Source organism: Oncorhynchus gorbuscha, linkage group LG13 (assembly GCF_021184085.1).
Source record: "Oncorhynchus gorbuscha isolate QuinsamMale2020 ecotype Even-year linkage group LG13, OgorEven_v1.0, whole genome shotgun sequence".
Classification (NCBI taxonomy): domain Eukaryota; kingdom Metazoa; phylum Chordata; class Actinopteri; order Salmoniformes; family Salmonidae; genus Oncorhynchus; species Oncorhynchus gorbuscha.
In genome coordinates, this window is record NC_060185.1 from 101,955,310 (window position 1) to 102,027,398 (window position 72,089).

Sequence of the window (72,089 nt, forward strand, 5' to 3'; positions counted from 1 at the left end):
TAACGGAGTGTTAAACGCCGTTTTCCACTCGTCCCCCTCTCTGATGCGCACGAGATGGTAAGCGTTACGAAGGTCCAACTTAGTAAAGCACCTGGCTCCCTGCAGAATCTCGAAGGCTGATGACATAAGGGGAAGCGGATAACGATTCTTAACCGTTATGTCATTCAGCCCTCGATAATCCACGCAGGGGCGCAGAGTACCGTCCTTCCTCTTAACAAAAAAGAACCCCGCCCCGGCCGGAGAAGAAGAAGGCACTATGGTACCGGCGTCAAGAGACACAGACAAATAATCCTCGAGAGCCTTACGTTCGGGAGCCGACAGAGAGTATAGTCTACCTCGAGGGGGAGTGGTCCCCGGAAGGAGATCAATACTACAATCATACGACCGGTGAGGAGGAAGGGAGTTGGCTCGGGACCGACTGAAGACCGTGCGCAGATCATGATATTCCTCCGGCACTCCTGTCAAATCGCCAGGTTCCTCCTGAGAAGTAGGGACAGAAGAAACAGGAGGGATGGCAGACATTAAACACTTCACATGACAAGAAACGTTCCAGGATAGGATAGAATTACTAGACCAATTAATAGAAGGATTATGACATACTAGCCAGGGATGACCCAAAACAACAGGAGTAAACGGTGAACGGAAAATCAAAAAAGAAATAGTCTCACTGTGGTTACCAGATACTGTGAGAGTTAAAGGTAGTGTCTCAAATTTGATACTGGGAAGATGACTACCATCTAAGGCAAACATGGGCGTAGGCTTGTCTAACGGTCTGAAAGGAATGTTATGTTTCCGAACCCATGCTTCGTCCATGAAACAACCCTCAGCCCCAGAGTCAATCAAGGCACTGCATGTAGCACCCGAACCGGTCCAGCGTAGATGGACCGACATAGTAGTACAAGATCTAGATGAAGAGACCAGAGTAGTAGCGCTCACCAGTAGCCCTCCGCTTACTGATGGGCTCTGGCCTCTTACTGGACATGAATTAACAAAATGTCCAGCAACTCCGCAATAGAGGCACAGGCGGTTGGTGATCCTCCGTTCCCTCTCCTTAGTCGAGATGCGAATCCCTCCCAGCTGCATGGGCTCAGTCTCAAAGCCAGAGGAGGGAGATGGTTGCGATGCGGAGCAGGGAAACACCGTTGATGCGAGCTCTCTTCCACGAGCCCGGTGACGAAGATCTACCCGTCGTTCTATGCGGATGGCGAGAGCAATCAAAGAGTCCACATCTGAAGGAACCTCCCGGGAGAGAATCTCATCCTTAACCACTGCGTGGAGTCCCTCCAGAAAACGAGCGAGCAGCGCCGGCTCGTTCCACTCACTAGAGGCAGCAAGAGTGCGAAACTCAATAGAATAATCCGTTATGGACCGTTCACCTTGGCATAAGGAAGCCAGGGCCCTAGAAGCCTCCCTACCAAAAACTGAACGGTCAAAAACCCGAATCATCTCCTCTTTAAAGTTCTGGAACTTGTTAGAGCAATCAGCCCTTGCCTCCCAGATAGCTGTGCCCCATTCTCGAGCCCGGCCAGTAAGGAGTGAAATGACGTAAGCAACCCGAGCTCTCTCTCTAGAGTATGTGTTGGGTTGGAGAGAGAACACAATCTCACACTGCGTGAGAAAGGAGCGGCACTCAGTGGGCTGCCCGGAGTAGCAAGGTGGGTTATTAACCCTAGGTTCTGGAGGCTCGGCAGGCCAGGAAGTAACAGGTGGCACGAGACGTAGACTCTGGAACTGTCCAGAGAGGTCGGAAACCTGAGCGGCCAGGTTCTCCACGGCATGGCGAGCAGCAGACAATTCCTGCTCGTGTCTGCCGAGCATGGCTCCTTGGATCTCGACGGCAGTGTAACGAGCGTCTGAAGTCGCTGGGTCCATTCCTTGGTCGGTTCCTTCTGTCATGCAGGTGAAAGAGGACCCAAAAGCGACTTAACAGAAACAGAGTTTATTTAAATCCAAAACAGGGAATAACAAAAATCCTCTAGTCTGTAGAGGGGAATAACTAGAGAAGCGGCCACAGACTGCAGGTCGCTTCGGGTAGGCGCAGGCCGTAGTTGATAGAGCCACCTGCTCACACGCAGCATCTGATGAAGGCAAAAAACACGACAGGACAGGGCGAAACGCAATCACAGCATGGTGAATACAAAACAAGGAACCGACGGGACAGGAACGGAACACAAAGGAATAAATAGGGACTCTAATCAGGGGAAAGGATCGGGAACAGGTGTGGGAAGACTAAATGATGATTAGGGGAATAGGAACAGCTGGGAGCAGGAACGGAACGATAGAGAGAAGAGAGAGCGAGAGAGTGAGAGAGGGAGGGGGAGAGAGAAGGATAGAAAGAGGGAAAGAACCTAATAAGACCAGCAGAGGGAAACGAATAGAATGGGGAGCACAGGGACAAGACAAGATAATAAATGACAAACATGACAGTACCCCCCCAAGCAGGGGGAAACGAACAGAAGGAAAAGCAAAATGACAAGATGATATAAGACAAAACATGACATGGTCCTCTCTTCTATAACAGACTAAAGTTCTGGTCCTCTCATCTATAATAGACTACTGTTCTGGTCCTCTCATCTATAACAGACTGTTCTGGTCCTCTCTACTATAACATTAGACTATTGTTCTGGTCCTCTCTTCTATAACAGACTACAGTTCTGGTCTTCTATACTAGAACGTTAGACTACTGTCCTGGTATTCTCTTCTATAACATTAGACTATTGTTCTGGGCCTCTCTTCTATAACAGACTACAGTTCTGGTCCTCTCTACTAGAACGTTAGACTACTGTTCTGGTATACTCTTCTATAACAGACTACTGTTCTGGTCCTCTCTTCTATAACAGACTAAAGTTCTGGTCCTCTCATCTATAATAGACTACTGTTCTGGTCCTCTCTTCTATAACATTAGACTACTGTTCTGGTCCTCTCTTCTATAACAGACTACTGTTCTGGTCCTCTCTTCTATAACAGACTAAAGTTCTGGTCCTCTCATCTATAATAGACTACTGTTCTGGTCCTCTCATCTATAACAGACTGTTCTGGTCCTCTCTACTATAACATTAGACTATTGTTCTGGTCCTCTCTTCTATAACAGACTACAGTTCTGGTCCTCTATACTAGAACGTTAGACTACTGTCCTGGTATTCTCTTCTATAACATTAGACTACTGTTCTGGTCCTCTCAACTAGAACGCTAGCCTACTGTTCTGGTCCTCTATTCTATAACAGACTACTGTTCTGGTCCTCTCTTCTATAACAGACTACTGTTCTGGTCCTCTCTACTAGAACGTTAGACTACTGTTCTGGTCCTCTCTTCTATACCAGACTACTGTTCTGGTCCTCTATTCTATAACAGACTACTGTTCTGGTCCTCTCTTCCATAACAGACTACTGTTCTGGTCTTCTCTTCTATAACAGACTGCTGTTCTGGTCCTCTATTCTATAACAGACTACTGTTCTGGTCCTCTATTCTATAACAGACTACTGTTCTGGGCCTCTCTTCTATAACAGACTACAGTTCTGGTCCTCTCTACTAGAACGTTAGACTACTGTTCTGGTATACTCTTCTATAACAGACTACTGTTCTGGTCCTCTCTTCTATAACAGACTACTTTTCTGGTCCTCTTTACTAGAACGTTAGACTACTGTTCTGGTCCTCTCTTCTATACCAGACTACTGTTCTGGTCCTCTATTCTATAACAGACTACTGTTCTGGTCCTCTCTTCCATAACAGACTACTGTTCTGGTCCTCTCTTCTATAACAGACTACTGTTCTGGTATTCTCTTCTATAACAGACTACTGTTCTGGTCCTCTCTACTAGAACGTTAGACTATTGTTCTGGTCCTCTCTTCTATAACATTAGACTACTGTTCTGGTCCTCTATTCTATAACAGACTACTGTTCTGGTCCTCTCTACTATAACATTAGACTACTGTTCTGGTCCTCTCTACTATAACATTAGACTACTGTTCCGGTCCTCTCATCTATAACAGACTGTTTTGGGCCTCTCTTCTATAACATTAGACTATTGTTCTTGTCCTCTCTTCTATAACATTAGACTATTGTTCTGGGCCTCTCTTCTATAACAGACTACAGTTCTGGTCCTCTCTACTAGAACGTTAGACTACTGTTCTGGTATACTCTTCTATAACAGACTACTGTTCTGGTCCTCTCTTCTATAACAGACTAAAGTTCTGGTCCTCTCATCTATAATAGACTACTGTTCTGGTCCTCTCTTCTATAACATTAGACTACTGTTCTGGTCCTCTCTTCTATAACAGACTACTGTTCTGGTCCTCTCTTCTATAACAGACTAAAGTTCTGGTCCTCTCATCTATAATAGACTACTGTTCTGGTCCTCTCATCTATAACAGACTGTTCTGGTCCTCTCTACTATAACATTAGACTATTGTTCTGGTCCTCTCTTCTATAACAGACTACAGTTCTGGTCCTCTATACTAGAACGTTAGACTACTGTCCTGGTATTCTCTTCTATAACATTAGACTACTGTTCTGGTCCTCTCAACTAGAACGCTAGCCTACTGTTCTGGTCCTCTATTCTATAACAGACTACTGTTCTGGTCCTCTCTTCTATAACAGACTACTGTTCTGGTCCTCTCTACTAGAACGTTAGACTACTGTTCTGGTCCTCTCTTCTATACCAGACTACTGTTCTGGTCCTCTATTCTATAACAGACTACTGTTCTGGTCCTCTCTTCCATAACAGACTACTGTTCTGGTCTTCTCTTCTATAACAGACTGCTGTTCTGGTCCTCTATTCTATAACAGACTACTGTTCTGGTCCTCTATTCTATAACAGACTACTGTTCTGGGCCTCTCTTCTATAACAGACTACAGTTCTGGTCCTCTCTACTAGAACGTTAGACTACTGTTCTGGTATACTCTTCTATAACAGACTACTGTTCTGGTCCTCTCTTCTATAACAGACTACTTTTCTGGTCCTCTTTACTAGAACGTTAGACTACTGTTCTGGTCCTCTCTTCTATACCAGACTACTGTTCTGGTCCTCTATTCTATAACAGACTACTGTTCTGGTCCTCTCTTCCATAACAGACTACTGTTCTGGTCCTCTCTTCTATAACAGACTACTGTTCTGGTATTCTCTTCTATAACAGACTACTGTTCTGGTCCTCTCTACTAGAACGTTAGACTATTGTTCTGGTCCTCTCTTCTATAACATTAGACTACTGTTCTGGTCCTCTATTCTATAACAGACTACTGTTCTGGTCCTCTCTACTATAACATTAGACTACTGTTCTGGTCCTCTCTACTATAACATTAGACTACTGTTCCGGTCCTCTCATCTATAACAGACTGTTTTGGGCCTCTCTTCTATAACATTAGACTATTGTTCTTGTCCTCTCTTCTATAACATTAGACTATTGTTCTGGGCCTCTCTCTATAACAGACTACAGTTCTGGTCCTCTCTACTAGAACGTTAGACTACTGTTCTGGTATACTCTTCTATAACAGACTACTGTTCTGGTCCTCTCTTCTATAACAGACTAAAGTTCTGGTCCTCTCATCTATAATAGACTACTGTTCTGGTCCTCTCTTCTATAACATTAGACTACTGTTCTGGTCCTCTCTTCTATAACAGACTACTGTTCTGATCCTCTCTTCTATAACAGACTAAAGTTCTGGTCCTCTCATCTATAATAGACTACTGTTCTGGTCCTCTCATCTATAACAGACTGTTCTGGTCCTCTCTACTATAACATTAGACTATTGTTCTGGTCCTCTCTTCTATAACAGACTACAGTTCTGGTCCTCTATACTAGAACGTTAGACTACTGTCCTGGTATTCTCTTCTATAACATTAGACTACTGTTCTGGTCCTCTCGACTAGAACGCTAGACTACTGTTCTGGGCCTCTATTCTATAACAGACTACTGTTCTGGTCCTCTCTTCTATAACAGACTACTGTTCTGGTCCTCTCTACTAGAACGTTAGACTACTGTTCTGGTCCTCTCTTCTATACCAGACTACTGTTCTGGTCCTCTATTCTATAACAGACTACTGTTCTGGTCCTCTATTCTATAACAGACTACTGTTCTGGTCCTCTATTCTATAACAGACTACTGTTCTGGGCCTCTCTTCTATAACAGACTACAGTTCTGGTCCTCTCTACTAGAACGTTAGACTACTGTTCTGGTATACTCTTCTATAACAGACTACTGTTCTGGTCCTCTCTTCTATAACAGACTACTTTTCTGGTCCTCTCTACTAGAACGTTAGACTACTGTTCTGGTCCTCTCTTCTATACCAGACTACTGTTCTGGTCCTCTCTTCTATAACAGACTAAAGTTCTGGTCCTCTCATCTATAATAGACTACTGTTTTGGTCCTCTCTTCTATAACAGACTACTGTTATGGTCCTCTCTTCTATAACAGACTACTGTTCTGGTCCTCTCTACATTAACATTTGACTACTGTTATGGTCCTCTCTTCTATATGAGACCATTGTTCTGGTCCTCTATTCTATAACACACTACTGTTCTGGTCCTCTCATCTATTATAGACTACTGTTCTGGTCCTCTCTACTATATGAGACCATTGTTCTGGTCCTCTATTCTATAACACACTACTGTTCTGGTCCTCTCATCTATAACAGACTGTTCTGGTCCTCTCTTCTATAACATTAGACTACTGTTCTGGTCCTCTCATCTATAACAGACTACTGTTCTGGTCCTCTCTACTATAACATTAGACTACTGTTCTGGTCCTCTCTACTATAACATTAGACTACTGTTCCGGTCCTCTCATCTATAACAGACTGTTCTTGTCCTCTCTTCTATAACATTAGACTATTGTTCTGGGCCTCTCTTCTATAACAGACTACAGTTCTGGTCCTCTCTACTAGAACGTTAGACTACTGTTCTGGTATACTCTTCTATAACAGACTACTGTTCTGGTCCTCTCTTCTATAACAGACTACTGTTCCGGTCCTCTCTGCTAGAACGTTAGACTACTGTTCTGGTCCTCTCTTCTATAACAGACTAAAGTTCTGGTCCTCTCATCTATAATAGACTACTGTTCTGGTCCTCTCTTCTAGAACACTAATCTACTGTTTTGGTCCTCTCTTCTATAACAGACTACTGTTATGGTCCTCTCTTCTATATGAGACCATTGTTCTGGTCCTCTATTCTATAACACACTACTGTTCTGGTCCTCTCATCTATTATAGACTACTGTTCTGGTCCTCTCTACTATATGAGACCATTGTTCTGGTCCTCTATTCTATAACACACTACTGTTCTGGTCCTCTCATCTATAACAGACTGTTCTGGTCCTCTCTTCTATAACATTAGACTACTGTTCTGGTCCTCTCATCTATAACAGACTACTGTTCTGGTCCTCTCTACTATAACATTAGACTACTGTTCTTGTCCTCTCTTCTATAACATTAGACTATTGTTCTGGGCCTCTCTTCTATAACAGACTACAGTTCTGGTCCTCTCTACTAGAACGTTAGACTACTGTTCTGGTATACTCTTCTATAACAGACTACTGTTCTGGTCCTCTCTTCTATAACAGACTACTGTTCCGGTCCTCTCTGCTAGAACGTTAGACTACTGTTCTGGTCCTCTCTTCTATAACAGACTAAAGTTCTGGTCCTCTCATCTATAATAGACTACTGTTCTGGTCCTCTCTTCTAGAACACTAATCTACTGTTTTGGTCCTCTCTTCTATAACAGACTACTGTTATGGTCCTCTCTTCTATAACAGACTACTGTTCTGGTCCTCTCTACATTAACATTTGACTACTGTTATGGTCCTCTCTTCTATATGAGACCATTGTTCTGGTCCTCTATTCTATAACACACTACTGTTCTGGTCCTCTCATCTATTATAGACTACTGTTCTGGTCCTCTCTACTATATGAGACCATTGTTCTGGTCCTCTATTCTATAACACACTACTGTTCTGGTCCTCTCATCTATAACAGACTGTTCTGGTCCTCTCTTCTATAACATTAGACTACTGTTCTGGTCCTCTCATCTATAACAGACTACTGTTCTGGTCCTCTCTACTATAACATTAGACTACTGTTCTGGTCCTCTCTACTATAACATTAGACTACTGTTCCGGTCCTCTCATCTATAACAGACTGTTCTTGTCCTCTCTTCTATAACATTAGACTATTGTTCTGGGCCTCTCTTCTATAACAGACTACAGTTCTGGTCCTCTCTACTAGAACGTTAGACTACTGTTCTGGTATACTCTTCTATAACAGACTACTGTTCTGGTCCTCTCATCTATAATAGACTACTGTTCCGGTCCTCTCATCTATAACAGACTGTTCTTGTCCTCTCTTCTATAACATTAGACTATTGTTCTGGGCCTCTCTTCTATAACAGACTACAGCTCTGGTCCTCTCTACTAGAACGTTAGACTACTGTTCTGGTATACTCTTCTATAACAGACTACTGTTCTGGTCCTCTCATCTATAATAGACTACTGTTCCGGTCCTCTCATCTATAACAGACTAAAGTTCTGGTCCTCTCATCTATAATAGACTACTGTTCTGGTCCTCTCTTCTAGAACACTAATCTACTGTTTTGGTCCTCTCTTCTATAACAGACAACTGTTCTGGTCCTCTCTACTATAACATTAGACTACTGTTCTGGTCCTCTCTACTATAACATTAGACTACTGTTCCGGTCCTCTCATCTATAACAGACTGTTCCGGTCCTCTCATCTATAACAGACTGTTTTGGGCCTCTCTTCTATAACATTAGACTACTGTTCTTGTCCTCTCATCTATAACAGACTACTGTTCTGGTCCTCTCTACTATAACATTAGACTACTGTTCTTGTCCTCTCTTCTATAACATTAGACTATTGTTCTGGGCCTCTCTTCTATAACAGACTACAGTTCTGGTCCTCTCTACTAGAACGTTAGACTACTGTTCTGGTATACTCTTCTATAACAGACTGTTCTGGTCCTCTCTTCTATAACAGACTAAAGTTCTGGTCCTCTCATCTATAATAGACTACTGTTCTGGTCCTCTCTTCTAGAACACTAATCTACTGTTTTGGTCCTCTCTTCTATAACAGACAACTGTTCTGGTCCTCTCTACTATAACATTAGACTACTGTTCTGGTCCTCTCTACTATAACATTAGACTACTGTTCCGGTCCTCTCATCTATAACAGACTGTTCCGGTCCTCTCATCTATAACAGACTGTTTTGGGCCTCTCTTCTATAACATTAGACTACTGTTCCGGTCCTCTCATCTATAACAGACTGTTTTGGGCCTCTCTTCTATAACATTAGACTATTGTTCTTGTCCTCTCTTCTATAACATTAGACTATTGTTCTCTATTCTATAACAGACTACTGTTCTGGGCCTCTCTTCTATAACAGACTACAGTTCTGGTCCTCTCTACTAGAACGTTAGACTACTGTTCTGGTATACTCTTCTATAACAGACTACTGTTCTGGTCCTCTCTTCTATAACAGACTACTTTTCTGGTCTTCTCTACTAGAATGTTAGACTACTGTTCTGGTCCTCTCTTCTATACCAGACTACTGTTCTGGTCCTCTCTTCTATAACAGACTAAAGTTCTGGTCCTCTCATCTATAATAGACTACTGTTCTGGTCCTCTCTTCTAGAACACTAATCTACTGTTATGGTCCTCTCTTCTATATGAGACCATTGTTCTGGTCCTCTATTCTATAACACACTACTGTTCCTGTCCTCTCTTCTATAACAGACTAAAGTTCTGGTCCTCTCATCTATAATAGACTACTGTTCTGGTCCTCTCTTCTAGAACACTAATCTACTGTTATGGTCCTCTCTTCTATAACAGACTACTGTTCTGGTCCTCTCATCTATAATAGACTACTGTTCCGGTCCTCTCATCTATAACAGACTGTTCTTGTCCTCTCTTCTATAACATTAGACTATTGTTCTGGGCCTCTCTTCTATAACAGACTACAGTTCTGGTCCTCTCTACTAGAACGTTAGACTACTGTTCTGGTATACTCTTCTATAACAGACTACTGTTCTGGTCCTCTCTTCTATAACAGACTAAAGTTCTGGTCCTCTCATCTATAATAGACTACTGTTCTGGTCCTCTCTTCTAGAACACTAATCTACTGTTTTGGTCCTCTCTTCTATAACAGACAACTGTTCTGGTCCTCTCTACTATAACATTAGACTACTGTTCTGGTCCTCTCTACTATAACATTAGACTACTGTTCCGGTCCTCTCATCTATAACAGACTGTTTTGGTCCTCTCTTCTATAACATTAGACTATTGTTCTGGGCCTCTCCTATAACAGACTACAGTTCTGGTCCTCTCTACTAGAACGTTAGACTACTGTTCTGGTATACTCTTCTATAACAGACTACTGTTCTGGTCCTCTCTTCTATAACAGACTAAAGTTCTGGTCCTCTCATCTATAATAGACTACTGTTCTGGTCCTCTCTTCTATAACATTAGACTACTGTTCTGGTCCTCTCTTCTATAACAGACTACTGTTCTGATCCTCTCTTCTATAACAGACTAAAGTTCTGGTCCTCTCATCTATAATAGACTACTGTTCTGGTCCTCTCATCTATAACAGACTGTTCTGGTCCTCTCTACTATAACATTAGACTATTGTTCTGGTCCTCTCTTCTATAACAGACTACAGTTCTGGTCCTCTATACTAGAACGTTAGACTACTGTCCTGGTATTCTCTTCTATAACATTAGACTACTGTTCTGGTCCTCTCGACTAGAACGCTAGACTACTGTTCTGGGCCTCTATTCTATAACAGACTACTGTTCTGGTCCTCTCTTCTATAACAGACTACTGTTCTGGTCCTCTCTACTAGAACGTTAGACTACTGTTCTGGTCCTCTCTTCTATACCAGACTACTGTTCTGGTCCTCTATTCTATAACAGACTACTGTTCTGGTCCTCTATTCTATAACAGACTACTGTTCTGGTCCTCTATTCTTCTGTTCTGGGCCTCTCTTCTATAACAGACTACTGTTCTGGTTAGACTACTGTTCTGGTATACTCTTCTATAACAGACTACTGTTCTGGTCCTCTCTTAACAGACTACTTTTCTGGTCCTCTCTAAACGTTAGACTACTGTTCTGGTCCTCTCTTCTAACAGAACTGGTCCTAATAATAGACTACTGTTTTGGAACACTCTACTGTTTTCTCTTCTATAACAGACTACTGTTATGGTCCTCTCTTCTATAACAGACTACTGTTATGGTCCTCTCTTCTATATGAGACCATTGTTCTGGTCCTCTATTCTATAACACACTACTGTTCTGGTCCTCTCATCTATTATAGACTACTGTTCTGGTCCTCTCTACTATATGAGACCATTGTTCTGGTCCTCTATTCTATAACACACTACTGTTCTGGTCCTCTCATCTATAACAGACTGTTCTGGTCCTCTCTTCTATAACATTAGACTACTGTTCTGGTCCTCTCATCTATAACAGACTACTGTTCTGGTCCTCTCTACTATAACATTAGACTACTGTTCTTGTCCTCTCTTCTATAACATTAGACTATTGTTCTGGGCCTCTCTTCTATAACAGACTACAGTTCTGGTCCTCTCTACTAGAACGTTAGACTACTGTTCTGGTATACTCTTCTATAACAGACTACTGTTCTGGTCCTCTCTTCTATAACAGACTACTGTTCCGGTCCTCTCTGCTAGAACGTTAGACTACTGTTCTGGTCCTCTCTTCTATAACAGACTAAAGTTCTGGTCCTCTCATCTATAATAGACTACTGTTCTGGTCCTCTCTTCTAGAACACTAATCTACTGTTTTGGTCCTCTCTTCTATAACAGACTACTGTTATGGTCCTCTCTTCTATAACAGACTACTGTTCTGGTCCTCTCTACATTAACATTTGACTACTGTTATGGTCCTCTCTTCTATATGAGACCATTGTTCTGGTCCTCTATTCTATAACACACTACTGTTCTGGTCCTCTCATCTATTATAGACTACTGTTCTGGTCCTCTCTACTATATGAGACCATTGTTCTGGTCCTCTATTCTATAACACACTACTGTTCTGGTCCTCTCATCTATAACAGACTGTTCTGGTCCTCTCTTCTATAACATTAGACTACTGTTCTGGTCCTCTCATCTATAACAGACTACTGTTCTGGTCCTCTCTACTATAACATTAGACTACTGTTCTGGTCCTCTCTACTATAACATTAGACTACTGTTCCGGTCCTCTCATCTATAACAGACTGTTCTTGTCCTCTCTTCTATAACATTAGACTATTGTTCTGGGCCTCTCATCTATAATAGACTACTGTTCCAGTCCTCTCATCTATAACAGACTGTTCTTGTCCTCTCTTCTATAACATTAGACTATTGTTCTGGGCCTCTCTTCTATAACAGACTACAGTTCTGGTCCTCTCTACTAGAACGTTAGACTACTGTTCTGGTATACTCTTCTATAACAGACTACTGTTCTGGTCCTCTCTTCTATAACAGACTACTGTTCCGGTCCTCTCTGCTAGAACGTTAGACTACTGTTCTGGTCCTCTCTTCTATAACAGACTAAAGTTCTGGTCCTCTCATCTATAATAGACTACTGTTCTGGTCCTCTCTTCTAGAACACTAATCTACTGTTTTGGTCCTCTCTTCTATAACAGACTACTGTTATGGTCCTCTCTTCTATAACAGACTACTGTTCTGGTCCTCTCTACATTAACATTTGACTACTGTTATGGTCCTCTCTTCTATATGAGACCATTGTTCTGGTCCTCTATTCTATAACACACTACTGTTCTGGTCCTCTCATCTATTATAGACTACTGTTCTGGTCCTCTCTACTATATGAGACCATTGTTCTGGTCCTCTATTCTATAACACACTACTGTTCTGGTCCTCTCATCTATAACAGACTGTTCTGGTCCTCTCTTCTATAACATTAGACTACTGTTCTGGTCCTCTCATCTATAACAGACTACTGTTCTGGTCCTCTCTACTATAACATTAGACTACTGTTCTTGTCCTCTCTTCTATAACATTAGACTATTGTTCTGGGCCTCTCTTCTATAACAGACTACAGTTCTGGTCCTCTCTACTAGAACGTTAGACTACTGTTCTGGTATACTCTTCTATAACAGACTACTGTTCTGGTCCTCTCTTCTATAACAGACTACTGTTCCGGTCCTCTCTGCTAGAACGTTAGACTACTGTTCTGGTCCTCTCTTCTATAACAGACTAAAGTTCTGGTCCTCTCATCTATAATAGACTACTGTTCTGGTCCTCTCTTCTAGAACACTAATCTACTGTTTTGGTCCTCTCTTCTATAACAGACTACTGTTATGGTCCTCTCTTCTATAACAGACTACTGTTCTGGTCCTCTCTACATTAACATTTGACTACTGTTATGGTCCTCTCTTCTATATGAGACCATTGTTCTGGTCCTCTATTCTATAACACACTACTGTTCTGGTCCTCTCATCTATTATAGACTACTGTTCTGGTCCTCTCTACTATATGAGACCATTGTTCTGGTCCTCTATTCTATAACACACTACTGTTCTGGTCCTCTCATCTATAACAGACTGTTCTGGTCCTCTCTTCTATAACATTAGACTACTGTTCTGGTCCTCTCATCTATAACAGACTACTGTTCTGGTCCTCTCTACTATAACATTAGACTACTGTTCTGGTCCTCTCTACTATAACATTAGACTACTGTTCCGGTCCTCTCATCTATAACAGACTGTTCTTGTCCTCTCTTCTATAACATTAGACTATTGTTCTGGGCCTCTCTTCTATAACAGACTACAGTTCTGGTCCTCTCTACTAGAACGTTAGACTACTGTTCTGGTATACTCTTCTATAACAGACTACTGTTCTGGTCCTCTCATCTATAATAGACTACTGTTCCGGTCCTCTCATCTATAACAGACTGTTCTTGTCCTCTCTTCTATAACATTAGACTATTGTTCTGGGCCTCTCTTCTATAACAGACTACAGTTCTGGTCCTCTCTACTAGAACGTTAGACTACTGTTCTGGTATACTCTTCTATAACAGACTACTGTTCTGGTCCTCTCATCTATAATAGACTACTGTTCCGGTCCTCTCATCTATAACAGACTAAAGTTCTGGTCCTCTCATCTATAATAGACTACTGTTCTGGTCCTCTCTTCTAGAACACTAATCTACTGTTTTGGTCCTCTCTTCTATAACAGACAACTGTTCTGGTCCTCTCTACTATAACATTAGACTACTGTTCTGGTCCTCTCTACTATAACATTAGACTACTGTTCCGGTCCTCTCATCTATAACAGACTGTTCCGGTCCTCTCATCTATAACAGACTGTTTTGGGCCTCTCTTCTATAACATTAGACTACTGTTCTTGTCCTCTCATCTATAACAGACTACTGTTCTGGTCCTCTCTACTATAACATTAGACTACTGTTCTTGTCCTCTCTTCTATAACATTAGACTATTGTTCTGGGCCTCTCTTCTATAACAGACTACAGTTCTGGTCCTCTCTACTAGAACGTTAGACTACTGTTCTGGTATACTCTTCTATAACAGACTGTTCTGGTCCTCTCTTCTATAACAGACTAAAGTTCTGGTCCTCTCATCTATAATAGACTACTGTTCTGGTCCTCTCTTCTAGAACACTAATCTACTGTTTTGGTCCTCTCTTCTATAACAGACAACTGTTCTGGTCCTCTCTACTATAACATTAGACTACTGTTCTGGTCCTCTCTACTATAACATTAGACTACTGTTCCGGTCCTCTCATCTATAACAGACTGTTCCGGTCCTCTCATCTATAACAGACTGTTTTGGGCCTCTCTTCTATAACATTAGACTACTGTTCTTGTCCTCTCATCTATAACAGACTACTGTTCTGGTCCTCTCTACTATAACATTAGACTACTGTTCTTGTCCTCTCTTCTATAACATTAGACTATTGTTCTGGGCCTCTCTTCTATAACAGACTACAGTTCTGGTCCTCTCTACTAGAACGTTAGACTACTGTTCTGGTATACTCTTCTATAACAGACTACTGTTCTGGTCCTCTCTTCTATAACAGACTACTGTTCCGGTCCTCTCTGCTAGAACGTTAGACTACTGTTCTGGTCCTCTCTTCTATAACAGACTAAAGTTCTGGTCCTCTCATCTATAATAGACTACTGTTCTGGTCCTCTCTTCTAGAACACTAATCTACTGTTTTGGTCCTCTCTTCTATAACAGACTACTGTTATGGTCCTCTCTTCTATAACAGACTACTGTTCTGGTCCTCTCTACATTAACATTTGACTACTGTTATGGTCCTCTCTTCTATATGAGACCATTGTTCTGGTCCTCTATTCTATAACACACTACTGTTCTGGTCCTCTCATCTATTATAGACTACTGTTCTGGTCCTCTCTACTATATGAGACCATTGTTCTGGTCCTCTATTCTATAACACACTACTGTTCTGGTCCTCTCATCTATAACAGACTGTTCTGGTCCTCTCTTCTATAACATTAGACTACTGTTCTGGTCCTCTCATCTATAACAGACTACTGTTCTGGTCCTCTCTACTATAACATTAGACTACTGTTCTGGTCCTCTCTACTATAACATTAGACAACTGTTCCGGTCCTCTCATCTATAACAGACTGTTCTTGTCCTCTCTTCTATAACATTAGACTATTGTTCTGGGCCTCTCTTCTATAACAGACTACAGTTCTGGTCCTCTCATCTATAATAGACTACTGTTCCGGTCCTCTCTGCTAGAACGTTAGACTACTGTTCTGGTCCTCTCTTCTATAACAGACTAAAGTTCTGGTCCTCTCATCTATAATAGACTACTGTTCTGGTCCTCTCTTCTAGAACACTAATCTACTGTTTTGGTCCTCTCTTCTATAACAGACAACTGTTCTGGTCCTCTCTACTATAACATTAGACTACTGTTCTGGTCCTCTCTTCTATAACAGACTACAGTTCTGGTCCTCTCTACTAGAACGTTAGACTACTGTTCTGGTATACTCTTCTATAACAGACTACTGTTCTGGTCCTCTCTTCTATAACAGACTAAAGTTCTGGTCCTCTCATCTATAATAGACTACTGTTCTGGTCCTCTCTTCTATAACATTAGACTACTGTTCTGGTCCTCTCTTCTATAACAGACTACTGTTCTGGTCCTCTCTTCTATAACAGACTAAAGTTCTGGTCCTCTCATCTATAATAGACTACTGTTCTGGTCCTCTCATCTATAACAGACTGTTCTGGTCCTCTCTACTATAACATTAGACTATTGTTCTGGTCCTCTCTTCTATAACAGACTACAGTTCTGGTCCTCTATACTAGAACGTTGTCCTGGTATTCTCTTCTATAACATTAGACTACTGTCCTGGTATTCTCTTCTATAACAGACTACTGTTCTGGTCCTCTCGACTAGAACGTTAGACTACTGTTCTGGTCCTCTATTCTATAACAGACTACTGTTCTGGTCCTCTCTTCTATAACAGACTACTGTTCTGGTCCTCTCTTCTATAACAGACTACTGTTCTGGTCCTCTCTTCTATAACAGACTACTGTTCTGGTCCTCTCTTCTATAACAGACTACTGTTCTTGTCCTCTATTCTATAACAGACTACTGTTCTGGTCTTCTCTTCTATAACAGACTACTGTTCTGGTCCTCTATTCTATAACAGACTACTGTTCTTGTCCTCTATTCTATAACAGACTACTGTTCTGGTCCTCTCTTCTATAACAGACTACTGTTCTGGTCCTCTCTACTATAACATTAGACTACTGTTCTGGTCCTCTCTACTATAACATTAGACTACTGTTCCGGTCCTCTCATCTATAACAGACTGTTCTTGTCCTCTCTTCTATAACATTAGACTATTGTTCTGGGCCTCTCTTCTATAACAGACTACAGTTCTGGTCCTCTCTACTAGGATGTTAGACTACTGTTCTGGTATACTCTTCTATAACAGACTACTGTTCTGGTCCTCTCATCTATAATAGACTACTGTTCCGGTCCTCTCTGCTAGAACGTTAGACTACTGTTCTGGTCCTCTCTTCTATAACAGACTAAAGTTCTGGTCCTCTCATCTATAATAGACTACTGTTCTGGTCCTCTCTTCTAGAACACTAATCTACTGTTTTGGTCCTCTCTTCTATAACAGACAACTGTTCTGGTCCTCTCTACTATAACATTAGACTACTGTTCTGGTCCTCTCTACTATAACATTAGACTACTGTTCCGGTCCTCTCATCTATAACAGACTGTTTTGGGCCTCTCTTCTATAACATTAGACTATTGTTCTTGTCCTCTCTTCTATAACATTAGACTATTGTTCTGGGCCTCTCTTCTATAACAGACTACAGTTCTGGTCCTCTCTACTAGAACGTTAGACTACTGTTCTGGTATACTCTTCTATAACAGACTACTGTTCTGGTCCTCTCTTCTATAACAGACTAAAGTTCTGGTCCTCTCATCTATAATAGACTACTGTTCTGGTCCTCTCTTCTATAACATTAGACTACTGTTCTGGTCCTCTCTTCTATAACAGACTACTGTTCTGGTCCTCTCTTCTATAACAGACTAAAGTTCTGGTCCTCTCATCTATAATAGACTACTGTTCTGGTCCTCTCATCTATAACAGACTGTTCTGGTCCTCTCTACTATAACATTAGACTATTGTTCTGGTCCTCTCTTCTATAACAGACTACAGTTCTGGTCCTCTATACTAGAACGTTAGACTACTGTCCTGGTATTCTCTTCTATAACATTAGACTAGTGTTCTGGTCCTCTCGCCTAGAACGCTAGACTACTGTTCTGGTCCTCTATTCTATAACAGACTACTGTTCTGGTCCTCTCTTCTATAACAGACTACTGTTCTGGTCCTCTCTACTAGAACGTTAGACTACTGTTCTGGTCCTCTCTTCTATACCAGACTACTGTTCTGGTCCTCTATTCTATAACAGACTACTGTTCTGGTCCTCTATTCTATAACAGACTACTGTTCTGGTCCTCTCTTCCATAACAGACTACTGTTCTGGTCTTCTCTTCTATAACAGACTACTGTTCTGGTCCTCTATTCTATAACAGACTACTGTTCTTGTCCTCTATTCTATAACAGACTACTGTTCTGGGCCTCTCTTCTATAACAGACTACTTTTCTGGTCCTCTCTACTAGAACGTTAGACTACTGTTCTGGTCCTCTCTTCTATACCAGACTACTGTTCTGGTCCTCTATTCTATAACAGACTACTGTTCTGGTCCTCTCTTCCATAACAGACTACTGTTCTGGTACTCTCTTCTATAACAGACTACTGTTCTGGTCCTCTCTACTAGAACGTTAGACTATTGTTCTGGTCCTCTCTTCTATAACATTAGACTACTGTTCTGGTCCTCTATTCTATAACAGACTACTGTTCTGGTCCTCTCTACTATAACATTAGACTACTGTTCTGGTCCTCTTTTCTATAACAGACTACAGTTCTGGTCCTCTATTCTATAACACACTACTGTTCTGGTCCTCTCATCTATAACAGACTGTTCTGGTCCTCTCTTCTATAACATTAGACTACTGTTCTGGTCCTCTCATCTATAACAGACTACTGTTCTGGTCCTCTCTACTATAACATTAGACTACTGTTCTGGTCCTCTCTACTATAACATTAGACTACTGTTCTGGTATACTCTTCTATAACAGACTACTGTTCTGGTCCTCTCTTCTATAACAGACTAAAGTTCTGGTCCTCTCATCTATAATAGACTACTGTTCTGGTCCTCTCTTCTATAACATTAGACTACTGTTCTGGTCCTCTCTTCTATAACAGACTACTGTTCTGGTCCTCTCTTCTATAACAGACTAAAGTTCTGGTCCTCTCATCTATAATAGACTACTGTTCTGGTCCTCTCATCTATAACAGACTGTTCTGGTCCTCTCTACTATAACATTAGACTATTGTTCTGGTCCTCTCTTCTATAACAGACTACAGTTCTGGTTCTCTATACTAGAACGTTAGACTACTGTCCTGGTATTCTCTTCTATAACATTAGACTAGTGTTCTGGTCCTCTCGACTAGAACGCTAGACTACTGTTCTGGTCCTCTATTCTATAACAGACTACTGTTCTGGTCCTCTCTTCTATAACAGACTACTGTTCTGGTCCTCTCTACTAGAACGTTAGACTACTGTTCTGGTCCTCTCTTCTATACCAGACTACTGTTCTGGTCCTCTATTCTATAACAGACTACTGTTCTGGTCCTCTATTCTATAACAGACTACTGTTCTGGTCCTCTCTTCCATAACAGACTACTGTTCTGGTCTTCTCTTCTATAACAGACTACTGTTCTGGTCCTCTATTCTATAACAGACTACTGTTCTTGTCCTCTATTCTATAACAGACTACTGTTCTGGTCCTCTCTTCTATAACAGACTACTGTTCTGGTCCTCTCTTCTATAACAGACTACTGTTCTGGTCCTCTCTGCTATAACAGACTACTGTTCTGGTCCTCTCTTCTATAACAGACTACTGTTCTGGTCCTCTCTTCTATAACATTAGACTATTGTTCTGGGCTATAACAGACTACAGTTCTGGTCCTCTCTACTAGGATGTTAGACTACTGTTCTGGTATACTCTTCTATAACAGACTACTGTTCTGGTCCTCTCATCTATAACAGACTACTACTGTTCTGGTCCTCTCTTCTATAACAGACTACTGTTCTGGTCCTCTCTGCTATAACAGACTACTGTTCTGGTCCTCTCTTCTATAACAGACTAATCTCTCATCTATAATTTGTTCTGGTCCTCTCTTCTATAACAGACTACTGTTCTGGTCCTCTCTTCTATAACATTAGACTACTGTTCTGGTCCTCTCTACTATAACAGACTACTTCTGGTCCTCTCTTCTATTTAGACTACTGTTCTGGTCCTCTCTTCTATAACAGACTGTTTTGGGCCTCTCTTCTATAACATTAGACTGTTCTGGTCCTCTCTTCTATAACATTAGACTATTGTTCTGGGCCTCTCTTCTATAACAGACTACAGTTCTGGTCCTCTCTACTAGAACGTTAGACTACTGTTCTGGTATACTCTTCTATAACAGACTACTGTTCTGGTCCTCTCTTCTATAACAGGCTACACTTCTGGTCCTCTCATCTATAATAGACTACTGTTCCGGTCCTCTCTGCTAGAACGTTAGACTACTGTTCTGGTCCTCTCTTCTATAACAGACTAAAGTTCTGGTCCTCTCATCTATAATAGACTACTGTTCTGGTCCTCTCTTCTAGAACACTAATCTACTGTTTTGGTCCTCTCTTCTATAACAGACAACTGTTCTGGTCCTCTCTTCTATAACAGACTACTGTTCTGGTCCTCTCTTCTACATTAACATTTGACTACTGTTCTGGTCCTCTCTTCTAAACATGAGACTATTGTTCTCTTCTATAACAGACCATTGTTCTGGTCCTCTCTTCTATAACAGACTACTGTTCTGGTCTCTCTCTATAACAGACTACTGTTCTGGTCCTCTCTTCTATAACAGACTACTGTTCTGGTCCTCTCTTCTATAACAGACTACTGTTCTGGTCCTCTCTTCTATAACATTAGACTACTGTTCTGGTCCTCTCTTCTATAACAGACTACTGTTCTGGTCCTCTCTTCTATACATAACAGACTACTGTTCTGGTCCTCTCTTCTATAACATTAGACTGTTCTGGTCCTCTCTTCTATAACATTAGACTACTGTTCTGGTCCTCTCTCTATAACAGACTACTGTTCTGGTCCTCTCTTCTATAACAGACTACTGTTCTGGTCCTCTCTTCTATAACATTAGACTACTGTTCTGTCCTCTCTACTAGAACGTTAGACTATTGTTCTGGTCCTCTCTTCTATAACAGACTACTGTTCTGGTCCTCTCTACTAGAACATTAACTAGACTACTGTTCTGGTCCTCTCTTCTATAACAGACTACTGTTCTGGTCTGGTCCTCTACTATAACTATTATAACAGACTACTGTTCTGGTCCTCTCTTCTATAACTACTGTTCTGGTCCTCTCATCTATAACAGACTACTGTTCTGGTCCTCTCTTCTATAACAGACTAAAGTTCTGGTCCTCTCATCTATAATAGACTACTGTTCTGGTCCTCTCTTCTATAACATTAGACTACAGTTCTGGTCCTCTCATCTATAATAGACTACTGTTCTGGTCCTCTCTACTAGAACGTTAGACTACTGTTCTGGTATTCTCTTCTATAACATTAGACTACTGTTCTGGTCCTCACTTCTAGAACAGACTACTGTTCTGGTCCTCTCTTCTATAACAGACTACTGTTCTGGTCCTCTCTTCTATAACAGACTAAAGTTCTGGTCCTCTCATCTATAATAGACTACTGCTCTGGTCCTCTCTTCTATAACAGACTACTGTTCTGGTCCTCTCTTCTATAACAGACTACTGTTCTGGTCCTCTCTTCTATAACAGACTACTCTTTTGGTCCTCTCTTCTATATCAGACCATTGTTCTGGTCCTCTATTCTATAACACACTACTGTTCTGGTCCTCTCATCTATAACAGACTGTTCTGGTCCTCTCTTCTATAACATTAGACTATTGTTCTGGTCCTCTCTTCTATAACAGACTACAGTTCTGGTCCTCTATACTAGAACGTTAGACTACTGTCCTGGTATTCTCTTCTATAACATTAGACTACTGTTCTGGTCCTCTCATCTATAACAGACTACAGTTCTGGTCCTCTATACTAGAACGTTAGACTACTGTCCTGGTATTCTCTTCTATAACATTAGACTATTGTTCTGGTCCTCTCTACTAGAACGCTAGACTACTGTTCTGGTCCTCTCTTCTATAACAGACTACTGTTCTGGTCCGCTCTTCTATAACAGACTAAAGTTCTGGTCCTCTCATCTATAATAGACTACTGTTCTGGTCCTCTCTTCTATAACAGACTACTGTTCTGGTCCTCTATTCTATAACACACTACTGTTCTGGTCCTCTCATCTATAACAGACTGTTCTGGTCCTCTCTTCTATAACATTAGACTATTGTTCTGGTCCTCTCTTCTATAACAGACTACAGTTCTGGTCCTCTATACTAGAATGTTAGACTACTGTCCTGGTATTCTCTTCTATAACATTAGACTATTGTTCTGGTCCTCTCGACTAGAACGCTAGTCTACTGTTCTGGTCCTCTATTCTATAACAGACTACTGTTCTGGTCCTCTCTTCTATAACAGACTACTGTTCTGGTCCTCTCTTCTATAACAGACTACTGTTCTGGTCCTCTCTACTAGAACGTTAGACTATTGTTCTGGTCCTCTCTTCTATAACATTAGACTACTGTTCTGGTCCTCTATTCTATAACAGACTACTGTTCTGGTCCTCTCTACTATAACATTAGACTACTGTTCTGGTCCTCTCTTCTATAACAGACTACTGTTCTGGTCCTCTCTTCTATAACAAACTAAAGTTCTGGTCCTCTCATCTATAATAGACTACTGTTCTGGTCCTCTCTTCTATAACAGACTACTGTTCTGGTCCTCTCTTCTATAACAGACTAAAGTTCTGGTCCTCTCATCTATAACAGACTACTGTTCTGGTCCTCTCTACTTTAACATTAGACTACTCTTTTGGTCCTCTCTTCTATATCAGACCATTGTTCTGGTCCTCTATTCTATAACACACTACTGTTCTGGTCCTCTCATCTATAACAGACTGTTCTGGTCCTCTCTTCTATAACATTAGACTATTGTTCTGGTCCTCTCTTCTATAACAGACTACAGTTCTGGTCCTCTATACTAGAACGTTAGACTACTGTCCTGGTATTCTCTTCTATAACATTAGACTATTGTTCTGGTCCTCTCGACTAGAACGCTAGACTACTGTTCTGGTCCTCTATTCTATAACAGACTACTGTTCTGGTCCTCACTTCTAGAACAGACTACTGTTCTGGTCCTCTCTTCTATAACAGACTACTGTTCTGGTCCTCTCTTCTATAATAGACTAAAGTTCTGGTCCTCTCATCTATAATAGACTACTGTTCTGGTCCTCTCTTCTATAACAGACTACTGTTCTGGTCCTCTCTTCTATAACAGACTAAAGTTCTGGTCCTCTCATCTATAACAGACTACTGTTCTGGTCCTCTCTACTTTAACATTAGACTACTCTTTTGGTCCTCTCTTCTATATCAGACCATTGTTCTGGTCCTCTATTCTATAACACACTACTGTTCTGGTCCTCTCATCTATAACAGACTGTTCTGGTCCTCTCTTCTATAACATTAGACTATTGTTCTGGTCCTCTCTTCTATAACAGACTACAGTTCTGGTCCTCTATACTAGAACGTTAGACTACTGTCCTGGTATTCTCTTCTATAACATTAGACTATTGTTCTGGTCCTCTCGACTAGAACGCTAGACTACTGTTCTGGTCCTCTCTTCTATAACAGACTACTGTTCTGGTCCTCTCTTCTATAACAGACTAAAGTTCTGGTCCTCTCATCTATAATAGACTACTGTTCTGGTCCTCTCTTCTATAACAGACTACTGTTCTGGTCCTCTCTTCTATAACAGGCTAAAGTTCTGGTCCTCTCTTCTATAACAGACTACTGTTCTGGTCCTCTCTTCTATAACAGACTACTGTTCTGGTCCTCTCTACTAGAACGTTAGACTATTGTTCTGGTCCTCTCTTCTATAACATTAGACTACTGTTCTGGTCCTCTATTCTATAACAGACTACTGTTCTGGTCCTCTCTACTATAACATTAGACTACTGTTCTGGTCCTCTCTTCTATAACAGACTACTGTTCTGGTCCTCTATTCTATAACAGACTACTGTTCTGGTCCTCTCTTCTATAACAGACTACTGTTCTGGTCCTCTCTTCTATAACAGACTACTGTTCTGGTCCTCTCTACTAGAACGTTAGACTATTGTTCTGGTCCTCTCTTCTATAACATTAGACTACTGTTCTGGTCCTCTATTCTATAACAGACTACTGTTCTGGTCCTCTCTACTATAACATTAGACTACTGTTCTGGTCCTCTCTTCTATAACAGACTACTGTTCTGGTCCTCTCTTCTATAACAGACTAAAGTTCTGGTCCGCTCATCTATAATAGACTACTGTTCTGGTCCTCTCTTCTATAACAGACTACTGTTCTGGTCCTCTCTTCTATAACAGACTAAAGTTCTGGTCCTCTCTTCTATAACAGACTACTGTTCTGGTCCTCTCTACTAGAACGTTAGACTATTGTTCTGGTCCTCTCTTCTATAACATTAGACTACTGTTCTGGTCCTCTATTCTATAACAGACTACTGTTCTGGTCCTCTCTACTATAACATTAGACTACTGTTCTGGTCCTCTCTTCTATAACAGACTACTGTTCTGGTCCTCTCTTCTATAACAGACTAAAGTTCTGGTCCGCTCATCTATAATAGACTACTGTTCTGGTCCTCTCTTCTATAACAGACTACTGTTCTGGTCCTCTCTTCTATAACAGACTAAAGTTCTGGTCCTCTCATCTATAACAGACTACTGTTCTGGTCCTCTCTACTTTAACATTAGACTACTCTTTTGGTCCTCTCTTCTATATCAGACCATTGTTCTGGTCCTCTATTCTATAACACACTACTGTTCTGGTCCTCTCATCTATAACAGACTGTTCTGGTCCTCTCTTCTATAACATTAGACTATTGTTCTGGTCCTCTCTTCTATAACAGACTACAGTTCTGGTCCTCTATACTAGAACGTTAGACTACTGTCCTGGTATTCTCTTCTATAACATTAGACTATTGTTCTGGTCCTCTCGACTAGAACGCTAGACTACTGTTCTGGTCCTCTATTCTATAACAGACTACTGTTCTGGTCCTCTCTTCTATAACAGACTACTGTTCTGGTCCTCTCTTCTATAACAGACTACTGTTCTGGTCCTCTCTACTAGAACGTTAGACTATTTGTCATGCAGGTGAAAGAGGACCCAAAAGCGACTTAACAGAAACAGAGTTTATTCAAGTCCAAACAGGGAATAACAGAAATCCTCTAGTCTGTAGAGGGGAATAACAAGAGAAGCGGCCACAGACTGCAGGTCGCTTCGGGTAGGCGCAGGCCGTAGTAGACAGAGACACCTGCTCACACGCAGCATCTGATGAAGGCAAAAAACACGACAGGACAGGGCGAAACACAATCACAGCATGGTGAATACAAAACAAGGAACCGACGGGACAGGAACGGAACACAAAGGAATAAATAGGGACTCTAATCAGGGGAAAGGATCGGGAACAGGTGTGGGAAGACTAAATGATGATTAGGGGAATAGGAACAGCTGGGAGCAGGAACGGAACGATAGAGAGAGGAGAGAGAGGGAGGGGGAGAGAGAGGGATAGAAAAAGGGAACGAACCTAATAAGACCAGCAGGGGGAAACGAACAGAAGGAAAAGCAAAATGACAAGATGATATAAGACAAAACATGACACTATTGTTCTGGTCCTCTCTTCTATAACATTAGACTACTGTTCTGGTCCTCTATTCTATAACAGACTACTGTTCTGGTCCTCTCTACTATAACATTAGACTACTGTTCTGGTCCTCTCATCTATAACAGACTGCTGTTCTCGTCCTCTCTACTAGAACGTTAGACTACTGTTCTGGTCCTCTATTCTATAACAGACTACTATTCTGGTCCTCTATTCTATAACATGTGTTGAACTCTGCTAGTTCCTGATGTGTGGGTGTTGGCTGTACAGTATGTACTAGGAGTCCCTGTGGTGTCTGTCTCTGTGTGACAGACTCTGCTAGTTCCTGATGTGTGGGTGTTGGCTGTACAGTATGTACCAGGAGTCCCTGTGGTGTCTGTCTTGGTGTGGAGGACTCTGCTAGTTCCTGATGTGTGGGTGTTGGCTGTACAGTATGTACCAGGAGTCTGTGTGGTGTCTGTCTTTTAGTGTGGAGGACTCTGCTAGTTCCTGATGTGTGGGTGTTGGCTGTACAGTATGTACCAGTAGTCCATGTGGTGTCTGTCTTGGTGTGGAGGACTCTGTTCTGATGTTCTGTACTGACCAGTAGTCCCTGTGGTGTCTGTCTTGGTGTGGAGGACTGTAGTTCCTGATGTATGTACCCAGTAGTCCCTGTGGTGTCTGTCTTGGTGTGGAGGACTCTGCTAGTTCCTGATGTGTGGGTGTTGGCTGTACAGTATGTACACTGTGCTGCTGTTACTTCCTCTGTCACATGTCCTCTGGGGTGCTTCCATGCACCTGCTGTTTGAAGGCCTGAAATGGTTGAGTGCACTACTGTTAGCCAGAGCCCTATTCCCTATACAGAACACTACTGTTAGTTAGAGCCCTATTCCCTATATAGAGCACTACTGTTAGCCAGAGCCTATTCTCTATACAGAGCACTACTGTTAGCCAGAGCCCTATTCCCTATATAGGGGACTACTGTTAGCCAGAGCCTATTCCCTATATAGAGCTCTACTGTTAGCCAGAGCCTATTCCCTATATAGAGCTCTACTGTTAGCCAGAGCCTATTCCCTATATAGAGCTCTACTGTTAGCCAGAGCCTATTCCCTATATAGAGCTCTACTGTTAGCCAGAGCCTATTCCCTATATAGAGCTCTACTGTTAGCCAGAGCCCTATTTCCTGAGTATACAAAGAAAACATGCTCTTTCCATGTCATAGACTGACCAGGTGAATCCAGGTGAAAGCTATGATCCCTTATTGATGTCACTTGTTAAATCCACTTCAATCAGTGTAGATGAAGGGGAGGAGACAGGTTAAAGATTGATTTTTAAGTCTTGAGACATTCAGACATAGACTTTGTATGTGTATCATTCAGAGGGTGAATGAGCAAGACAAAGGAGTCATCAAGACAAACGAGTCATGTAGAGCCCAATGTAGAGCCCTAGGAAGAGCCCTAGGTAGAGCCCAATGTAGAGCCCTAGGTAGAGCCCTAGGTAGAACCCAAGGTAGAGCCCAATGTAGAGCTCTAGGTAGAGCCCAATGTAGAGGCCTATGTAGAGCTCTAGGTAGAGCCCAATGTAGAGGCCTATGTAGAGGCCATGTAGAGCCCTAGGTAGAGCCCTAGGTTAGAGGCCTTATGTAGAGGCCTATGTAGAGCCCTATGTTGAGCCCTATGTAGAGCCCTATGTAGAGCCCTGTGTGGAGCCCTGTGTGGAGCCCTATGTTGAGCCCTATGTTGAGCCCTATGTTGAGCCATATGTAGAGCCCTGTGTGGAGCCCTATGTAGAGCCCTGTGTGGAGCCCTGTGTGGAGCCCTGTGTAGAGCCCTATGTAGAGCCCTATGTAGAGCCCTGTGTGGAGCCCTGTGTGTAGCCCTATGTAGAGCCCTGTGTGGAGCCCTGTGTGGAGCCCTGTGTGGAGCCCTATGTAGAGCCCTGTGTGGAGCCCTGTGTGGAGCCCTGTGTGGAGCCCTATGTAGAGCCCTATGTAGAGCCCTATGTAGAGCCCTGTGTTTAGCCCTGTGTGGAGCCCTATGTAGAGCCCTATGTAGAGCCCTGTGTGGAGCCCTATGTAGAGCCCTATGTTGAGCCCTGTGTAGAGCCCTGTGTAGAGCCCTATGTAGAGCCCTGTGTAGAGCTCTGTGTAGAGCCCTGTGTAGAGCCCTGTGTAGAGCCCTGTGTGGAGCCCTATGTAGAGCCCTGTGTAGAGCCCTGTGTAGAGCCCTGTGTAGAGCCCTATGTAGAGCCCTGTGTAGATCCCTATGTAGAGCCCTATGTTGAGCCCTATGTAGAGCCCTGTGTGGAGCCCTGTGTGGAGCCCTATGTAGAGCCCTATGTTGAGCCCTATGTAGAGCCCTGTGTGGAGCCCTGTGTGGAGCCCTGTGTGGAGCCCTGTGTGGAGCCCTATGTAGAGCCCTATGTAGAGCCCTGTGTGGAGCCCTGTGTGGAGCCCTGTGTGGAGCCCTATGTAGAGCCCTAGGTAGAGCCCTATGTAGATCCCTATGTTGAGCCCTATGTAGAGCCCTGTGTGGAGCCCTATGTAGAGCCCTATGTAGAGCCCTGTGTAGAGCCCTGTGTAGAGCCCTGTGTGGAGCCCTATGTAGAGCCCTGTGTAGAGCCCTGTGTGGAGCCCTATGTAGAGCCCTGTGTAGAGCCCTGTGTGGAGCCATATGTAGAGCCCTGTGTAGAGCCCTGTGTGGAGCCCTATGTAGAGCCCTGTGTAGAGCCCTATGTTGAGCCCTATGTAGAGCCCTGTGTGGAGCCCTGTGTGGAGCCCTATGTAGAGCCCTATGTAGAGCCCTGTGTGGAGCCCTGTGTGGAGCCCTGTGTGGAGCCCTATGTAGAGCCCTATGTAGAACCCTGTGTGGAGCCCTGTGTGGAGCCCTGTGTAGAGCCCTGTGTGGAGCCCTGTGTGGAGCCCTATGTTGAGCCCTATGTAGAGCCCTATGTAGAGCCCTATGTAGAACCATATTGACCATGATGTGTTTCAGACCGTGAGATTGGAGTGCAACTGCAGGAGCCACAGGAGAATGACCATGTGGTAACAGTTGGTAACAGTTCAACTGTTAAACTGCCAACCTACCCCAGCACCTGGCAACCATACTCACACAGTACGAGGCTCCAGCTGCACTGCGTGTGTGTGTGTGTGTGTGTGTGTGTGTGTGTGTGTGTGTGTGTGTGTGTGTGTGTGTGTGTGTGTGTGTGTGTGTGTGTGTGTGTGTGTGTGTGTGTGTGTGTGTGTGTGTGTGTGTGTGTGTGTGTGTGTGTGTGTGTGTGTGTCAGTTCCATATCTTTGCTTCAGCTCCTGTGTGGTTTAGCATCACACTCCAACTCTTACCCCATCAGCGCCCCACTTCCTCAGCAGCTCAGACTCTACAGTAGCCTCTCTCTAAAGCATTGAAGACTATCTTTGTGAAGCACAGACATCCTTTACTTCATGCGAACAAGCAGTATAAAACCCAGTAGTCAGTCTGATATAGCAACAAGCTGCTTTTTATTTACATAATTTACAACATGATCTAACAGCAGCTGATGCATACAATGACCCAGGCTTTCTCTGCATCATACCGTTTTAGCACATTTAGCTTATAAGAGTCCACTTCAAACATCATCAGTTTATCTGACAGTAACATAGCTGGTTACATATCACATGTTCAGGGTCAAAGTTCAGTGTCTCTCTGTCCCTCCAGAGTGGGGGGGGGGTGTTCTGTTGTGTAACAGTCTTTATCTGTCTACGGAGGAGATGAGGAGGAAATGGAAGAGGAAGAGGAAAGGAGGATGAGGAGGAGAAAGTATGAGAGGAGAGGCGAGAAAGGAGAGGAGGAGAGAGCAGAGGAGATGAGGAGAGGATAAGAGAGGAGAGGCGGAGTAGAATGAGGAGGAGAGCAGAGGAGGAGATAATAGAGGAGAGGAAGAGAGGAAAGGAGTAGAAGGATGAGGAGGAGGAGAAGAGAGGAGAGAGGAGAGGACGAAAGGAGAGGAGGAGGAGAGAGGATAGGAGGAGGAAGAGGAGAGAGGAGAGAGAGAGGGAGAGGAGAGAGGAGGAGTGGAGAAGAGAGAGGAGGGGAGGAGGAGAAAGAGGATGATAGAGGTGGAGAGAGAGGAGGAGTAAAAGGAGGAGGAAGAGAGAGAGGAGAGAGAGAGAGGAGGAGGAGAGAGAGACGAGAGGAGGAGAGAGAGGCTTCCCGGAAAAGAGAGGCTTCCCGGAAAAAGCACTACATAAACTTCAGTTAGTGCTAAATACGGCTGCTAGAATCTTTTACTGCTAACATACAAAGCATTCCATGGACTTGCTCCTACTTATCTCTCTGATTTGGTCCTGCCCTACATACCTACACATACGCTACGGACACAAGTTGCAGGCCTCCTAACTGTCCCTAGAATTTCTAAGCAAATAGCCAGAGGCAGGGCTTTCTCCTATAGAGCTCCAATTTTATGGAATGGTCTGCCTGTCCATGTGAGAGACACAGACTCGGTCTCGACCTTTAAGTCTTTATTGAAGACTCATCTCTTCAGTAGGTCCTATGATTGAGTGTAGTCTGGCCCAGGAGTGTGAAGGTGAACAGAAAGGCTCTGGAGCAACGAACCTCCCTTGTTGTCTTTGCCTGGCCGGTTCCCCTCTCTCCACTGGGATTCTCTACCTGTAACCCTATTACAGGGGCTTACTGGTGCTCTTCCATGCCGTCCCTAGAATACTCAGCCTTGTCTCAGGGTAATAAGTTGGTGGCCTGTTGATATTTTATATTTTACCTTTATTTAACTAGGCAAGTCAGTTAAGAATAAATTCTTATTTTCAATGACAGCCTAGGAACAGTGGGTTAACTGCCTGTTCAGGGGCAGAACGACATATTTGTACCTTGTCAGCTCGGGGATGTGAACGTGCAACCTTTCGGTTACTAGTCCAACGCTCTAACCACTAAGCTACCATGCCGCCCGTGGTGTGGGGGCTGTGCTTTGGCAAAGTGGGTGGGGTAATATCCTGCCTGTTTGGCCCTGTCCGGAGATATCGTCAGACAGGGCCACAGTGTCTCCCGACCCCTCCTGTCTCAGCCTCCAGTATTTATGCTGCAGTAGTTTATGTGTCGGGGGCTAGGGTCAGTTTGTTATATCTCGAGTATTTCTCTTTTCTTATCCGGTGCCCTGTGTGAATTTAAGTATGCTCCCTCTAATTCTCTCCCTATCCCTCCTCTCAGAGGACCTGAGCCCTAGGACCATGCCTCAGGACTACCTTGCCTGATGACTCCTTGCTGTCCACCTGGTTGTGCTGCTGCTCCAGTTTCAACTGTTCTGCCTGCGGCTATGGAACCCTGGCCTGTTCACCGGACGTGCTACCTGTCCCAGACCTGCTGTTCTCGACTTTCTCTCTCTCTACCTGTCTCTAATTCTGAATGATCGGCTATGAAAAGCCAACTGACATTTACTCCTGAGGGACTGACCTGTTGCACCCTCGACAATTACTGTGATTATTATTATTTGACCATGCTAGCCACTGTGCTTCTACACCTGCATTGCTTGCTGTTTGGGGTTTTAGGCTGGGTTTCTGTACAGCACTTTGAGATATCAGCTGATGTACGAAGGCTAGCCACCGTGCTTCTACACCTGCATTGCTTGCTGTTTGGGGTTTTAGGCTGGGTTTCTGTACAGCACTTTGAGATATCAGCTGATGTACGAAGGGTAGCCACTGTGCTTCTACACCTGCATTGCTTGCTGTTTGGGGTTTTAGGCGGGTTTCTGTACAGCACTTTGAGATATCAGCTGATGTAAAAAGGGCTTTGTAAATACAGTGCCTTGCGAAAGTATTCGGCCCCAAGGAATGGGAAAAAATTTCAGTCTCTCGATGTGCAAAACTGATAGAGACATACCCCAAGCGACTTACAGCTGTAATCGCAGCAAAAGGTGGCGCTACAAAGTATTAACTTAAGGGGGCTGAATCATTTTGCACGCCCAATTTTTCTGTTTTTGATTTGTTAAAAAAGTTTGAAATATCCAATAAATGTCGCTCCACTTCATGATTGTGTCCCACTTGTTGTTGATTCTTCACAAAAAAATACAGTTTTATATCTTTATGTTTGAAGTCTGAAATGTGGCAAAAGGTCGCAAAGTTCAAGGGGGCCGAATACTTTCGCAAGGTACTGTACATTTGATTGATTGAGGAGAGGAGGAGGAGACAAAGTGCTCCCTACAGGAGTTGTTACTCCCTAAAAGAGGAAGTGCTTTCCAGGCTCATGAGCCGGCCTCTAATGGAGGAGGAGAGGGAGGAGGTGCGTTGGGAGAGGTGCTGTCTGAACTCTGCAGTGAGGAAGTAATATAACAAAGGGTTCAGACAGCAGGAAAGACTGGCTACACACAGCGAAACAGGGTGGAAATGACGCACCACCAGCATCGTGGGGCAGTGGGACACTATATCCTGAGACACCATCACGTACAACAGGAAATTGATGTGGTACGGAGCAAAACAGAACAAGAATAGAGCCGAGCAGCTCATAACCATCCTCAGGGCGCGACGCTTATCTTTGTCCATCTGCCTGTTAATCTGGGCTGAGGGTTGGGTCTGGCTGGTCGAGGGGCAGCAGTGGTTGTGGTGGTGCTCTCTGTCTGTCTGGACTGAGGGTTGGGCCTGGCTGGTTGAGGGGCAGCGGTGGTTGTGGTGGTGCTCTCTGTCTGTCTGGACTGAGGGTTGGGCCTGGCTGGTTGAGGGGCAGCGGTGGTTGTGGTGGTGCTCTCTGTCTGTCTGGACTGAGGGTTGGGCCTGGCTGGTTGAGGGGCAGCGGTGGTTGTGGTGGTGTTCTCTGTCCTGTCTCTGTCTCAGTGAGTGAGCGATCCGGAGAGAGCAGTAACTGATGGCACTGAGCGGTAACACAAACCCAAACAGCTCCGCCAGCACCATCATGGCTGCCACAAGGGGGATTGGCAGTTTCCTGGTGGGCAGGTCCTTAAAACAGCCGCTAGGGCTGGAGCTTGTGTAAGGTAAGGTGAAGGGTGTGGAGTATTGAATAGGACTACCAGTGTATTGGCTGTGGTTAGAGCTGGGTATAAGACTGGTACTGGGGCTAGGGGTGTATTGAATGGGTACAGTGCTGTTGCTGATCCTCATGATAATAAAAGGGGAACAACCTATTCCCACCACCAGCCACACGGTGGCGCTGATCAACAGATCATAACGCCGTCTCCACCGCCTGGCATAGAAGGGCTGTAGCAAAAACACACACCTCTGGACACTGATACACACCTGGAGGAGGATGTGGAGAGAGAGAGATAGATTAGAGGTGTGTGTGACCTCACCAGGAAGGTGATGGAAGTGTACATGTTGAGGTATTTGAGGTAGAAACAGAACAGACAGTGTGTTCTCACCAGGAAGGTGATGGAAGCGTACATGTTGAGGTATTTGAGGTAGAAACAGAACAGACACAGTGTTTGTCCAAAGGGCCAGGTGTGTGTCAGGTAGTAGTGGATCCTCAGAGGCAAAGACATGACATGGAGTAGGTCAGCTAGAGCCAGGTTCACCATGAAGATCACTGCCTTGGTCTTCTTACTGAGGAGAGAGGAGAGGGGGTCAACATACACTAGGGAGGGGAAAGGGTGTGTGTGTGTGTGTGTGTGTGTGTGTGTGTGTGTGTGTATGTGTGTGTCTGTGTGTACCTGATGTGTCTACATAGCACCCAGAGAGCCGTGGTGTTGAGGCAGAGACCAGGGATGAAGAGCAGCAGGTAGAACCAAAAGTACAGCTGCTCCATTTGTGGCTCCCAACCAATCACAACATAGGGACACCGCACGGAGGAGTTAACAGGAAGCTCCTCCCACAGACCAGAGACGTTCAGATTCATACTCTTATACACTCAATCAAACCCACAGCTCACAAACAAACACACACATTAATTCTGTACCCAAAGCTGCCTCTCCCACATCAGGACGACAGGAGAGGAACTGACAGAGAAACAGACAGAAAGACAGACAGACAGACAGACAGACAGACAGACAGACAGACAGACAGACAGACAGACAGACAGACAGACAGACAGACACAGACAGACAGACAGACAGACAGACAGACAGACAGAAAGATGATTACACAGATTAAAACACTATAGGACATTATTCTGAGGACAGCAGCAGAGACTGGACTGTAAATCTTGTAGCAAGGTAAATCTAACAGCAGGATATGTTTAAACAGTTGTCTGTTATGTACAGAATCATTCTATACTCCCCCCTCTTCCCCGGCCGAACCGCCAAGACTGGCCAACTCCCTTCCTGTATTTAGAAACTCCTCTCACTATCAACTGCGTTTCTTTTCAGCAAACTTAACTTGTGTAAATATTTGTATGAACATAACAAGATTCAACAACTGAGAAATAAACTGAACAAGTTCCACAGACATGTGACTAACAGAAATTGAATAATGTGTCCCTGAACAAAAGTAACAGCCACCAGCTGCATTAAGTACTGCAGTGCATCTCCTCCTCATGGACTGCACCAGATTTGCCAGTTCTTGCTGTGAGATGTTACCCCACTCTTCCATCAAGGCACCTGCAAGTTCCTGGACATTTCTGGGGGGAATGAACCTAATGGCCATGGCAGAACACTGACATTCCTGTCTTGCAGGAAATCACGCAGAGAACGAGCAGTATGGCTGGTGGCATTATCATGCTGGAGGGTCATGTCAGGATGAGCCTGCAGGAAGGGTACCACATGAGGGAGGAGGATGTCTTCCCAGTAATGCACAGCATTGAGATTGCCTGCAATGACAACAAGCTCAGTCCGATGATGCTGGGAAACACCGCCCCAGACCATGACGGACCCTCCACCTCCACCTCCACCTCGATCCCGCTTCATAGTACAGGCCTCGGTGTAACGCTCATTCGTTCGACGATAAATGCAAATCCGACCATCACCCCTGGTGAGACAAAACCACGATTCGTCAGTGAAGAGCACTTTTTGCCAGTTCTGTCTGATCCAGCAACGTCGGATGTGTGCCCATAGACGCGTTGTTGCCGGTGATGTCTGGTGAGGACCTGCCTTACAACAGACCTACAAGCCCTCAGTCCAGCCTGATGAAGGGATTGTGCGTTCCTGGTGTACCTCGGACTGTTGTTGTTGCCATCCTGTACCGGTCCCGCAGGTGTGATGTTCGGGTGTACCGATCCTGTGCAGATGTTGTTACACGTGGCCTGCCACTGCGAGGACGATCAGCTGTCCATCCGGTCTCCCTGTAGTGCTGTCTTAGGTGTCTCACAGTACGGACATTGCAGTTTATTGCCCTGGCCACATCTGCAGTCCTCATGCTTCCTTGCAGCATGCCTAATGCACGTTCACGCAGATGAGCTGGGACCCTGAGCATCTTTCTTTTGATGTTTTTCAGAGTCAGTAGAAAGGCCTCTTTAGTGTCCTACGTTTTCATAACTGTGACCTTGTCTACCGTCTGTAAGCTATTAGTGTCTTAACGACCGTTCCACAGGTGCATGTTCATTAATTGTTTATGGTACATTGAACAAGCATGGGAAACAGTGTTTAAACACTTTACAAAGAAGATCTGTAAAGATATTTGGAATCTTACGAATTATCTTTGAGAGAGAGAGAGAGAGAGAGAGAGAGAGAGAGAGAGAGAGAGAGAGAGAGAGAGAGAGAGAGAGAGAGAGAGAGAGAGAGAGAGAGAGAGAGAGAGAGAGAGAGAGAGAGAGAGAGAGAGAGAGAGAGAGAGAGAGAGAGAGAGAGAGAGAGAGAGAGAGAGAGAGAGAGAGAGAGAGAGAGAGAGAGAGAGAGAGAGAGAGAGAGAGAGAGAGAGAGAGAGAGAGAGAGAGAGAGAGAGAGAGAGAGAGAGAGAGAGAGAGAGAGAGAGAGAGAGAGAGAGAGAGAGAGAGAGAGAGAGAGAGAGAGAGAGAGAGAGAGAGAGAGAGAGAGAGAGAGAGAGAGAGAGAGAGAGAGAGAGAGAGAGAGAGAGAGAGAGAGAGAGAGAGAGAGAGAGAGAGAGAGAGAGAGAGAGAGAGAGAGAGAGAGAGAGAGAGAGAGAGAGAGAGAGAGAGAGAGAGAGAGAGAGAGAGAGAGAGAGAGAGAGAGAGAGAGAGAGAGAGAGAGAGAGAGAGAGAGAGAGAGAGAGAGAGAGAGAGAGAGAGAGAGAGAGAGAGAGAGAGAGAGAGAGAGAGAGAGAGAGAGAGAGAGAGAGAGAGAGAGAGAGAGAGAGAGAGAGAGAGAGAGAGAGAGAGAGAGAGAGAGAGAGAGAGAGAGAGAGAGAGAGAGAGAGAGAGAGAGAGAGAGAGAGAGAGAGAGAGAGAGAGAGAGAGAGAGAGAGAGAGAGAGAGAGAGAGAGAGAGAGAGAGAGAGAGAGAGAGAGAGAGAGAGAGAGAGAGAGAGAGAGAGAGAGAGAGAGAGAGAGAGAGAGAGAGAGAGAGAGAGAGAGAGAGAGAGAGAGAGAGAGAGAGAGAGAGAGAGAGAGAGAGAGAGAGAGAGAGAGAGAGAGAGAGAGAGAGAGAGAGAGAGAGAGAGAGAGAGAGAGAGAGACCCAGCTAATAATTCTAGGGAAAGAGAAAAAGATTGTAACGTTTGTGTCAGATGTTAATTGGTTTAGAGGGCAAGGAGAATATTCCATGAACTTTCCACCAAACATACCCAGAACATGGGTGTATGACAGTTGATTCAGGACACTAAAACCTCTGTACACAATCAGTACTGTCTTGTCACACGGTCCAAGACCTGACTAAAATCAGGTATGTAACAATATAGATGTGACAACATGGCTCTAACCATAACCAGAATACTGCACAGCTCTACATAACCCCCTTTTTCTACTACAATACTAGACAAAACACTTTGAGATTGATCATTTTAAAGTTCACCATCTTCTGTGTCTTTGTGGTTGACATGTTCATAATACCTTCCAAAGTATTTTCTCTGCTGTGTCAAACCAACCAACAGGTTCTCTTAGGTTCTGACAGAACACCTCTCAATCCCTTTCTGACCCTGTGTCTTAGGAGTGGTTTCTCAGATACAAACAACGCCTTGTCTAGACTTTAAGCTCAATAGTTATGTTTACAGAAGACCTGGAAAGACTTCTACTGGTCTAAAAGCTCAACATGTTCAATGGTTGGAATATTTCCAGAAGACCTATAGGTTTACCTCTAGTTCCACCAGGTAGGTGGCCTCTCCAGGTGAGTCAGTCTGATGAGGTGCAGGTAGAGGTGCAGCAGGTGTAGCAGATGGATGGATGAAACGGCAGTCACTCAGGTCCTCTGTCACTGCAGGAGTCAACAGTCTGTCAGGCATGCCTTCCTCTGTATGTGTGTCTCAATGTGGCAGCAGCAAGCTGTTCTGATGTCCAATGTGGCGGGAGAGGGATATGAGTGTGTTGTTGGTTGCTAATTTCTGGTGCAGAGCAGCGTCTACAGTGGTGTCGTGGGTAGTGTGGCGCGGTCTGTGTGTGTGCTTGTGTGTGTGTGAACTTGCGCATGCATGCATTTTTGTGTGTAGGAAGTAGCTATCAGGGCTCTCAGTTTTGCCTGTCTGTGAAACTGTTATTCTACTGTTGGTTACGTCAGTCAGACCCTAGCAACACCTTAAACACAACACTACACAATGCTGGGGGGAGGCGTGTGTGTGCAAGAACACAGAGATAGTTGTTACCTTCAGTCAGGTGTAGTACTTTAAGCTTCAGTCCAGGTGACAGCAGAACACAGAGTGGGAATCCCCTCCACGCCAACTACCCAGTCACTAACTACAACACACCCTGATCCACCAGTTACACTGCTAACAGCTTTCTCTGAGTCACACAGATCCTATCTGACAGAGAGACAGACTGACTGTAGAGGGTTAGGGTTAGAGAAAACTGTACAAAATGGTTCTTTACTTCCTCTTATGAAATAAGCTACTTCCCTTTTCCAACTGTCTTTATCAACTATTAAAACAGATATAGATGACCTGCCTGCCTGCTTCTTATTTCAGTTTATCTCACTATAGTCCCTACACTGACAACTACACTGACCCAGTGACAGAGGCTCCTTCTAAACTCTCAAAAGTTGATTCCTCCTCTCCTCTTCTCTGCTCGTCTTCTCACATCTTCTCTCCTCTTCTCCCCTAGTCTTCTCTTCTCTCCTAAGCTGTGTTTGAATACCCATACTAACATACTATATCCTACATACTTAATGAGTATATACTACATGCTATATACTATTTGTTCCTTTTAGTATACTGTAAATGAATTGTATCCTTTCCGTTGACCATTCTAGAGCTTTGCCTGTATTCCGGAAGTTGATGCTGTTGCTATGCAACCTCTCGCTAGCTAGTTAGCTTAAGAAATTACGAGTTTGACATTTTACGACTTCGGGTGTGTTCTTAAATTCAATCTGGAGTGCCAGAGTGCAGTTATAAATTCAGAGCGTTGTCAGATTGTCCGTTTGTAAATGAAGATCGTTTCACTCTCGGAGCGCACACTGGACGCGTATATGTTTGTGAACAGAGCCCCAGGACCAGCTTGCTTGGGGGACTCTTCTCCAGGTTCATCTCTCTGTAGGTGATGACTCTGAGGGGTGTGTTTGTGAACAGAGCCAAAGGACCAGCTTGCTTGGGGGACTCTTCTCCAGGTTCATCTCTCTGTAGGTGATGGCTCTGAGGGGTGTGTTTGTGAACAGAGCCCCAGGACCAGCTTGCTTGGGGGACTCTTCTCCAGGTTCATCTCTCTGTGGGGTGTGTTTGTGAACAGAGCCCCCAGGACCAGCTTGCTTGGGGGACTCTTCTCCAGGTTCATCTCTCTGTAGGGTGTGTTTTTGAACAAAGCCCCAGGACCAGCTTGCTTAGGAGACTCTTCTCCAGGTTCATCTCTCTGTAGGGTGTGTTTGTGAACAGAGCCAAAGGACCAGCTTGCTTGGGGGAATCTTCTCCAGGTTCATCTCTCTGTAGGGTGTGTTTGTGAACAAAGCCCCAGGACCAGCTTACTTGGGGGACTCTTCTCCAGGTTCATCTCTCTGTAGGGTGTGTTTGTGAACAAAGCCCCAGGACCAGCTTGCTTGGGGGACTCTTCTCCAGGTTCATCTCTCTGTAGGGTGTGTTTGTGAACAAAGCCCCAGGACCAGCTTGCTTGGGGGACTCTTCTCCAGGTTCATCTCTCTGTAGGGTGTGTTTGTGAACAGAGCCAAAGGACCAGCTTGCTTGGGGGACTCTTCTCCAGATTCATCTCTCTGTAGGGTGTGTTTGTGAACAGAGCCAAAGGACCAGCTTGCTTGGGGGACTCTTCTCCAGGTTCAACTCTCTGTAGGGTGTGTTTGTGAACAGAGCCAAAGGACCAGCTTGCTTGGGGGACTCTTCTCCAGGTTCATCTCTCTGTAGGGTGTGTTTGTGAACAAAGCCCCAGGACCAACTTGCTTAGGAGACTGTTCTCCAGGTTCGTCTCTCTGTAGGTGATGGCTCTGAGGGGTGTGTTTGTGAACAGAGCCCCAGGACCAGCTTGCTTGGGGGACTCTTCTCCAGGTTCATCTCTCTGTAGGTGATGGCTTTGTTATGGAAGGTTTGGAAATCACTTCCTTTTAGGTGGTTGCAGAATTGAATGGCTCTTTTCTGATTGATCATTAGCGGGTATTGGCCTAATTCTGCACTGCATGGATAATTTGGTGTTTAATATGGAAAACGGGATATTTTTGCAGAATTCTGCATGCAGAGTCTGAATTTGGTGTTTGTCCCATTTTGTGAATTCTTGGTTGGTGAGCGGACCCCACACCTCACAACCATAAAGGGTAATGGGTTCTATAACTCTCACCACTAGAGGTCAGAGCTGAGCTGAGCTGTGTGATTACTCCTTTCACCACTAGAGGTCAGATCTGAGCTGAGCTGTGTGATGAGCTATGTGACGTCTCCTCTTACCACTTGAGGTCAGTGCTGAGCTATATTATGTCTCCTCTTACCACTAGAGGTCAGAGCTGAGCTGTGTGGCTCCTCCTTGAGACTGTAAAAAAGGAGAAAAGGGACAGTGGTGAGATCCTCTCCCTTCTCTGCAGTCAGATACTGACGTCCATGGAGAGATCCTCTCCAACCCATCCTTGTCCCTTCACTGCAGCCAGATACAAGTAGATCCTAGATGGCGCCATACTCGGTGACCGCCGTTTTGCAAGCTATACATTTACATTTACATTTAAGTCATTTAGCAGACGCTCTTATCCAGAGCGACTTACAAATTGGTGCATTCACCTTATGACATCCAGTAGAACAGTCACTTTACAATAGTGCATCTAAATCTTAAAGGGGGGTGTGAGAAGGATTGTTTATCCTATCCTAGGTATTCCTTAAAGAGGTGGGGTTTCAGGTGTCTCCGGAAGGTGGTGACTGACTCCGCTGTCCTGGCGTCGTGACGGAGTTTGTTCCACCATTGGGGGGCCAGAGCAGCGAACAGTTTTGACTGGGCTGAGCGGGAACTGTACTTCCTCAGTGGTAGGGAGGCGAGCAGGCCAGAGGTGGATGAACGCAGTGCCCTTGTTTGGGTGTAGGGCCTGATCAGAGCCTGGAGGTACTGAGGTGCCGTTCCCCTCACAGCTACGTAGGCAAGCACCATGGTCTTGTAGCGGATGCGAGCTTCAACTGGAAGCCAGTGGAGAGAGCGGAGGAGCGGGGTGACGTGAGAGAACTTGGGAAGGTTGAACACCAGACGGGCTGCGGCGTTCTGGATGAGTTGTAGGGGTTTAATGGCACAGGCAGGGAGCCCAGCCAACAGCGAGTTGCAGTAATCCAGACGGGAGATGACAAGTGCCTGGATTAGGACCTGCGCCGCTTCCTGTGTGAGGCAGGGTCGTACTCTGCGGATGTTGTAGAGCATGAACCTACAGGAACGGGCCACCGCCTTGATGTTAGTTGAGAACGACAGGGTGTTGTCCAGGATCACGCCAAGGTTCTTAGCGCTCTGGGAGGAGGACACAATGGAGTTGTCAACCGTGATGGCGAGATCATGGAACGGGCAGTCCTTCCCCGGGAGGAAGAGCAGCTCCGTCTTGCCGAGGTTCAGCTTGAGGTGGTGATCCGTCATCCACACTGATATGTCTGCCAGACATGCAGAGATGCGATTCGCCACCTGGTCATCAGAAGGGGGAAAGGAGAAGATTAATTGTGTGTCGTCTGCATAGCAATGATAGGAGAGACCATGTGAGGTTATGACAGAGCCAAGTGACTTGGTGTATAGCGAGAATAGGAGAGGGCCTAGAACAGAGCCCTGGGGGACACCAGTGGTGAGAGAGCGTGGTGAGGAGACAGATTCTCGCCACGCCACCTGGTAGGAGAGACCTGTCAGGTAGGACGCAATCCAAGCATGGGCCGCGCCGGAGATGCCCAACTCGGAGAGGGTGGAGAGGAGGATCTGATGGTTCACAGTATCGAAGGCAGCCGAAAGGTCTAGAAGGATGAGAGCAGAGGAGAGAGAGTTAGCTTTAGCAGTGCGGAGCGCCTCCGTGATACAGAGAGCCGTCTCAGTTGAATGACTAGTCTTGAAACCTGACTGATTTGGATCAAGAAGGTCATTCAGAGAGAGATAGCGGGAGAGCTGGCCAAGGACGGAACGTTCAAGAGTTTTGGAGAGAAAAGAAAGAAGGGATACTGGTCTGTAATTGTTGACATCGGAGGGATCGAGTGTAGGTTTTTTCAGAAGGGGTGCAACTCTCGCTCTCTTGAAGACGGAAGGGACGTAGCCAGCGGTCAGGGATGAGTTGATGAGCGAGGTGAGGTAAGGGAGAAGGTCTCCGGAAATGGTCTGGAGAAGAGAGGAGGGGATAGGGTCAAGCGGGCAGGTTGTTGGGCGGCCGGCCGTCACAAGATGCGAGATTTCATCTGGAGAGAGAGGGGGAGAAAGAGGTCAGAGCACAGGGTAGGGCAGTGTGAGCAGAACCAGCGGTGTCGTTTGACTTAGCAAACGAGGATCGGATGTCGTCGACCTTCTTTTCAAAATGGTTGACGAAGTCATCTGCAGAGAGGGAGGAGGGGGGGGGGGGAGGGGGAGGAGGGTTCAGGAGGGAGGAGAAGGTGGCAAAGAGCTTCCTAGGGTTAGAGGCAGATGCTTGGAATTTAGAGTGGTAGAAAATGGCTTTAGCAGCAGAGACAGAGGAGGAAAATGTAGAGAGGAGGGAGTGAAAGGATGCCAGGTCCGCAGGGAGGCGAGTTTTCCTCCATTTCCGCTCGGCTGCCCGGAGCCCTGTTCTGTGAGCTCGCAATGAGTCGTCGAGCCACGGGGCGGGAGGGGAGGACCGAGCCGGTCTGGAGGATAGGGGACATAGAGAGTCAAAGGATGCAGAAAGGGAGGAGAGGAGGGTTGAGGAGGCAGAATCAGGAGATAGGTTGGAGAAGGTTTGAGCAGAGGGAAGAGATGATAGGATGGAAGAGGAGAGAGTAGCGGGGGAGAGAGAGCGAAGGTTGGGACGGCGCGATACCATCCGAGTAGGGGCAGTGTGGGAGGTGTTGGATGAGAGCGAGAGGGAAAAGGATACAAGGTAGTGGTCGGAGACTTGGAGGGGAGTTGCAATGAGGTTAGTGGAAGAACAGCATCTAGTAAAGATGAGGTCCAGCGTATTGCCTGCCTTGTGAGTAGGGGGTGAAGGTGAGAGGGTGAGGTCAAAAGAGGAGAGGAGTGGAAAGAAGGAGGCAGAGAGGAATGAGTCAAAGGTAGACTTGGGGAGGTTAAAGTCGCCCAGCACTGTGAGAGATGAGCCGTCCTCAGGAAAGGAGCTTATCAAGGCATCAAGCTCATTGATGAACTCTCCGAGGGAACCTGGAGGGCGATAAATGATAAGGATGTTAAGCTTGAAAGGGCTGGTAACTGTGACAGCATGGAATTCAAAGGAGGCGATAGACAGATGGGTAAGGGGAGAAAGAGAGAATGACCACTTGGGAGAGATGAGGATCCCGGTGCCACCACCCCGCTGACCAGAAGCTCTCGGGGTGTGCGAGAACACGTGGGCGGACGAAGAGAGAGCAGTAGGAGTAGCAGTGTTGTCTGTGGTGATCCATGTTTCCGTCAGTGCCAAGAAGTCGAGGGACTGGAGGGAGGCATAGGCTGAGATGAACTCTGCCTTGTTGGCCGCAGATCGGCAGTTCCAGAGGCTACCGGAGACCTGGAACTCCACGTGGGTCGTGCGCTCTGGGACCACCAGATTAGGGTGGCCACGGCCACGCGGTGTGGAGCGTTTGTATGGTCTGTGCAGAGAGGAGAGAACAGGGATAGACAGACACATAGTTGACAGGCTACAGAAGAGGCTACGCTAATGCAAAGGAGATTGGAATGACAAGTGGACTACACTTCTCGAATGTTCAGAAAGTTAAGCTTACGTAGCAAGAATCTTATTGACTAAAATGATTAAAATGATACAGTACTGCTGAAGTAGGCTAGCTGGCAGTGGCTGCGTTGTTGACTTTGTAGGCTAGCTGGCAGTGGCTGCGTTGTTGACGCTACACTAATCAAGTCGTTCCGTTGAGTGTAATAGTTTCTGCAGTGCTGCTATTCGGGGGCTAGCTGGCTAGCTAGCAGTGTTGTTTACGTTACGTTGCGTTAAAAGAACGACAATAGCTGGCTAGCTAACCTAGAAAATCGCTCTAGACTACACAATTATCTTTGATACAAAGACGGCTATGTAGCTAGCTATGTATGAAATGAAAAAAATGTGATACTACCTGTGAATGCGACCGGGTTGTTGAGTCCTATTCGGTAGACGTTGGCTAGCTGTTGGCTAGCTGTTGGCTAGCTGTCGGCTAGCTGTTGGCTAGCTGTTGGCTAGCTGTCGGCTAGCTGTCGGCTAGCTGTTGGCTAGCTGTCGGCTAGCTGTTGGCTAGCTGTTGGCTAGCTAGCAGAGTCTCCTATGTTAAAGACGACAAATAGCTGGCTAGCTAACCTCGGTAAATTAAGATAATCACTCTAAACTACACAATTATCTTGGATACGAAGACAGCAAAGACAGCTATGTAGCTAGCTAACACTACACTAATCAAGTCGTTCAGCTGAGTGTAATAGTTACTACAGTGCTGCTAATCGGTGGGCGTTTGCTAGCTGGCTAGCTGGCTAGCTGGCTAGCTGCTGGGCAAATAGCAGTGAAGACTACGTTTGGACGACGAAATACGATAATTATGCAATTATCTTTGATACAAAGACGGCTATGTAGCTAGCTAAGAAGAAATTGCTAAGATTAGACAAATCAAACCGTTGTACTATAATGAAATGTAATGAAAAAGTTATACTATGACCCAACTTTGCTATTTTGTGATATATTTTAATTAGATTTTCTCTAAATGTATCCGCTATCATTTCTTATAACCGACAACAACTGTTGAAAATCAAATCGGCAGTTACTTTCCCCAATTCCGGTTTCTACTTCAAATCATCTGCCCTGGGCTCTGTCTGTAATTCCAACCCAATTTTTGGGCTACCCAAGAGGAAACACCGGCGTCACAGAGGCAAGTGAGGCAAGAGAGGGGGGATCCTGGTGAGATTCAAGTGAAGGGAAAACCGGACAACTCTTCCCTTCGTTGTAATGGCTAAGGTACAGTCACTTGATAAAAGATGGAGGACCTCTGATCAGGGATCTGCTACCAACGGGACTCTCGGAACTGCAGTTTTCTTTGCTTTTCAGAAACAGAGACAAGATAACCCCCCACGGCTATCCATCTCGGTGGATTCTCCATTCACCGGGCGGACAGGACAATGGATCCAGGGAAATCAACGGGGGGAGGGTTTTGCCCCTTCATCAACTCCAAATGGTGTGCCAATTCCAAAATGGTGGAAGTGTTGACCCACTGTTCACCCATCTTGGAATACCTGATTGTCAAATGCTAACCCTTCTACCTCCCGAGGGATTTTTCAGCTGTTATCGTGACTGCTGCATACATTCCTCCTCAGGAAAAGAAAAATAACAAGCTGGTGCTTAACGAACTGTACAAGGCTATAAACAAGCAGGAAACCCTACACCCAGAGACTGACTTTCTGGTTGCCGCCGATTTAATTCGGCGTCACTAAGACACGTGATTTCCAACTTCCATCAACACATCTCCAATGCCACTGGGGGTGATAAAGCCCTAGGCCACTGCTATTCTACCCACACGCAAGCATACAAGGCTTTCCCTCCTCCGCCATTCGGCAAATCAGGTCATGACTCTTGCTTCCTGTGTACAAGCAGAAGCTGAAATAGGAAGTACCCGCAATTCGCTCTGTTGAGAAATGGTCAGCTTTTCTGTTGCTGATTGGAATATGTTTTGAGACTCCGTCGATAACATCGATGAGCTAACGATCTCCATCACCGGTTTCATTAGAAAATGCATTGGTGAAGTTGTACCCATGGTGAGGGTGAGCTGCTTCCCCAATCAAAAGCCCTGAATTAACACAGAGGTTGGTTCTAAACTAAAGAGCAGGGCTACCGCACACAGTGCTATCGTAGACAAAACCTGATGCTACGGCTGAAGACAAGAATAAGTACAAGAAGGCCCGCTATGACCTCTGCAGAGTCATCAAATTATTATTATATTATATTATCAAATGAGCAAAAGGACAATATAGGAATAAGGTGGAATGATATTACACAGGCTCCAATGCCCGCCACATGTGGCAGAGGCTACAGTCCATTACGGATTACAAAGGAAGACCCAACCGTGATCTGACCATCAATGCCTCTCTACCAGATTAACATTTTATGTACTCTTTGACAACAATAACAACATCGAGTCGGGTGTGAGGACCGTCACCAACCCAGAGGACTAGGTGACCTCGCTCTCCGAGGCCGATGTGAGAAGGGTCTTTAATCAGGTCAACACCCGCAAGGCTGTGGGCCCTAACGGTATTCCAGGGCGCGTTCTCAGAGTATGCACGAACAGCTGGCAGGCATATTAAGAGTAATTTTCAACCTCTCCTTGTCCGAGTCTGTAATCCCCACATGTTTTAAGATGACCACAATCATCTCTGTTTCTAAGAATTGTAAGGCCACAATGATTACCGCTCTTTGATCATGAAGTGCTTTGAGAGGCTGTTTATGGCACACATCAACTCCATCATCCTAGGCACCCTGGACCCACTTTAATATGCATACCGCCCCAATAGATTCATAGATTCATAGCTCAGCGTTCAACACCGTTATCCCCATCCAAGTTCGTCGCTAAGCTTAGGACTCTGGGTCTGAATACCTCAATCTGCAACTGGATCCTGGACTTCCTGACGGGCCGACACCAGATGGTGAGGGCAGGCAACATCACCCCACCACACTGACCTTTAACACAGGTCCCACAGGTGTGTGTGCTTACTCCCCTCCTGTACTCCCTGTTAATCCACGACTATGTGGCCATGCACGACTCCAACACCATTATCAGATTCGCTGACGACACGACAGTGGTAGGCCTGATCACCGGCGACGATGACTCAGCTTACTGGGATGATGTCAGTGACCTTGCAGTGTGGTGGTGCTACAGAGGGTTTTGAGGACAGCCCAGTACATCCCTGGGGCCCAGCTCCCTGACATCCAGGACCTCTATATCAGGTGGTGGTGAGGACAGCCCAGTACATCCCTGGGGCCCAGCTCCCTGACATCCAGGACCTCTATAGCAGGTGTTGGTGAGGACAGCCCAGTACATCCCTGGGGCCCAGCTCCCTGACATCCATGACCTCTATATCAGGTGGTGGTGAGGACAGCCCAGTACATCCCTGGGGCCCAGCTCCCTGACATCCAGGTCCTCTATAGCAGGTGGTGGTGAGGACAGCCCAGTACCTCACTGGGGCCCAGCTCCCTGACATCCAGGTCCTCTATAGCAGGTGGTGGTGAGGACAGCCCAGTACCTCACTGGGGCCCAGCTCCCTGACATCCAGGTCCTCTATAGCAGGTGGTGGTGAGGACAGCCCAGTACATCACTGGGGCCCTGTTCCCTGATATCCAGGACCTCTATATCAGGTGGTGGGGAGGACAGCCCAGTATATCACTGGGGCCAAGCTCCCTGCCATCTAGAACCTCTACATGTGTATCAGGCAGTGTGAAAAAAAGGCTCGGAAAATCGTCAAAGACCTCAACCACTCAAGCTATAGACAATTCTCTCTCATTCCGCACGGCAGGCGGTACAGGGGCATCAAGTTTGATACCAACAGGCTCTTGAACAGCTTCTATACCCAAGCAATACGACTGATAAATACCTAACAAAACACTACACGGACCGAGTTTACCTTGTATCTTTATTTTGCAATGTCTCTATGCACACTCACAGGGCCCTACACACTCAAACACAATGACAAATTGAATCAAATTGTATTGGTCACATACACATGGTTAGCAGATGTTATTGCTGGTGTAGCAAAATTATTGTTCTTCTAGCTCCGACAGTGCAGTAATATCTAACAAGTAATATATAACAAATTACACAACATATACCCACAAATCTAAGTAGGAATGAATTAAGACTATATACATATGGACGAGCGATATCAGAGAAGAATGGACTAAGATACAGTAGAATAGTATAGAAAACAGTACATACATATGAGATGAGTAATACCAGATATGTAAACATTAAGTGACTACGATACCGTAGAATAGTATAGAAAACAGTATATAAATATGAGATGTGAAATACCAGATATGTAAATATTATTAAAGTGACTAGTGTTCAATTCCTTAAAGTGGCCAGTTACTTCTAGTCTATGTCTATAGGCAGCCACCTCTAATGTGCTAGTGATAGCTGTTTAACTTCTTATGGTATAGGGGACGCTTGCATCCCACTCTGCCAAAACCCAGGGAAAATGCAGTGTGGAAAATTCAAATAAATTATAGAAAAATCAAACTTTCATTAAATCACACATGTAAGATACTCAATTAAAGCTACACTCAGTGTGAATCCAGACAACATGTTAGATTTTTAAAAGGCTTTTTGGTGAAAGCATAAGAAGCTATTATCTGATGATAGCACAACAGTAAACAAAGAGGGTAGCATATGTCAACCCTGCAGGCACTACACAAAACGCAGAAATAAAATATAAAACATGCCTTACCTTTGACAAGCTTTTTTTGATGGCACATAAACACATATGTCCAATAAACATCACAATTGGTCCTTTTGTTCGATTAAATCCGTCCATATATATCCAAGATGTCCATTTATTTGGCGCGTTTGATCCAGAAAAACACAGCTTTCAAATTGCGCAACGTCACTACAAAATATTTCAAAAGTTGCCTATAAACTTTGCCAAAACATTTCAAACTACTTTGGCAATACAACTTTAGGTATTTTAAACGTTAATAATCGATCAAATTGAAGAAGGGTCTATCTGTGTTCAATAGAGGAAGACAACAAACCAAGCTACTTTTCAAGTCTTTCGCAACTCTCAACAGTGTTACGCAGTTCCTAGATGGCCATACTTTTTCATTGCACAAATGAATAACCTCACCCAAATTCCAAAGACTGTTGACATCCAGTGGAATCGGAGGGAACTGAAAACAAGTTCCTAAGAAATACCATTTCCCAATGAGATCTCACTGAATAGACAGAGACCTCAAAAATTCTGAACGGTTAGTCCTCAGGGTTTTGCCTGCTACATAAGTTCTGTTATACCCACAGACATGATTCAAACAGTTTTATAAACTTCAGAGGGTTTTCTGACATGTTTTCTATCCAAATCTACTAATACTATGCATATATTATATTCTTGGCATTAGTAGCAGGAAGTTGAAATTGGGCACGCTATTTATCCAAAAGTGAAAATGCTGCCCCCTATACCTTAAGAAGTTAAAAGTCTGATGGCCATGTCTCCTATTGGGGGCTCCCTGCAGGGAAACAGCGTGGCGGAGCTGGTCCAAGTCTGTTGGGTCAGTCATTGCCAGTTCGTACTATCAAGGCACAAGGTGAGACCCAGATGCAGTCACAGGAGGCAGACACCGACATTTTGCTTCTGGACAGACTGAACACCCTCTTCGCTTGCTCTGAGGACAATACAGTGCCACCGACATGGCCCGCTATCAAGAACTGTGGGCTCTCCTTCTCCATGGCCGAGGTGAGTAAGACGTTTAAGCATGTTAACCCTCGCTGTAACGTCGTTCGTCTGTTGAATGTAGAGAGTCAGACCGAAATGCAGCGTGTAGGTTACTCATGACTTTAATGAATGAAAAGGTACATGAAATAACTGAATATGAAAACAACAAACGAAACGTGAAACTAATTACAGCCTATCTGGTGACTACAACACAGAGACAGGAACAAACACCCACAAAATACAACGCGAACTCAGGCTACCTAAATACGGTTCCCAATCCGAGACAACGAGAATCACCTGACTCCAATTGAGAATCGCCTCAGGCAGCCAAGCCTAACTAGACACACCCCTAATCATACACAATCCCAATTAATACAAACCCCAATACGAAACACAACATATAAACCCATGTCACACCCTAGCCTACCCAAACCTATACCAAAAACACAAAATACAATGACCAAGGCGTGACACTCGCAAGGCTGGCGGCCCAGTTGGTATTCCTAAAAGCGTCCTCAGAGCATGCGCAGACAAATCAAATCAAATCTAAATCAAATCAAATTGTATTTGTCACATACACATGGTTAGCAGATGTTAATGCGAGTGTAGCGAAATGCTTGTGCTTCTAGTTCCGACAATGCAGTAATAACCAACAAGTAATCTAACTAACAATTCCAAAACTACTGTCTTATACACAGTGTAAGGGGATAAAGAATATGTACATAAAGATATATGAATGAGTGATGGTACAGAGCAGCATAGGCAAGATACAGTAGATGGTATCGAGTACAGTATATACATATGAGATGAGTATGTAAACAAAGTGGCATAATTAAAGTGGCTAGTGATACATGTATTACACAAGGATGCAGTAGTTGATATAGAGTACAGTATATACGTATGCATATGAGATGAATCATGTAGGATATGTAACATTATATAAGGTAGCACTGTTTAAAGTGGCTAGTGATATATTTTACATTATTTCCCATCAATTCCCATTATTAAAGTGGCTGGAGTTGAGTTAGTGTCAGTGTCAGTGTGTTGGCAGCAGCCCCTCAATGTTAGTGGTGGCTGTTTAACAGTCTGATGGCCTTGAGATAGAAGTCTCTCAGTCCCAGCTATAATGCACCTGTACTGACCTCGCCTTCTGGATGATAGCGGGGTGAACAGGCAGTGGCTCAGGTGGTTGTTGTCCTTGATGATCTTTATGGCCTTCCTGTAACATCGGGTGGTGTAGGTGTCCTGGAGGGCAGGTAGTTTGCCCTCAGTGATGCGTTGTGCAGACCTCACTACCCTCTGGAGAGCCTTACGGTTGTGGGCGGAGCAGTTGCCGTACCAGGCGGTGATACAGCCCGCCAGGATGCTCTCGATTGTGCATCTGTAGAAGTTTGTGAGTGCTTTTGGTGACAAGCCGAATTTCTTCAGCCTCCTGAGGTTGAAGAGGCACTGCTGTGCCTCTTCACGATGCTGTCTGTGTGAGTGGACCAATTCAGTTGGTCTGTGATGTATATGCAGAGGAACTTAAAACTTGCTACCCTCTCCACTACTGTTCCATCGATGTGGATAGGGGGGTGTTCTAGTGAGGGAGATAAGTGTTTCCAGTTTCAGAGATTTTTGTAGTTTGTTCTAGTCATTGGCAGCAGAGAACTGTAAGGAGAGGCGGCCAAAGGAATAATGGGTTTTGGAGATGACCAGAGAGATATACCTGCTGGAGCGCGTGCTACAGTTGAGTGCTGCTATGGCGACCAGCGAGCTGAGATAAGGGGGGACTTTACCTGGCAGGGTCTTGTAGATGACCTGGAGCCAGTGGGTTTTATGCTAAATGTGACATATTTTAGTGGATTAATCCCTCATATGTAAAAAATGTTTGAACTTCAGTTTGAACACTGAACTGACCTATGTGTCTCTTTAGGAAAGAAACTACAATAAACATAGAAACAGAAACCCCATCCACCCTGATTGTCGGACAAAAAACACAATCCCAACAATCAACATGAAAACATTTGCAGAGATACATTGTTGCACGCTTTCCATCTTGCTCTTACTAGCTAAACCTTAGTGTAAACTAAAACCTACGAGCTCTCTATGTTGAAAACAAACATTGTAAATAGACATTTATGGCTGAATATTTATTGTCCACATTAAGGGCTGCTTTGAATATCTTTTCAGGAGAGGAGAAACATAAATGGGGGTGGAAAGCAGTGTGCCTAAGCCCACTAATTTGCTTCGTCCAGTGGATATTGACAAAACCAAAATATTCTCTCCCGTAAATGTAATAGAACTCCCCACGGGGGAGTTAAAAACTGTTAGTTGAAAATGTACAAATCAACTGTAGCAACCGGATAGCAAACGGATCCAAATTCAAAGAAGACATTGGCAATTCAGTAAGAATAAGAAAAAAAACAATAAACTGCGTCTTATCCCACGGAAAGACCATCATGGTTCAAACACAGTTTAGTTATTTGAGAAAAGTGAACACTTCTCCTGGTGTATCGAAGAGATGGCTGCGGCCATTGTACTGAACTTTCATATGTGCAGGGTGAATGAGGTAGCCGGTGATGTTCTTCTCCTTCAGTGCTTTGGCGGCTGGTCTGAACTGCTTGCTCTTTCTATCTGGAAAAAGGCTGACCCTCTTGCCATCAATGGTGATGTCCTCTTTGGCTCTTGCGAGTTCCAGTATCTTCTCCCTGTCCTAGAAACGGAGGAACCTGATCAGGATGGCATCTGGGGGCTCATCTGGCCGGGGTTTTGGTGCTGATGTTCGATTTCCAGTGGCTTGGTGAAGTTGATTATGCCTAGGACATCATGGATCCATTGAGTGAAGAAACGGACCGGGTCACATCCCTTGCTGTCCTCTTTCAATCCGATAACACAGGGATATTGCTACGTCTGCTCTGGTTCTCCATCTGGTCTAACTTGTTTTTGAGATAGACATTGTCCTTCTGCAGCTCTATCAGAACCTGGTCATGGCTAGTGACGTTATCTTCAACTGTGTTAATGCGCAACTCAGCCTCAGTCGTTTTCAAAAGGAGATCATTCAGGGAGGATTTCAAGTCGTCAATGGAAGAATGTTCAGAGTTCAGACGATTTCTTGTCAATTTTCAGAGAAAGATCTTTGTTACCATCTTGAATTTTCCGGAGAGAGTAGCAAGCATGTCGGCAGGCTCAGAAGAGGCTACTGAGAGCAACAGTCTGGAACTGTCGTCTGAGTTATGAGGGCTAATGCTAATCTTAATAGCTGTGCTGTTATCATTATCTTGGGAATCAACCAAGTTTTGGTCATCGTTCTTGCCTCTCGGCCAGAAGTCCATGGCTCCTTGGGAAGGTAAATACTTGACAGTTTATCAGCCGATGTTAGAATATTGTTTCAACTTTGTTATTTAGGTAATAATAGGATAACTTTGAAGAGCTCGGTTTGTCAACGTCTGCTCAGCTCCGCGGTACGTGCTCTCATGAAATCTCATTCTAACCAATAATGGGGCTTGTTCATTATAAATACAATGATTTAGTTTCGGTATCAGACTAATTTTTCTTATGATTTTGTTTGCAGAGCATACAGGCTGACAGTTTATCGCCAATTCACCCTATGTGCACAAGGGAAAATTGTGTGTCTGGCGTCTCATCCCTGCGTGTGTCGTTTATTCCATAAGGCACACATACCCAGATGCAAAGTAATTTACATAGGGTTGGAGTTTGAATAGAACCAGTTCACTTAGTAAAATCTAGCCTGATGTAATTTTTGAAGACATAGACCTAATGCTTGCGCCCTATGTAAAAATAATATTAGTTAGCTTGTCCACTATAACAACAGGTTCAAGCGTAACCAGAAACTTGCATTGAAGACAAAACTACTTTCAATAAGCACTAATCCTGTGTCCCTGTTGCCAGAGTAGTGACTTCAACGAGCTTTGGCTGCCATCTAGTGGACAGGAATAGTAACTACACTGGGCAGCCAGTTGGCAGAGTCAAAGGAGACTTTAGTAATAAATGCCATTTACCAGATGCCTTTATCCAAAGCGAACTGGGTTACATGGTAGTAAAAACGGATCATAGAAACAGGATTACAATGTTGATATCATGGATGGTCAGTCCTTGCATCTATAGCTCTGTCTATGAATTTGAGAGTAGTTACATTTTCTCCAGCCACATCACTCAGCTGTTTACCAAAAGAGGAGCAGGGAAACACTTTTGTTATTGTTTCTACTGCTGATTGGCACTTTAAGAACTTAAGATGCAGACTAAATACTCACCATGTTACAGATACTATAAAAATGTCCCATTACTCAGTTAGTGAATACACAGCATCCAGCACAGCAAACAATCAAATGTATTTGACAAAAACCCTTTTTACATCAAAATAATAACCACAGTGGTTATAGAGGGTGCAACAGTTCAACACCTCAGGAGCAAATGTCAGTTGTCTTTTCATAGCTGAGCATTCATAGGTTGAGAGAGAGAGAGTTGAAACAGCAGGACCGGGACAAGGTAGCAGGTCTGTAGAAACAGCAGGACCGGGACAAGGTAGCAGGTCTGTAGAAACAGCAGGACCGGGACACGGTAGCAGGTCTGTAGAAACAGCAGGACCGGGACAAGGTAGCAGGTCTGTAGAAACAGCAGGACCGGGACAAGGTAGCAGGTCTGTAGAAACAGCAGGACCGGGACACGGTAGCAGGTCTGTAGAAACAGTAGGACCGGGACAAGGTAGCACATCTGTTACAACAGCAGGACCGGGACACGGTAGCAGGTCTGTAGAAACAGCAGGACAGTACTTGACAATCTGAGGTGGAAGCTCGCTACAGTAACTATTACATTACTTGACTATCTGAGGTGGAAGCTCGCTACAGTAACTATTACAGTACTTGGCTATCTGAGGTTGAAGCTCGCTACAGTAACTACTACAGTACTTGGCTATCTGAGCTGGAAGCTCGCTACAGTAACTATTACAGTACTTTACTATCTGAGCTGGAAGCTGGCTACAGTAACTATTACAGTACTTGACGATCTGAGGTGGAATCTCGCTACAGTAACTATTACAGTACTTGACTATCTGAGACGGAAGATCACTACAGTAACTATTACATTACTTGACTATCTGAGGTGGAAGATCGCTACAATAACTATAACATTACTTGACTATCTGAGGTGGAAGATCGCTACAGTAACTATTACAGTACTTGACGATCTGAGGTTGAATCTCGCTACAGCAACTATTACAGTACTTGACTATCTGAGGTGGAAGCTCGCTACAGTAACTATTACACTATCTGAGGTGGAAGACTTATTACATTACTTGACTATCTGAGGTGGAAGCTCGGTGGAAGATCGCTACAGTAACTATTACAGTACTTGACTATCTGAGGTGGAAGCTCGCTACAGTAACTATTACAGTACTTGACTATCTGAGGTGGAAGCTCGCTACAGTAACTATTACAGTACTTGACTATCTGAGGTGGAAGCTCGAAGTACTTGACTATCTCAGTAACTATTACAGTACTTGACTATCTGTAACTATTACATTACAGTACTTGACTATCTGAGGTGGAAGCTAACTATTACAGTACTTGACATCTGAGGTGGAAGCTAACTATTACAGTACTTGACTATCTGAGGTGGAAGCTCACTACAGTAACTATTACAGTACTTGACTATCTGAGGTGGAAGATCGCAACAGTAACTATTACAGTACTTGACTATCTGAGCTGGAAGCTCGCTACAGTAACTATTACAGTACTTGACTATCTGAGGTGGAAGCTGGCTACAGTAACTATTACAGTACTTGACTATCTGAGGTGGAAGCTCGCTACAGTAACTATTACATTACTTGACTATCTGAGGTGGAAGCTCGCTACAGTAACTATTACAGTACTTGACTATCTAACAGTATAATAATAAGTAATATTATGAGGTGGAAGACTATCTGATGGAAGCTCGCTACAGTAACTATTACATTACTTGACTATCTGAGGTGGAAGCATCACTACAGTAACTATTAAACTAACTATTACTGACTACAAGCTCGCTACAGTAACTATTACAGTACTGACTATCTGAGGTGGAAGCTCGCTACAGTAACTATTACAGTACTTGACTATCTGAATAATACTATATAAGCTACAGTAACTATTACAGTACTATCTGAGGTGACTATTACTGATCTGGTGGAAGCTCCCACTACAGTAAGCTATTACAACTACTTGACTATCTGAGGTGGAAGCTCGCTACAGTAACTATTACAGTACTTGACTATCTGAGGTGGAAGCTCGCTACAGTAACTATTACAGTACTTGACTATCTGAGGTGGAAGATCACTACAGTAACTATTACATTACTTGACTATCTGAGGTGGAAGCTCGCTACAGTAACTATTACATTACTTGACTATCTGAGGTGGAAGCTCGCTACAGTAACTATTACAGTACTTGACTATCTGAGGTGGAAGCTCACTACAGTAACTATTACATTACTTGACTATCTGAGGTGGAAGCTCGCTACAGTAACTATTACATTACTTGACTATCTGAGGTGGAAGATCGCTACAGTAACTATTACATTACTTGACTATCTGAGGTGGAACTATTACATTACTTGACTATCTGAGGTGGAAGCTCGCTACAGTAACTATTACAGTACTTGACTATCTGAGGTGGAAGCTCGCTACAGTAACTATTACAGTACTTGACTATCTGAGGTGGAAGCTCGCTACAGTAACTATTACAGTACTTGACTATCTGAGGTGGAAGTAACTATTACAGTACTTGACTATCTGAGGTGGAACTATTACAGTACTTGACTATCTGAGGTGGAAGCTCGCTACAGTAACTATTACAGTACTTGACTATCTGAGGTGGAAGCTCGCTACAGTAACTATTACAGTACTTGACTATCTGAGGTGGAAGCTCGCTACAGTAACTATTACAGTACTATGACTATATCTGAGGTGGAAGCTCGCTACAGTAACTATTACAGTACTTGACTATCTGAGGTGGAAGCTCGCTAGTAACTAGTAACTATATACAGTACTTGACTATCTGAGGTGGAAGCTCGCTACAGTAACTATTACATTACTTGACTATCTGAGGTGGAAGCTCGCTACAGTAACTATTACAGTACTTGACTATCTGAGGTGGAAGCTCGCTACAGTAACTATTACAGTACTTGACTATCTGAGGTGGAAGCTCTATTACATTACTTGACTATCTGAGGTGGAAGCAGTAACTATTACAGTACTTGACTATCTGAGGTGGAAGCTCGCTATTACAGACTATCTGACTATTACAGTACTTGACTATCTGAGGTGGAAGATCGCTACAGTAACTATTACAGTACTTGACTCTGAGGTGGAAGCTCTAACTATTACAGACTTGGTGGAAGCTCGCTAGAGTAACTATTACAGTACTTGACTATCTGAGGTGGAAGCTCAGTAACTATTACAGACTAACTATTACAGTACCTGACTATCTGAGGTGGAAGCTCACTACAGTAACTATTACAGTACTTGACTATCTGAGGTGGAAGCTCGCTACAGTAACTACTCCAGTACTTGACGATCTGAGATGGAAGCTCGCTAGAGTAACTATTACAGTACTTGACTATCTGAGGTGGAAGATCGCTACAGTAACTATTACAGTACTTGACTATCTGAGGTGGAAGCTCGCTACAGTAACTATTACATTACTTGACTATCTGAGGTGGAAGCTCGCTACAGTAACTATTGCATTACTTGACTATCTGAGGTGGAAGCTCGCTACAGTAACTACTACAGTACTTAACTATCTGACGTGGAAGATCGCTACAGTAACTATTACATTACTTGACTATCTGAGGTGGAAGCTCACTACAGTAACTATTACAGTACTTGACTATCTGAGGTGGAAGCTCGCTACAGTAACTATTACAGTACCTGACTATCTGAGGTGGAAGCTCACTACAGTAACTATTACAGTACTTGACTATCTGAGGTGGAAGCTCGCTACAGTAACTACTCCAGTAGTTGACGATCTGAGATGGAAGCTCGCTAGAGTAACTATTACAGTACTTGACTATCTGAGGTGGAAAATCGCTACAGTAACTATTACAGTACTTGACTATCTGAGGTGGAAGCTCACTACAGTAACTATTACAGTACTTGACTATCTGAGGTGGAAGCTCGCTACAGTAACTATTACATTACTTGACTATCTGAGGTGGAAGCTCGCTACAGTAACTATTACATTACTTGACTATCTGAGGTGGAAGATCGCTACAGTAACTATTACATTACTTGACTATCTGAGGTGGAAGCTCGCTACAGTAACTATTACAGTACTTGACTATCTGAGGTGGAAGCTCGCTACAGTAACTATTACAGTACTTGACTATCTGAGGTGGAAGCTCGCTACAGTAACTACTACAGTACTTGACGATCTGAGGTGGAAGCTCGCTACAGGAACTATTACAGTACTTAACTCTCTGAGGTGGAAGCTCGCTACAGTAACTATTACAGTACTTGACTATCTGAGGTGGAAGCTCGCTACAGTAACTATTACAGTACTTGACTATCTGAGGTGGAAGCTCACTACAGTAACTATTACAGTACCTGACTATCTGAGGTGGAAGCTCACTACAGTAACTATTACATTACTTGACTATCTGAGGTGGAAGCTCGCTACAGTAACTACTCCAGTACTTGACGATCTGAGGTGGAAGCTCGCTAGAGTAACTATTACAGTACTTGACTATCTGAGGTGGAAGCTCGCTACAGTAACTACTACAGTACTTAACTATCTGAGGTGGAAGATCGCTACAGTAACTATTACATTACTTGACTATCTGAGGTGGAAGCTCGCTACAGTAACTATTACAGTACTTGACTATCTGAGGTGGAAGCTCGCTACAGTAACTATTACAGTACTTGACTATCTGAGGTGGAAGCTCACTACAGTAACTATTACAGTACCTGACTATCTGAGGTGGAAGCTCACTACAGTAACTATTACATTACTTGACTATCTGAGGTGGAAGCTCGCTACAGTAACTACTCCAGTACTTGACGATCTGAGGTGGAAGCTCGCTAGAGTAACTATTACAGTACTTGACTATCTGAGGTGGAAGCTCGCTACAGTAACTACTACAGTACTTAACTATCTGAGGTGGAAGATCGCTACAGTAACTATTACATTACTTGACTATCTGAGGTGGAAGCTCGCTACAGTAACTATTAGAGTACTTGACTATCTGAGGTGGAAGCTCGCTACAGGAACTATTACATTACTTGATTATCTGAGGTGGAAGATCGCTACAGTAACTATTACATTACTATCTGAGGTGGAAGCTCGCTACAGTAACTATTACAGTACTTGACTATCTGAGGTGGAAGCTCGCTACAGTAACTATTACAGTACTTGACGATCTGAGGTGGAAGCTCGCTACAGGAACTATTACAGTACTTAACTCTCTGAGGTGGAAGCTCTCTACAGTAACTATTACAGTACTTGACTATCTGAGGTGGAAGCTCGCTACAGTAACTATTAGATTACTTGACTATCTGAGGTGGAAGCTCGCTACAGTAACTATTACAGTACTTGACGATCTGAGGTGGAAGCTCGCTACAGGAACTATTACAGTACTTAACTCTCTGAGGTGGAAGCTCGCTACAGTAACTATTACAGTACTTGACTATCTGAGGTGGAAGCTCGCTACAGTAACTATTACAGTACTTGACTATCTGAGGTGGAAGCTCGCTACAGTAACTATCTGAGGTGGAAGCTCACTACAGTAACTATTACAGTACTTGACTATCTGAGGTGGAAGCTCGCTACAGTAACTACTCCAGTACTTGACGATCTGAGGTGGAAGCTCGCTATAGTAACTATTACAGTACTTGACTATCTGAGGTGGAAGCTCGCTACAGTAACTACTACAGTACTTGACTATCTGAGGTGGAAGATCGCTACAGTAACTACTACAGTACTTAACTATCTGAGGTGGAAGATCGCTACAGTAACTATTACATTACTTGACTATCTGAGGTGGAAGCTCGCTACAGTAACTACCTAATAACAGGTGTACACGGAGAAACTGCAAGTTTAGTTTTTATTTAACTAGGCAAGTCAGTTAAGAACAAATTCTTATTTACAATGACAGCCTACCGGGGAACAGTGGGTTAGCCACCTTGTTCAGGAGCAGAACAACAGATCTGTACCTTGTCAGCTCGGGGATTTGATCCAGCAACCTTTTAGTTACAGGCCCAACACTCTAACCACTAGGCTACCCGCCACAGTTGAGTTGCTTGTTAATGTTATTTACTGGGGGGGGGTGGGAGGCGCAAGCAGAGGGCTTCAATGTAGGCCTATGACTCCTTTCCATTTGGAAACTCACGGGGGCCGTATCGAAAATGCCCTTCACCACGAAGTCTTCCTCCGCGAAGTGCTATCTGCACATCCTGCTAGTTCGAGATGTCACATCCTTCCTCTTCAGGACATGGAGCCAATTCTTCAAAAGTTGTGGGTCCTTGGGCAGCTGATTGTAGTTTACAGAGGGATTCTTTGGAGCCAATTCATACAGCCTGGCGCTATACAGTTCATGTGTGAATGACCACTTATTGTTGCCATCTTCGTTATCCGCACCTCACTCTGAAAACTCAACACCACACCACCAGTCATTACACTGGGAATTTAAAATGGTGCTGACCATAACTCAAATAAACCTTGTCCACAATCAAAATACTAAATATAGACATGTTTTTATGGTAAATACACGTTTAGTATCAGTGGATTGAAAACATCTCTTAGATTTACACCCTAAAGTTTCCCTGCGTTGCTTCTTCACTGTTTGCGCTGTTCTGTGAAGGGAGTAGTACACAGCGTTGTACGAAATCTTCCGTTTCTTGGCAAATTATCGCATGGAATAGCCTTCATCCCTCATGGAATAGCCTTCATCTCTCATAACAAGAATAGACTGACGAGTTTCAGAAGAAAGTTATTTGTTTCTTGCCATTTTGAACCTGTCGACCCCACAAATGCTGCAGATACTCAACTAGTATAAAGAAGGACAGTTAAAAAAAATATTTAAAAAAAATTTAAAAAATAAAAAAATAAAAAAAATAAAAATATGCCATTTAGCAGACGCTTTTATCCAAAGCGACTTACAGTCATGTGTGCATACATTCTACGTATGGGTGGTCCCGGGGATCGAACCCACTACCCTGGCGTTACAAGTGCCATGCTCTACCAACTGAGCTACAGAAAGACCACAGAGACACAGTTTTATTGCTTCTTTAATCAGAACAACAGTTTTCAGCTGTGCTAACAAAATTGCAAAAGGGTTTTCTAATGAAGACTTTTAGCCTTTTAAAATGATAAACTTGGATTAGTTTACACAGCGAGCCATTGGTTGCTGATAATAAAAAATAAAATAAAAATTACCCTTATTTTACTAGGCAAGTCAGTTAAGATCAAATTCTTATTTTCAAAGACAGCCTAGGAACAGTGGGTTAACTGCCTGTTCAGGGGCAGAATGACAGATTTGTACCTTGTCAGCTCAGGGATTTGAACTTGCAACCTTTCGGTTACTAGTCCAACACTCTAACCACTAGGCTACCCTGCCACCCCATAGATATGTAGATATTCCATAAATATTCAGCTGTTTCCAGCTACAATAGTAATTTACAACATTAACACTGTCTACACTGTATTTCTGAACAATTTGATGTTATTATAATGGACAAAAATGTGCTTTTCTTTCGCAAACAAGGACATTTCTAAGTCACCCTAAATTTGAACGGTAGTGTATATAAATATGTACAGTATGTGACAGTATATTGTGTGAGGTTGTATAATGTGTAGATTTATATTGAATATGTATGTATTCCCTGTCAAAAGAAAGTAAAAAATACTAATAATAATACATTGAATCTTTCAACCAATTTTCGAGAGCCCGAGCCTTTCCACGTCTCTCCTCTAAGGCACCGAAGCCTCCCACCATTAGCTCTGACAAATTAAAAACCATAGTCATTGGTAACTCCATTACCCACAATATTAGATTTTAAAATAATAATCCAGTGATCATACACTGTTTACCAGGGGGCAGGGCTACCAACACAAAAACTAATCTGAAGATGTTGCTGGCTGAAGTTAAAACTGGTGAGTGTAGATGGTATAGGGACATTGTTATCCATGTCGGCACCAACAATGTTAGGATAAAACAGTCATAGGTCACCAAGCGCAACATAACTTAGCTAGAAAGATGTGTTGGCATAAAGTAATTGTCTCAGGCCCCCTCCCAGTTAGGAGGAGTGATGAGCCCTACAGCAGAGTCTCACAACTCAATCGCTGGTTGAAAACTGTTTTCTGCCCCTCCCATATTCTCGATGAACATAGACAGGGGTCTTACTCCTCTAGCTCCACAATGAGATAGGCTTCAGGCCAGGCAACAGGCTGTCAGCCAGGCTGTTATCCAGCCTGCCAGCTTAGTGGAGTCTGCCACTAACAAAGCCACTTGTTGTCATTGCAAGCAATCTCAACGCTGTGCATTACAGGGAAGACATCCTCTTCCCTCATGTGGTACCCTTCCTGCAGGCTCATCCTGACATCACCCTCCAGCATGACAACGCTCTGCATTACAGGCAAGACAGGAATGTCAGTGTTCTGCCATGGCCAGCGAAGAGCCCGGATCTCAATCCCATTGAGCACGTCTGGGACCTGTTGGATTGGAGGGTCAGGGCTAGGTCCATTCCCCCCAGAAATGTCCGGGAACTTGCAGGTGCCAAGGTGGAAGAGTGGGGTAACATCTCACAGCAAAACTGGCAAATCTGGTGAAGTCCATGAGGAGGAGATGCACTGCAGTTCTTCATGCAGCTGGTGGCCACACTAGATACTGACTGTTACTTTTGATTTTGACCCCCCTTTGTTCAGGGACACATTATTCAATTTCTGTTAGTCACATGTCTGTGGAACCTGTTCAGTTTATGTCTCAGTTGTTGAATTTTGTTAAATTCATACAAATATTTACACATGTTAAGTTTTGCTGAAAATAAATGCAGTTATTTTTTTGCTGAGTTTAAGTTGGGCAAAACTAAACATGGCAGTGTTCACTGTAGCAATCTCACTGGAATAAAGATCACGTCCATTCCTGTCATTATTTTAAGATATGTGATAATACCTCACATCTCAAAATAGGACAACTTAATGTTATATCCCTCACTTCCAAGGCAGTTATAATCACTGATCATAATCTTGATGTGATTGACCTGACTGAAAAATGGTTCAAGCCTGGTGAATTTACTGTGTTAAATGAGGCCGCTCCTCCTAGTTACACTAGTGACCATATTCCCCACAGAGGGAGGTTCCCCACAAAACAGAGGTTTTGCTAAAATTTATGACATCAAAATTCTATTTACAAAACAAATAGACTGCATTTTTGTTTTTTGAGCGTCTAGTAATGAAATGTATGCAGCCTACTCAATCCCTTTTTATAGCTACTCTTTACAGGCCTCCTGGGCCGTATATGTCATGTTTTGTCATATATTGTCGTGTCTTGTCCCTGTGCTTTCTCTTTTATTCGTTTCCCCCTGCTGGTCTTATTAGGTTTCTTTCCCTCTCTCTCTATCCCTCTCTCTCTATCCCTCTCTCTCTCTATCGTTTCGTTCCTGCTCCAGCTGTTCCTCATTTCTCCTAACTACCTTGTTTACTCTTTCACACCTGTCCCCTATTTTGCCCTCTGATTAAGTCCCTATTTCTCTCTCTGCTTTCTGCGTCTGTCCTTGTCGGATCCTTGTTTGATGTTTGCTGTTCTGTGTCCTTGTTCCGTCCTGTCGTGTTTTTGCCTTCTTCAGATGCTGCGTGTGAGCAGGTGTCTATATCAGCTACGGCCTGCGCCTTCCCGAAGCGACCTGCAGTCTGTGGTCGCATCTCCTGTTGTTCCCCTCTACTGACTAGAGGGTTTCAGTTTTCCTGTTTGGACTTTACCTGTGATAGTATCCAGGATTATCGTTTTTGTTAAAGACTGGAATAAACTCTGTTTCTGTTAAGTCGCTTTTGGGTCCTCATTCACCTACATAACAGAAGGATCCGACCAAGAATGGACCCAGCGACTACGGATTCTCTCTACTCTGCTGTCGAGTTCCAGGGAGCGATGCTAGGCAGACACGAACAGGAATTGTCTGCTGCTCAACATGCCGTTGAGACCCTGGCCGCCCAAGTCTCCGGCCTCTCGGAGGAGATTCACAATCTCCGCCTCGATCCACCGGTTACCTCCTGGGCTTCCGGGTCTCCAGAGCCCAGAATTAATAACCCACCGTGCTACTCTGGGGAGCCTACTGAATGTCGCTCGTTCCTTACCCAGTGTGATATAGTGTTCTCTCTCCAGCCCCACACGTACTCCAGGGGTATTGCTCGTATCGCCTACGTCATATCTCTCCTTACTGGACGGGCTCGGGAGTGGGGCACGGCTGTCTGGGAGGCAAGGGCTGAGTGTACTATCCAGTATCAGAACTTTAAGGAGGAGATGATACGGGTTTTTGATCGTTCTGTTTTTGGGAAAGAAGCTTCCTGGTCCCTGTCTTCCCTATGTCAAGGTAATCGATCCATAACGGATTACTCTATAGAGTTTCGCACTCTTGCTGCCTCCAGTAACTGGAACGAGCAGGCGTTGCTCGCTCGTTTTCTGGAGGGACTCCACGCTAAGGTTAAGGATGAGATTCTCTCCCGGGAGGTTCCATCCAGCGTGGATTCTTTGATTGAACTCGCTATTCGCATTGAACGACGGGTAGATCTTCGTCACCGAGCTCATGGAAGAGAGCTCGCGTTAACTGTGTCCCCCCTCTCCCCGACACTACCATCTTTCCCCACTGACTCAGGTGTTGAGCCCATGCAGCTGGGGGGTATTCGCATCTCGACTAAGGAGAGGGAACGGAGAATCACCAACCGCCTCTGTCTCTATTGCGGTTCCGCTGGTCATTTTGTCATTTCATGTCCAGTTAAAGGCCAGAGCTCATCAGTAAGCGGAGGGCGACTGATAAGCGCTACTACTCTGTCCTCTCCGTCATGTACCTGTACTACCTTGCCGGTCCATCTACGCTGGACCGGATCGGCAGCTTCCTGCAGTGCATTAATAGACTCTGGGGCGGAGGGCTGTTTTATGGACGAAGCATGGGCTCGGGAACATGACATTCCTCTCAGACAGTTAGGGGAGCCCACGGTCATGTTCGCCTTGGATGGTAATCCTCTCCCCAGTATATTATGTGAAACACTACCTTTAACCCTCACAGTATCTGGTAACCATAGTGAGACCATTTCTTTTTTGATTTTTCGTTCACCTTTTACCTCTGTTTTGGGTCATCCCTGGCTAGTGTGTCATAATCCTTCTTTTGATTGGTCTAGTAATTCTATCCTTTCCTGGAACGTTTCTTGTCATGTGAAATGTTTAATGTCTGCTATTCCTCCTGTTTCTTCTGCTCCCTCTTCACAGGAGGAACCTGGTGATTTGACAGGAGGGCCGGAGGAATATCATGATCTGCGCACTGTCACGCCTTGGTCATTGTATCTTGTGTTTTGTTAGTTGTTTGGGTAGGCCAGGGTGTGACATGGGTTTATATGTTGTATTTCGTATTGGGGTTTGTATTAATTGGGAGTGTGTATTAGTAGGGGTGTGTCTAGTTAGGCTTGGCTGCCTGAGGCGATTCCTAATTGGAGTCAGCTGATTCTAGTTGTCTCGGATTGGGAACTGTATTTAGGTAGCTTGAGTGCGCGTTGTATTTCGTGGGCGATTGTACCTGTATTAGTGTTAGTCACCAGATAGGCTGTATTAGTTTCATTCGTTTGTTGTTTCTTCTTCCGTTATTTCATGTACCGTATTAGCTTCATTAAAAGTCATGAGTAACCTACACGCTGCATTTCGGTCTGACTTTCTACAAACAACAGACAAAGATCATTACAGAATCACCCACCACGATTCACAGACCGAGCAGCGTGTGAACTGGCAGGAGCTAAAGGAGGACGATATGGATGGCAGAAGCAGGGATTATACGACGTGGGAAGAAATCGACAGGTGGGCAGCCGACCCAGAGCGAGTGCAAGAGCCCGCCTGGGATTCCCTACAGCAATGCGAAGAGGGCTATACACGGATGGAATCGAGAAGGAAAGCATTGCTATACAGAGCGAAAACTGAAGGTAACAGGGGAAAGCGCAGAGAGAGAGTGGCTGAGTCAGGAAACAGACCTGAGCCTACTCTCCCTGTTAATCGTGAAGAGCAGTTGCAATGGGAGAGAATGCATCATTTGGAGATTTGGACATGGGAGGAGGAATTAGACGGTCAAGGACCCTGGGAGCAGCCGGGAGAATATCACCGTCCCAAGGAGGAAATAGAGGCAGCTAAAGCGGAGAGGTGTATGTATGAGGAGGCAGCACGGCGACGCGGTTGGAAACCGGAAAGTCACCCCCCAAAAAATATTGGGGGGGGCTAAAAGGGAGAATAGTTATGCCAGGTAGGAAACCTGCGCATACTCCCTGTGCTCACCGTTGGGCTAGAGAGACCGGGCAGGCACCGTGTTATGCTATGGAGCGCACGGTGTTTCCAGTGCGGGTGCAGAGCCAGCTGCGACACATACCAGCCATTCTTATCGGCCGGGCTAGAGTGGGCATCGAGCCAGGTACGCTTGGGCAGGCTCGGTGCTCTAGAGCTCCAGTGCGCCTGCACGGTCCGGTCTATCCAGAGCCACCTCTACACACCAGTCCTCCGGTAGCAGCTCCCCGCACCAGGCTTCCTGTGCGTGTCCTCGCGCCAGTACCACCAGTTCCAGCACCACGCACCAGGCCTCCAGTGCGCCTCGCCTGTTCAGCGCAGCCAGTGCTTTTCTCCTCTCCGGCGCTGCCGGAGTCTCCTGTCTGTCCAGCGCCACCAGTGCTACCAGTCGGCCCAGCGCGTCCAGTGCGCATCGCCTGTTCAGCACAGCCAGTGCTCTTCTCCCCTCCTGTGCTATCGGAGTCTCCAGCCTGTTCAGCTCAGCCAGAGCCTTTCTCCTCTCCTGTGCTGTCGGAGTCTCCTGTCGGCCCAGCGTCACCAGTCTGCCAGGATCCACCAGAAGTGCCAGTCTGCCAGGATCCGCCAGAAGTGCCAGTCTGCCAAGATCTTCTAGATCGGCCAGACAACCTTAATCATCCAGGCCCACCAGCCAGCCAGGATTTACCGGAGCCTACTACCTGCCTGAGCTTCCTCTCAGTACTGAGCTTCCTCTCAGTACTAGGCTCCCTCTCTGTACTGGGCTCCCTTTCAGTACCGAGCTTCCTCTCAGTACCGAGCTTCCCCTCAGTACCGAGCTTCCCCTCAGTACCGGGCTTCCCCTCAGTACCGGGCTTCCCCTCAGTACCGGGCTTCCCCTCAGTACCGGGCTTCCCCTCATTACCGGGCTGCTTCGGTCCCGGGCTGCCCCTCTGTCCCGGGCTGCCCCGCTGTCCCGGGCTGCCCCGCTGTCCCGAGTTGCCCCTCTATCCTGAGTTGCCCCTCTATCCTGAGTTGCCCCTCTATCCTGAGTTGCCCCTCTGTCCTGAGTTGCCCCTCTGTCCTGAGTTGCCCCTCTGTCCCGAGCTGCCCCTCTGTCCCGAGCTGCCCCTCGGTCCCGAGCTGCCCCTCGGTCCCGAGCTGCCCCTCGGTCCCGAGCTGCCCCTCAGTTATGTGGGGATCAGGGTGAGGACTATTAGGCCATGGTCGGCGGAGCAGGTGGATTATCCTAGGACGCGAAGTGGAGGAACTAGGACATTAATGGAGTGGGGTCCACATCCCGAGCCAGAACCGCCACCATGGACAGACGCCCACCCGGACCCTCCCTATGCTCTTGAGGTGCGTCCCGGAGTCCGCACCTTAGGGGGGGAGTTCTGTCACGCCTTGGTCATTGTATCTTGTGTTTTGTTAGTTGTTTGGGTAGGTCAGGGTGTGACATGGGTTTATATGTTGTATTTCGTATTGGGGTTTGTATTAATTGGGAGTGTGTATTAGTAGGGGTGTGTCTAGTTAGGCTTGGCTGCCTGAGGCGATTCCTAATTGGAGTCAGCTGATTCTAGTTGTCTCGGATTGGGAACTGTATTTAGGTAGCTTGAGTGCGCGTTGTATTTCGTGGGTGATTGTACCTGTCTTAGTGTTAGTCACCAGATAGGCTGTATTAGTTTCATTCGTTTGTTGTTTCTTCTTCCGTTATTTCATGTACCGTATTAGCTTCATTAAAAGTCATGAGTAACCTACACGCTGCATTTCGGTCTGACTTTCTACAAACAACAGACGAAGATCATTACACGCACGGTCTTCAGTCGGTCTAGAGCCACCTCCCTTCCTCCTCACCGGTCGTATGATTGTTGTACTGATCTCCTCAAGAAGACCTTTTGTATCCGCTCCTATCCTTGTTGCACCTGACGTCACTAAACAGTTCATTGTCGAGGTAGACGCGTCGGGGGTGGGCGTGGGAGCCATTCTGTCCCAGCGCTCCCATACTGACGATGGGGTCCACCCTTGCGTGTATTTTTCTCATCGCCTGTCGCCGTCGGAACGTAACTATGATGTGGCTAACCGCGAACTGCTCGCCATCCGTTTAGCCCTAGACGAATGGCGACAGTGGTTGGAGGGGGCGACCATTCCTTTTGTCGTTTGGACTGACCATAAGAACCTTGAGTACATCCGTTCTGCCAAACGACTCAATGCGCGTCAAGCTCGTTGGGCGTTGTTTTTAGCTCGTTTCGAGTTCGTGATTTCTTATCGCCCGGGTACTAAGAACACCAAGCCTGATGCTTTATCCCGTCTCTTCAGTTCTTCTGTAGCGTCTACCGACCCCGAGGGGATTCTCCCTGAGGGGCGTGTTGTCGGGTTGAATGTCTGGGGAATTGAGAGACAGGTTAAGCAAGCACTCACTCACACTCCGTCGCCGCGCGCTTGTCCTAGTAACCTTCTTTTCGTTCCCGTTTCTGCTCGTCTGGCCGTTCTTCAGTGGGCTCACTCTGCCCAGTTAGCTGGCCACCCCGGCGTTCGGGGTACGCTTGCTTCTATTCGCCAGCGTTTTTGGTGGCCTACTCAGGAGCGTGACACGCGCCGTTTCGTGGCTGCTTGTTCGGACAGCGCGCAGACTAAGTCCGGTAACTGTCTTCCTGCTTCTGCTCCTGGCCTTGCTGGGTCTCAGTCTGTCCCCAGCCACCGCATCTCTCCTGCCCTTGCTGTGTCTCAGTCTGTCCCCTGCCACCGCATCTCTCCTGGTCCTGCTCCTGCACTTGCTGTGTCTCAGTCTGTCCACAGCCATCGCCTCTCTCCTGTTCCTGGTCTTAGCCTTGCTGTGTCTCAGTCTGTCCCTAGTTGTTACTCTCCTGGCCTGTTTGGTCCTGATTGCTCTAACGCTTACAGTTCTCTACCCATGTCTCATTTTTATAAGAGTTATTGCCCTAGATTCCCTCTTCATCGTCTCCCGTTACGGTCCTGAGGAGAGGAGTTGGGTTCTTTCTCGGGACGTGCTGGACCGTTCGTTGATCAATGATTTCCTCCGTTGCCGCCAGGGTTCCTCCTCGAGTGCGCCAGGAGGCGCTCGGTGAGTGGGGGGGGTACTGTCATGTTTTGGCATATATTGTCGTGTCTTGTCCCTGTGCTTTCTCTTTTATTCATTTCCCCCTGCTGGTCTTATTAGGTTTCTTTCCCTCTCTCTCTATCCCTCTCTCTCTATCCCTCTCTCTCTCTATCGTTTCGTTCCTGCTCCAGCTGTTCCTCATTTCTCCTAACTACCTCGTTTACTCTTTCACACCTGTCCCCTATTTTGCCCTCTGATTAAGTCCCTATTTCTCTCTCTGCTTTCTGCGTCTGTCCTTGTCGGATCCTTGTTTGATGTTTGCTGTTCTGTGTCCTTGTTCCGTCCTGTCGTGTTTTTGCCTTCTTCAGATGCTGCGTGTGAGCAGGTGTCTATATCAGCTACGGCCTGCGCCTTCCCGAAGCGACCTGCAGTCTGTGGTCGCATCTCCTGTTGTTCCCCTCTACTGACTAGAGGGTTTCAGTTTTCCTGTTTGGACTTTACCTGTGATAGTATCCAGGATTATCGTTTTTGTTAAAGACTGGAATAAACTCTGTTTCTGTTAAGTCGCTTTTGGGTCCTCATTCACCTACATAACAGTATATAGCTTTCCTCACTGAGTTCCCTGGATTCCTATCGGACCTCGTAGTCATGGCAGATAATATTCACATTTTTGGTGATTTAAATATTTACATGGAAAAGTCCACAGACCCACTCCAAAAGGCTTTCGGAGCCATCATCGACTCAGTGGGTTTTGTCCTACATGTCTCGGGATCTACTAATTGCCACAGTCATAGCCTGGATCTAGTGTTGTCCTGCAGAGTAGATTTTGTGGATCTAAATGTTTTTCCTCATAATCCATGATTATTGGAACACCCTCTTGCATCGCTAACAAATCATTCGCCCAGACCCCAACCAAGGATTATCAAAAGCTCTATTCATTTTCAGACTACCTAAAGATTCCTAGATGCCCTTCCAGATTCCGTCCACCTATCCAAGGACATCGGAGTTCAAAAATCTGTTAACCACCTGAGGATCTAAATTTAACCTTGTGTGATACCCTAGATGCAGTCACAAGAAATGATCTCCCTGGTATACAGAAAATACCCGAGCCCTGAAGCAAGCTTCCAGAAAATACCTGAGCCCTGAAGCAAGCTTCCAGAAAATACCCAAGCCCTGAAGCAGGCTTCCAGAAAATACCCGAGCCCTGAAGCAAGCTTCCAGAAAATACCCGAGCCCTGAAGCAAGCTTCCAGAAAATACCCGAGCCCTGAAGCAAGCTTCCAAAAATTGTTTTATTTTTATTTTTATTTCACCTTTATTTAATCAGGTAGGCTAGTTGAGAACAAGTTCTCATTTGCAACTGCGATCTGCTCAAGACAACAACACAGACAACAACACAGAGTAAACAACAAACAATAAACAAGTCAATAACATAGTAGAAAAAAAGAATCTATATACATTGTGTGCAAAAGGCATGAGGAGGTAGGCAATAAATAGGCCATAGGATTGAATATTTACAATTTAGCAGATTAACACTGGAGTGATAAATGATCAGATGAACATGTGCAGGTAGAGATATTGGTGTGCAAAAGAGCAGAACGGTAAATAAAATAAAAACAGTATGGGGATGAGGAAGGTAAATTAGGTGGGCTATATAATGATGGACTATGTACAGCTGCAGCGATCGGTTAGCTGGTCAGATAGCAGATGTTTAAAGTTGGTGAGGAAGATAAAAGTCACCAACTTCAGAGATTTTTGCAATTCGTTCCAGTCGCAGGCAGCAGAGAACTGGAAGGAAAGGCAGCCAAATTAGGTTATGGCTTTAGGGATGATCAGTGAGATACACCTGCTGGAGTGCGTGCTACGGGTGGGTGTTGCCATCGTGACCAGTGAACTGAGATAAGGCAGAGCTTTACCTAGCATAGACTTGTAGATGACCTGGAGCCAGTGGGTCTGGCGACGAACATGTAGCGAGGGCCAGCCAACTAGAGCATACAGGTCGCAGTGGTGGGTGGTATCAGGTGCTTTAGTAACAAAACGGATGGCACTGTGATAAGTTTTCTGAGTAGAGTATTGGAAGCTATTTTGTAGATGACATCGCTGAAGTCGAGGATCAGTAGGATAGTCAGTTTTACTAGGGTAAGTTTTGCAGCGTGAGTGAAGGAGGCTTTCTTGCGAAATAGAAAGCTGACTCTAGATTTGATTTTGGATTGGAGATGTTTGATATGAGTCTGGAAGGAGAGTTTGCAGTCTAGCCAGACAACTAGGTACTTATAGATGTCCACATATTCTAGGTGGGAACCATCCAGGGTGGTGATGCTAGTCGAGCATGCGGGTGCAGGCAGCGAACGGTTGAAAAGCATGCATTTGGTTTTACTAGCGTTTAAGAGCAGTTGGAGGCCAGGGAAGGAGTGTTGTATGGCATTGAAGCTTGTTTGGGGGTTAGAAAGCACAGTGTCCAAGGAAGGACCAGAAGTATACAGAATGGTGTCGTCTGCATAGAGGTGGATCAGGGAATCGCCCGCAGCAAGAGCAACATCATTGATATATACAGAGGAAAGATTCGGCCCGAGAATTGAACCCTGTGGTACCCCCATAGAGACTGCCAGAGGACCAGACAACATGCCCTCCGATTTGACACACTGAACTCTGTCTGCAAAGTAGTTGGTGAGACAGGCAAGGCAGTCATTAGAAAAACAGAGTCGAAAGTCTTGCACAGTACTGTCTTTTATCGATGGAGGTTATGATATCGTTTAGTACCTTGAGCGTGGCTGAGGTGCAACTGTGACCGGCTCGGAAACCGGATTGCACAGCGGAGAAGGTAGGGTGGGATTCGAGATGGTCAGTGATCTGTTTGTTGACTTGGCTTTCGAAGACCTTAGATAAGCAGGGCAGGATGGATCTAGGTCTGTAACAGTTTGGGTCCCTTTGAAGAGGGGGATGACCGCAGCAGCTTTCCAATTCTTGGGAGATCTCAGATGATACAAAGCAGAGGTTGAACAGGCTGGTAATAGGGGTGGCAACAATTTCGGGAGATGATTTTAGAAAGAAAGGGTCCAGATTGTCTAGCCCGGCTGATTTGTAGGGGTCCAGATTTTGCAGCTCTTTCAGAACATCAGCTGACTGGATTTGGGAGAAGGAGAAATGGGGAAGGCTTGGGCGAGTTGCTGTGGGGGGTGCAGTGCTGTTGACCGGGGTAGGAGTAGCCAGGTGGAAAGCATGGCCAGCCGTAGAAAAATGCTTATTGAAATTCTCAATTATAGTGGATTTATCAGTGGTGACAGTGTTTCCTATCTTCAGTGCAGTGGGCAACTGGGAGGAGGTGTTCTTATTCTCCATGGACTTTACAGTGTCCCAGAACTTTTTTGAGTTAGTGTTGCAGGAAGCAAATTTCTGCTTGAAAAAGCTAGCCTTGGCTTTTCTAACTGCCTGTGTATAATGGTTTCTAGCTTCCCGGAACAGCTGCATATCACGGGGGCTGTTCGATATTAATGCAGAACGCCATAGGATGTTTTTGTGTTGGTTAAGGGCAGTCAGGTCTGGGGAGAACCAAGGGCTATATCTGTTCCTGGTTCTAAATTTCTTGAATGGGGCATGCTTATTTAAGATGGTTAGGAAGGCATTTAAAAAAAATACCCAGGCATCCTCTACTGACGGGATGAGATCAATATCCTTCCAGGATACCCCGGCCAGGTCGATTAGAAAGGCCTGCTCGCTGAAGTTTTTCAGGGAGCGTTTGACAGTGATGAGTGGAGGTCGTTTGACCGCTGACCCATTACGGATGCAGGCAATGAGGCAGTGATCGCTGAGATCTTGGTTGAAGACAGCAGAGGTGTAATTAGAGGGCACGTTGGTTAGGATGATATCTATGAGAGTGCCTGTGTTTAAGGCTTTGGGGAGGTACCTGGTAGGTTCATTGATGGGTTGGGTTGTACCGTGTCGGAGATCTTTGTGGGCTATACTCGGCCTTGTCTCAGGATGGTAAGTTGGTGGTTGAAGATTTCCCTCTAGTGGTGTGGGGGCTGTGCTTTGGCAAAGTGGGTGGGGTTATATCCTTCCTGTTTGGCCCTGTCCGGGGGTGTCCTCGGATGGGGCCACAGTGTCTCCTGACCCCTCCTGTCTCAGCCTCCAGTATTTATGCTGCAGTAGTTTATGTGTCGGGGGGCTAGGGTCAGTTTGTTTATCTGGAG

At 45.0% G+C, this 72,089-nt stretch overlaps 1 protein-coding gene across 4 annotated transcripts; it reads right to left on the reverse strand.

Moving 5' to 3' along the window:
- Window positions 1–31,493: 31,493 nt before the first annotated feature.
- p2ry10 (P2Y receptor family member 10) lies at window positions 31,494–37,489 on the reverse strand. Of its 4 annotated transcripts, XM_046296770.1 has the most exons (5): window positions 37,062–37,486; window positions 36,558–36,676; window positions 33,090–33,374; window positions 32,802–32,982; window positions 31,494–32,679 (listed from the first exon to the last, which is right to left on the reverse strand). In XM_046296770.1, exons 3-5 carry the CDS (start codon window positions 33,272–33,274, stop codon window positions 31,642–31,644), a joined length of 1,404 nt encoding a protein of 467 aa, XP_046152726.1. In that variant the 5' UTR covers window positions 33,275–33,374; window positions 36,558–36,676; window positions 37,062–37,486; the 3' UTR covers window positions 31,494–31,641. The 4 variants fall into 4 exon arrangements, with proteins under 4 accessions (XP_046152726.1, XP_046152728.1, XP_046152725.1 ...); XM_046296772.1 differs by lacking the exon at window positions 33,090–33,374 and having other exon boundaries at window positions 37,062–37,489; XM_046296769.1 differs by lacking the exon at window positions 37,062–37,486 and having other exon boundaries at window positions 33,090–33,175; window positions 36,558–36,963.
- Between the last annotated feature and the right edge of the window lie 34,600 nt (window positions 37,490–72,089).

Coding starts and splice junctions, on each gene's coding strand:
- p2ry10 (XM_046296769.1), bottom strand. CDS start 36,704: ATGCCTGACAGACTGTTGACTCCTGCAGTGACAGAGGACCTGAGTGAC. Junction 32,983..33,089: donor GTGCTATGTAGACACATCAG/GTACACACAGAC, acceptor CTCTCTCCTCAG/TAAGAAGACCAAGGCAGTGA. Junction 32,680..32,801: donor ACGCTTCCATCACCTTCCTG/GTGAGAACACAC, acceptor ATCCTCCTCCAG/GTGTGTATCAGTGTCCAGAG.